Source organism: Physella acuta, unplaced genomic scaffold, assembly GCF_028476545.2.
Source record: "Physella acuta isolate Inbredline_101_S28 unplaced genomic scaffold, ASM2847654v3 ptg000923l, whole genome shotgun sequence".
Taxonomy (NCBI): Eukaryota; Metazoa; Mollusca; class Gastropoda; family Physidae; genus Physella; species Physella acuta.
The window spans coordinates 108,729-170,564 of NW_026732440.1; the positions used below are offsets into that span (position 1 = coordinate 108,729).

Consider the following 61,836-nt stretch of genomic DNA (forward strand, 5'->3'; position numbering starts at 1 on the left):
ATTCTACGATACATCTGTGTGTAGCTAAAGAATCTGTTCCTAAAATGCAAACATAAGCTAAATGAAACAGTTGTTAAAATTTTTGATAAAATGGGACAAAAAACAAACAGTCAGTAGAGAGAAACAACATAATATTTTAGCTGTATGAACTGTGAAGATTTTAGATGTATGAACTGTGAAGATTTTAGATGTATGAACTGTGAAGATTTTAGATGTATGAACTGTGAAGATTTTAGATGTATGAACTGTGAAGATTTTAGATGTATGAACTGTGAAGATTTTAGATGTATGAACTGTGAAGATTTTAGATGTATGAACTGATAAGATTTTAGATGTATGAACTGTGAAGATTTTAGATGTATGAACTGTGAAGATTTTAGATGTATGAACTGTGAAGATTTTAGATGTATGAACTGTGAAGATTTTAGATGTATGAACTGTGAAGATTTTAGATGTATGAACTGTGAAGATTTTAGATGTATGAACTGTGAAGATTTTAGATGTATGAACTGTGAAGATTTTAGATGTATGAACTGTGAAGATTTTAGATGTATGAACTGTGAAGATTTTAGATGTATGAAGTGAAGATTTTAGATGTATGAACTGTGAAGATTTTAGATGTATGAACTGTGAAGATTTTAGATGTATGAACTGTGAAGATTTTAGATGTATGAACTGTGAAGATTTTAGATGTATGAACTGTGAAGATTTTAGATGTATGAACTGTGAAGATTTTAGATGTATGAACTGTGAAGATTTTAGATGTATGAACTGTGAAGATTTTAGATGTATGAACTGTGAAGATTTTAGATGTATGAACTGATAAGATTTTAGATGTATGAACTGTGAAGATTTTAGATGTATGAACTGTGAAGATTTTAGATGTATGAACTGTGAAGATTTTAGATGTATGAACTGTGAAGATTTTAGATGTATGAACTGTGAAGATTTTAGATGTATGAACTGTGAAGATTTTAGATGTATGAACTGTGAAGATTTTAGATGTATGAACTGTGAAGATTTTAGATGTATGAACTGTGAAGATTTTAGATGTATGAACTGTGAAGATTTTAGATGTATGAACTGTGAAGATTTTAGATGTATGAACTGTGAAGATTTTAGATGTATGAACTGTGAAGATTTTAGATGTATGAACTGTGAAGATTTTAGATGTATGAACTGTGAAGATTTTAGATGTATGAACTGTGAAGATTTTAGATGTATGAACTGATAAGATTTTAGATGTATGAACTGTGAAGATTTTAGATGTATGAACTGTGAAGATTTTAGATGTATGAACTGTGAAGATTTTAGATGTATGAACTGTGAAGATTTTAGATGTATGAACTGTGAAGATTTTAGATGTATGAGCTGTGAAGATTTTAGATGTATGAACTGTGAAGATTTTAGATGTATGAACTGTGAAGATTTTAGATGTATGAACTGTGAAGATTTTAGATGTATGAACTGATAAGATTTTAGATGTATGAACTGTGAAGATTTTAGATGTATGAACTGTGAAGATTTTAGATGTATGAACTGTGAAGATTTTAGATGTATGAACTGTGAAGATTTTAGATGTATGAACTGTGAAGATTTTAGATGTATGAACTGTGAAGATTTTAGATGTATGAACTGTGAAGATTTTAGATGTATGAACTGTGAAGATTTTAGATGTATGAACTGTGAAGATTTTAGATGTATGAACTGTGAAGATTTTAGATGTATGAACTGTGAAGATTTTAGATGTATGAACTGTGAAGATTTTAGATGTATGAACTGTGAAGATTTTAGATGTATGAACTGTGAAGATTTTAGATGTATGAACTGTGAAGATTTTAGATGTATGAACTGTGAAGATTTTAGATGTATGAACTGTGAAGATTTTAGATGTATGAACTGATAAGATTTTAGATGTATGAACTGTGAAGATTTTAGATGTATGAACTGTGAAGATTTTAGATGTATGAACTGTGAAGATTTTAGATGTATGAACTGTGAAGATTTTAGATGTATGAACTGTGAAGATTTTAGATGTATGAACTGTGAAGATTTTAGATGTATGAACTGTGAAGATTTTAGATGTATGAACTGTGAAGATTTTAGATGTATGAACTGTGAAGATTTTAGATGTATGAACTGTGAAGATTTTAGATGTATGAACTGTGAAGATTTTAGATGTATGAACTGTGAAGATTTTAGATGTATGAACTGTGAAGATTTTAGATGTATGAACTGTGAAGATTTAAGATGTATGAACTGTGAAGATTTTAGATGTATGAACTGTGAAGATTTTAGATGTATGAACTGTGAAGATTTTAGATGTATGAACTGTGAAGATTTTAGATGTATGAACTGTGAAGATTTTAGATGTATGAACTGTGAAGATTTTAGATGTATGAACTGTGAAGATTTTAGATGTATGAACTGTGAAGATTTTAGATGTATGAACTGTGAAGATTTTAGATGTATGAACTGTGAAGATTTTAGATGTACGAACTGTGAAGATTTTAGATGTATGAACTGTGAAGATTTTAGATGTATGAACTGTGAAGATTTTAGATGTATGAACTGTGAAGATTTTAGATGTATGAACTGTGAAGATTTTAGATGTATGAACTGTGAAGATTTTAGATGTATGAACTGTGAAGATTTTAGATGTATGAACTGATAAGGTTTTAGATGTATGAACTGTGAAGATTTTAGATGTATGAACTGTGAAGATTTTAGATGTATGAACTGTGAAGATTTTAGATGTATGAACTGTGAAGATTTTAGATGTATGAACTGTGAAGATTTTAGATGTATGAACTGTGAAGATTTTAGATGTATGAACTGTGAAGATTTTGGATGTATGAACTGTGAAGATTTTAGATGTATGAACTGTGAAGATTTTAGATGAATGAACTGTGAAGATTTTAGATGTATGAACTGTGAAGATTTTAGATGTATGAACTGATAAGATTTTAGATGTATGAACTGTGAAGATTTTAGATGTATGAACTGTGAAGATTTTAGATGTATGAACTGTGAAGATTTTAGATGTATGAACTGTGAAGATTTTAGATGTATGAACTGTGAAGATTTTAGATGTATGAACTGTGAAGATTTTAGATGTATGAACTGTGAAGATTTTAGATGTATGAACTGTGAAGATTTTAGATGTATGAACTGTGAAGATTTTAGATGTATGAACTGTGAAGATTTTAGATGTATGAACTGTGAAGATTTTAGATGTATGAACTGTGAAGATTTTAGATGTATGAACTGTGAAGATTTTAGATGTATGAACTGTGAAGATTTTAGATGTATGAACTGTGAAGATTTTAGATTATGAACTGTGAAGATTTTAGATGTATGAACTGTGAAGATTTTAGCTGTATGATAAGTAAACAAGATTTTAGCTGTAAAAAAGTCATATATTTAAAACGGTCAAAGATTCATAATCCTTAACAAAAGCTAATTCTTTCAGAGCCTCAGGATGGAGGGGTCTACATTTGTAGGATAACATTTTATGCTGATGATCTCACAGGGGGGCAGCAGATCTTTGAAGAACAGCTCTTTCTACAAGGTAATGACGTCATAATGTAGTTCTACAAGGTAATACAGGCATGACGTCATAGTGGGGTTCTATAAGGTAAAACAGGCATGATGTCATAGTTTGGTTCTACAAGGTAATACACGCATCAGAGGCGTAGCGACCCTTCCCGGCGCCAGGGGACAAACTTTCAATTTGCTACCCCCCCCCCCTCAAGCTTTCGATTTGCACCCCCCTCAAGCTTTTAATTTATTTTTCCAACCCATTTTGGCGCCCCCTAAGGTCGGCGCCCGGGGACATATGTTCCCCCCGCCCCCCCCCCCCTTCGTTACGCTTCTGACACGCATGGTGTCATATTTTGGTTGTACAAGGTAATACAGGCGTAAAATATTAAGGATGCAGATTCTTAAGAGAAACTGCTAATGATTATACACAACATATGCTTTGTTTACATTTTTGTTTTGTAATATTTGTATAGCTTTTCAAACATTAATCCATCCATAAATTATTAACCACCTTTCTTTTTTAAAAGAAAACTGATTCTTTCAACCTGTCTGTTGAATATTTCTGTGTGTGACTTATTTATCATATATTTTTATAATTTGTCTTGGCTAGCCAAACCTTTCATCAAACCAGAGAAATCAATGACTGTCACAAACACGTCCATAAGGCTACAGTGCCCGGCAGGGGGCTACCCCGAACCTCAGGTAATGTTTCTGGTGCCCCAGGTGCTGTTTACCTGGTCTCATGTGCGAAGGTAAAATTTGCCCGGAGTCTCATTACTTATTAAAATACATTGGTGCCAAGTTAATGGGATGCCCCAGGTGTCAGAAACAACTGTACACGTGGCTCCTATACTCGCGGTTCACTCGTGGCTCCCAGCCTCTCTACTCACGTACACCTGGCTCACATACACCTGGCTCACATACTCCTGGCTCATATATACCTGGCTTACATACACCTGGCTCATATACACCTGGCTCACATACTCCTGGCTCATATATACCTGGCTCATATAGGCCTACACCTGGCTCATATACACCTGGCTCACATACACCTGGCTCACATACACCTGGCTCACATACACCTGGCTCACATAGGCCTACACCTAGCTCACATACACCTGGCTCACATACACCTGGCTCACATACACCTGGCTCACATACACCTGGCTCACATACACCTGGCTCACATACACCTGGCTCACATACACCTGGCTCACATACACCTGGCTCACATAGGCCTGGCTCACATACACCTGGCTCATATACACCTGGCTCACATACACCTGGCTCATATACACCTGGCTCTCATACACCTGGCTCACATACACCTGGCTCACATACACCTGGCTCACATAGGCCTGGCTCACATACACCTGGCTCATATACACCTGGCTCACATACACCTGGCTCATATACACCTGGCTCTCATACACCTGGCTCACATACACCTGGCTCACATACACCTGGCTCACATAGGCCTACACCTAGCTCACATACACCTGGCTCACATACACCTGGCTCACATACACCTGGCTCACATACTCCTGGCTCAAATACTCATGGCTCACATACACCAGGCTCACATACTCATGGCTCACATACACCTGGCTCACATACACCAGGCTCACATACTCATGGCTCACATACACCTGGCTCACATACACCAGGCTCACATACTCCTGGCTCACATACTTGTGGCTCACATACTCCTGGCTCTCATACTTGTGTCTCACATCGTTGTGGATCCCTTGTTGTCAAACTTGTAGTTTCGACTACTACGTAAAGATTAAAAGTCTAATCCGTACACCAATCATTAACCACGGAACTTTTTTAATTGATTAAAACAACACCTACATACAATGAATCTACTGTAGGTTTGTTTTTTATCCCAGATATTTTGGCTGCGTGGCGCCAACGTGACTGAATCCTCAGACAGGGTCAAGCTGACTCCGATAGATGGCGTGCGATCTGCTCAACTGGAGGTGCTAAACCCTAAACCGGAAGACTACGGAACTTACGTCTGTACGGCGGAGAACTCCTTAGGAAAAGATGTCGCCACCTTCCATGCGACCATGGGAACCAGTAATTCCCAGATCGTCTCCCTTGAACTCCTGTATCTGATTTTGTTGTTGGTCGCTTGCTTCGCCACCTGAGCCAAACTCTAAAGCTTATTCCCATGTAATATGTTGTTTATTAATCAAGGGTTAAACGCTATTTGGTTTAAACTTGAAAAGGCTTAATTTATTTTTTTGAATATTTCAACCATTCACATTTTAAACAGTATAGTACTATGACCTTAAATCTATAAATATAATATCATAATACATTGCTAAATGATGACAATCTTTAGAAGTAGGCTGTACATAAATGTAGGCATGCCATTAAATTTGGAAAATGTGCCCAATTCTACAGATTTTCAATTTACAATGATGTTTTTACTCATTAAAATTTTTCATAAATTACGGTGCATTACGGTTGAATTTCGCCGTTTCTGACTAAAGATAAATTAAAAGCAATATTTTTTTCTATATATTACTATCTATGAATATTAATTTCCATCAAATATTTTCATCTGGTTCTTAATATTAATAATTCTATTATTTAGAACTACGATGGGTTATTTGGAAACCTTTAAATCTTTCATTTATTTGTTTCTGCTTAATTGTTTAATTACATGTCTCATATTAAGACAATAACAAAGGTATTCTTTTTCTGTATGTATCACAAAAGTGTAGATTAATTAGAAACAAATTCAAGTAAAATATATTCTGAATGCCTGTTAAAGGGGAGAGTAGTCTAGATTAGAGAAATACATTAAGTCCATAGTTCTCTCCCTTAAGTTGAAAACAAATGAAGTAACTCTTCAGAATCTGAGGTACCGCTCAAACAAATACATTTGCGCCCATCTTTAGATGTTGAACAGTGCTTTCTAAGTAAACAATGTGGATGAATGTGTTAAACTATACACGTCATGATCTGATTCCTCTTGTTTGTATCTTTCCAAGTCACTATCAAATTATTTTTATTGTAGCTTTACTTATATGCAGCTTTGCTTAGGATTGGCTTTAAATTGCGCGTAAATTCAATTAGAACTGCCTTAGATTTCAAGCAAATATTTATGTCTAGCTCAAGCTAAGCTGTGTATCGTATGCTGATGCTGATGCTCTACAGGCGTCCATGTTTTAAACTTTTTGTGAAACCATGTCAGTGACGCCATCTTGTTTTGTCTTAAATCAGGTCGAGGCTGTGACCCAAAAATATTTCAAATTTGTAATGTGTCTTTTTTAATGTAAACTTTGATATTAAAGGTGTTATCAATGTATCGTGTGCTACTGTTTTATAAACTCGAATGTTTTCACAAAGTATATCACACAGATACTGCATCAAACAAATACATACACACATAAACACATACACTACATACAAACACAACAACAAACAAAAACACCACACATGAACACTATATCAAAGTACACCACACATAAACACTGCATTCCAAAAGTACACCCCGAACGAAATTTTAAAAAAATTATGTTGTATATAGAAGATATATACCCCGTAAATTTAAGCGCTACCCAGAGAAAAATGTCTGAAAGAAACACTGATCATGAAGGCGTGAAAATATTCGGTAGTTTAACACAATTTCTTGTAGATGAAAATATCTCTTGTATAACTAGTTACACTGATATACATAGGTACAGTGGTACCTGGACATTATAGTGCTCTAATTGGATCTGTGATATCCATAAATACGATAGTACCTGGATTAGTGCCCTAAACATTAGACTACTCTAGTAGGATCTGTGATATCCATAAATACGATAGTACCTGGATTAGTGCCCTAAACATTAGACTACTCTAGTAGGATCTGTGATATCCATAAATACGATGGTACCTGGATTAGTGCCTTGGACATTAGAGTGCTCTAATTGGATCTGTGATATCCATAAATACGGTGGTACCTGGATTAGTGCTCTGGACATTAGAGTACTCTAATAGGTTCTGTTATATCCATAAATACGGTGGTACCTGGATTAGTGCCCTGGACATTAGAGTACCCTAAACGGATCGGCCTATCGGCTGCCTGCACATGAAAATTAAGCGAAAGTTTAAAAAAAATGTACAATAGCACTCAGTTCAGTGAACTCTTTAAGTTCTGCTCATTTCAGGAATAAAGTGTAGCGTAAAGAGTGTAACGAGTCAGTGAATTTAATGACAGGAAGGGCTTAGGAGTAATGAGTTTAACGAAGTTAACTCCTCCACCTTACAGAATCTTGAGTAAGCTCAAGTGGGTTTTTTTTAAAGGAAAATATACTTTTTATAAACCGGTATAACTTTGTTAATGCTTACATGACCTTCTTTATGTTTTTATACAATGTTTATCTTTTATAGGTTTGCATATAGAGAGCTGAAACGGATTAAAGACATTTCGATTTATTTTATTGTGGAAATATGGTGCTAGATACTAGAAAATTGAGGTACAAGTACTGAACTTGATTCAGCCAAAAAATATATCTGATACGTTTGGTAAAAACAATTTAAAGTTTGATATACCTTAACAAAATGTGGAGTTGATAAGAAAATTAATTTTATCGATGTTGTCGCCCTTTACCATATCGTAATCAATCGACAAGTGACAATTTATAGGGCGTGTAAGTCTCGGTCTCTCTCACTTAAAATTCGAAATCTCGTTAGCCAGGGAAAGATAAAATATACATCTAACTAATTAATTGTTTGGAACATGATTCCACATTGATAACAAACAAAAAATTGGTTTGAAAAATACTAGCTGGCAAATACTTGGACGAGAAGTTGGTGACCTACTTACAAGTGCTAAGTTAGCAGTACACAATTTTAATTATTTTTTTTTGATAAAGTTAAAAAAAAAATTTTAATAGGTGTTTAATACTGTATTAAGGGTGCCAATGATAACTACTCAGAAATTACTGTTTTATTTTAAAAATGTGTTCATTGATAGATTTTTGACGCTTTGTGTACCCCGCTTTCCACCTCATCTCTCATCAAACGTCAGACCTCCTTAAAATGGGTGACACTTCAGCCTTGACCCTTACCGCTAAATTTCAGTTTGTCTGATGTGATTTTTGTTGTTGTTTTTTTTTTTTTTTTTAAACTATTCCCTGGTTTCTCAAATATAATCTGCCTGAGACGAGATCTGGTAAACTGTTAAATTTGCACAACAATTTACAAATGAGTCTTTTTAAAAATGCGAAATAACTGCTAAAATCAGATTAAAAAGTTAAATATTTTTAGGAAATAATAACCTACGTACACAGCATCCAATTACTTTCGTTAAAAAATAATTTAAAAACGCTAGTCAATAAAGTTTGTCTTTTTTTATTGTTCGGTACTTGTTGTTAGTCTGATCTAACCGGAAGTTGTTACAGAGCTAGTTAGAACATAAGGTGGTGAATTTTCTTTTCTTTGACTTCAAATTTCTTTAGTTCTTTCAATAAATGTTTCTTTTGATTGCACAGAGATGATAGCCGCCATATCAATATCTTGTTCCAAAATGTTACACAATGTTCTAGAAAGGTCTGGGAGTTGAAGTTGTTTTTGGAGCTTCAAAATCCACAGCCTGAAATATATTTTTGTATTATATATACATGTATATATATATATATATATATATATATATATATATATATATATGTAAATATGTAAATATGGATATAAGCTTATATCAATGTATCTGCCGCTGTTCATGTACAAATATTGTTAGATAAATAAATAGCCCTACCTTGTAAGGATCCATTCTGTTACACCTGACCAGTTCATCGCTCGGAATCTTATTTATGTAAGGTTCGGTCAGATAGATACAGGCTCGGGATTTGGGAATAAAAAAGGATAATCTGCGGATTAAAATAAAGTTACATTATAAATAATTACCAAATACACATTTAAAGTGTAGATATAAATACGTTTATATATATATATATATATATATATATATATATATATATATATATATATATATATATATATATATATATATATATATATATCACTATGTATTGCTTTAATATTATTTGAAATCAAACCATGCTCACTTGGGGCAGTTCATTACGTATGATCTCTCGCTGACACACCAAATGTACTTCTTGCAAGTTCCGTTGACTGGAATGAACCCAGTAAATGTTCCGTCACAGAATGCTGAAAATAGAACAAACAAGTAAAAACTTTGATATTGTGAAAATACGTATTATGTTAAAGACTTTAGACAATTTTTTTAATTAACTTACCCTTTATACGGAACAGTTTTAAAAATATTTTTTATTAATGTATTATGTTAAAGTATGAGTTGGTTACGATTATCGAGATGAAATCAAAATGTACATTTTTTAATACTTTTTTTTTAACTTGAAATATAAAGTGGTTGAGATTATCGAGACTATATCAAGACTACACTTTAAACAAATTTTAATAATTACTTTAAACATAATACTTAAATTGAAAAATAAGCTGTTTAAAATTGTCGAGACTAAATGAAGAGTACGATATGTTTATTTACTTGGAATTGTTGGCTCAATTGGGACACAGTTTGGTAGAGGCGCCACTTGATCCTCCGGTACACAGTATCGCAAGTTTTTGTCGATCTTCCAACCTTCGGGGCAAGACATCAAGCAGATGGCTTTATCTGTGGGGAAAATATTTTTTTTTAAAAACCGTTACACAAGCACATTCTTTGATGTTCTTCTTCTTCATCGTTCTTAATTGTAATGTTGAACGGGATTTTCTACACCACAATTAAGTATTACGTTTCAGGATGCGATATGCCATATAGTCCGTTGACTCCGATTTCATCTGGATTTGCCTCCGTCGCCTCTGTCCATCCAAGAACAAGTTAAAAGGCAGCATTTTAAAATTTATTTTCGAGTTTTCTAGATGGGTTGCTTTCTCCAGCTATCAGGGGTTTGAACTCGATTTTGTCGGTTTAGCAGCCATGAGCTTTACCGGCCTGACCACATAAATCCCATAAAATAAAATATTTACCTTGGTCACAGAGGAGAAATCTAGTTTGGTCACATTTAGAATCATCCAGGGGAACAGCCCATGTGTCGTTGTACTTGCACATAGAGTTGTACTCTGTGATTAAAAGAAAAATATTTTCAAAAGAACATTTATTTAGTCTTATAAAATCGTTGGTAGTTAGTAGAGTTCATCTAATTTGTAGTCAAAACGTGTAATAAGAGCCTCATTTAGCTAATGTGCATGGCTATTATATAACCCGCATTTAAATGACATTGTAAAAGGAAAAATAGCTACACCAATTTAAGATCTTAACTGATTTCACAAGAGTTTGTCTCGCAACATGTTTATACGTTTAAAATATATCAAAGCGATAAATTGATTAAATATATATATGCTTTAATATCATTAAATGGCGGCAAGAGCAGGTAACGAGTAAAAATTACCTGGTTCTAAAAATTGCATGGATAATACATAAAATATATTTCTGTAAACTAAAATAGTATTTTTCTTGTTAACTAATGGTGTTATCACAAATTTACCTTGATTTTCTCCCCACAAAAACTGCAGGTCACCTGTCGTTGAACAGAACATGAGGGTAGCCGTGAAGATGGTTAGCGTTACTTGAAGAGTTGGGTTCATTTTTCTTGGTTTTCTTACTTCTTATCTGAATGTCAGATCAAGTCAATGTACAAAACAACAAAAAAATATCAACCACTAACATAGTATTTAACATCTTTTTTTAGAAAACAGAAACTACCTTTATAAAAACTATGTATGAAATATTTTTTTTTAATTATGAATTAAAAAAAACACTTTTATAAGATTTATAAAACGTTCTAACAGAATGATTTAAAAACCACTTTTGTAGGAGCTATGACAAGTTTTAACATAATGAATTAAAGACCACTTTTGTAAGAGCTATGAAAAGTTTTAACATTGAATTAAAAACCACTTTTGTAAGAGCTATGAAAAGTTTTAACAAATTAATTAAAAACCACTTTTGTAAGAGCGGGGAATTAAATGTTTTAATATAATGAATCAAAAACACCTATATAAAAGCTATGAAAAGTTTTAACAATGAATTAATAACCATTTTTGTAAGAGCTATGAAAAGTTTTAACAAATGAATTAAAAACCACTTTTGTAATAGCGGTGAATTAAATGTAATATAATGAATCAAAAACACCTATATAAGAGCTATGAAAAGTTTTAACTTAATAAATTAAAAACCACTTTTGTAAGAGCTATGAAAAGTTTTTAACAAATGAATTAAAAACCACTTTTGTAAGAGCGGTGAATTAAATGTTGTAGTATAATGAATCAAAAACACATATGTAAAAGCTATGAATAGTTTTAACTTAATGAATTAAAAACCACTTTTGTAAGAGCTATGAATGAAACTGAAGATATGGATCGATGTATAATCAAAGACCGATGTTCAATGACACATCGATCAGCCACAAACCTTGGGTACCTGACGAAAGTTGGTTCAGTCTTAGCCAGTCCTTGTCCGTCTACCTGTCAAGTTGAGGCTTATATAGCTTTACGTCATCGCCTCCGCCGTCTCCAGACACACCTGAGTATACATTTGACGTCACTGGGGATGGATGATATACGCGTCATTGGTCACGTCATCTTGAAGAGAATAATCCAACCGGAAATATCCTATTTGTTTAGGGCTCCCTTTTATGACGGTGTTGGCCTACGCGTTTCTCATTCATTTTGATGTGAACAGCGATACAAGGTGAACAGGTTGAATGTCATAAGCGAAGTTAGCACTAACAAGATTTTTAAAACGGTGGGTATACCTAAATGATGCCACACATTGGATGAATGATTGTCAAACGATCAGAGTTTCTTCCAGGCATCTCTTCGCAGGTAGGGGGGGGGGTTGCTCCCGAAGAAAGTCTCCTCCCCCCCCCCCCCCCCCCGAAAGAAATGGAATTTATATAGAAAATATATACTTAACCAGTGTCCGCCCCATCCCCCGGAAAATTTTGTCAAAGCATTGTTTTCTTACTGTTTTTTTTTTTAATTTATTTTTCAATTTACAATATTTATCTTAAAATCAATGTTATCGTCTTTTAAAGAAATTTACATTCAGGTTACAAAAGTACTTAACATTTTGCAAAAAAAGTGAACAACCCTTCCCCCCCCCCCCCCCCCCTCACCACTGTAACAGTTTCCTCATCATTTTCTTTTCATTCATTTTAACATGTCTCTTTTACACTTTATTCGGCGACAGTTGTTTTAATTTTATTTTACATTACAGTATCTCATCGGAGTCAAACCGCGCGTCGTATACCCTGGTCGCCCATCCATGTCGATCGTTTCTCTTCTTCCGTCTTGTGAGGCGGCACCTTAGTTTGCTCGACCAGTCTGACAGGTTAACTAAGTCAATAGTTTAATGGGTAAATCCGGGTCATGTTTCGTGCTAATTGTGGATATCCTCTACCGCCATGTTTTACCCCACCACATTTATGTTTCCTGCTTCTTGGGATATCTTTTCCTGCTTCCACCCACCCAGACTCTCTTGACAGCACCCACCAGACTTTCCTAAAACCGCCCACAGACTTTCCTGCCCCCACCCACCAGACTTTCTTAACCCCCACCCACCAGATTTTCTTAATCCCCACCCACCAGATTTTATTAATCCCCACCCACCAGACTTTCTTAACCCCCACCCACCAGACTTTCTTAACCCCCACCCACCAGATTTTCTTAATCCCCACCCACCAGATTTTCTTAAGCCCCACCCACCAGACTTTCTTAATCCCCACCGACCAGACTTTCTTAACCCCCACCCACCAGACTTTCCTACCCCCACCCACCCAAACTTTCCTATCCCCTCCCTCCAAACTTTCCTACCCCCACCCCCACACATCGGTTTCCTACCCCCACCCCACCACGCACCAGTTTCCTACCCCCACCACCACCCACCAGACTTTCCTACCCCTCAACCACTCAACTTTCCTACCCCTCCGCCATCCACCAAACTTTCCTACACCCACCCACCCAACTTCCCAGCCTTACACCCGCAAAACTCAGCCAATATTTGCCTGAAGCGGTGAATAATTTCTACAGGAAGTTAGGTGTGGTAGTTGTCAAACTGCAGAAAACAGCGCTAAAGATCCCACGTCTTTTGTGCACATCTCTATTGACTTAAACACATGACTGTAGACACAGGCTCTACGTTGTATTCACTCGCTACCTACAGATGAAATCATACCGTCTCATCGCTACTTTTAGAGATGAAAAATTGCACGCTATTTTTGGAAAAAAGAGTTACACATTTTACTCACTATATTTAGAGATGAAGTTACACATTTTACACGCTACTTTTAGAGATAAAAATTGCACGCTACTTTTAGCGATTAAATTACACATTTTATTCCCTACTTGGAGATGAAATTTAATTTTATACATTTTACTCGCTACTTTTAGAGATGAAGTTATACACTTCTCTTTTTTGTCCGCTTCTCTCCCTTGTCACTAAGATTTACACAATGTAGGATCCCTCTTCTAAACGATGCACTTGTAACTCTAGCCCACACAGTTACTCAAGTTTTCCATCTGTTTCTTTATTTTGTTCTTTTAGTATAGTATGTTTGTTGGATTTTGTTTAGTTTTTGTCTGTTTGGTACTATTTTAAAAGACATACGCACATAAACAAACATAGTTAGTTTCAAATTTATTTTTATCCTTTTAATATAGAATTATGTTTGTGTTGCTTTAATAATAGCAATGTTCTAAGCAAGAGAAAGAGTGAATTCAAAACGTTAATGTTACTGTGTCAGGTAGTATATATCTACATCTCTGTAGTAGGCAGCTAACATTTCAGGGAGGAAATGGCCCGTACTACAGCCAACCTTACTCCAAGGTCAAAAGACCGCAAATGGTAAAGCTTAAGTGTTTTTATATTAGAATTATTCAAAGTGATGTAACTGCGTTCAATGAATAGAAATACTTTGGTCCATAAGATCGCACCTATTAATAGGCTGTTGCAGGGGGAGGGCTATGTTGGCCCATCCTTACCCAAAGAAAATGTATTTACATATTTTGTAAAAATGTATGCCGTTCAAAATTTTTAAGCTAGCTAGCTCCCCCCCCCCCGTCCCCGTTCCTATATTATTGTAAATATCTAGCGACACCCCCCCCCCACCATCACCATCACCACCACCAAGACACACACACAAAGGATCAAAGACTACATCCGTCTATGCACATATTAAAGTTTTGTTTCGATGAAATTCCGAGAGATGCCCAATTTGTCTTTACCTTGTAATTTTCGTAACTCTCTCTATCTGCCATTATTTTATATATTACTTTATCGTGTACAACTATAGGGGAAGTGTTGTGATCGTGCGAAAATTAGAAATCCGGCAGATATTGACAGAGTTTAACGTTTTACACCTGCGCGAGTTCGAAAAGCCAAGTTTTCCTATGTTGTCTGTATGTATGTGTGTCAGTATTGTTTTAACTAGGTGGACTATATTCGTTTTATAAATATTAGATCTATTTCGCAGATTTCTATCAACTTTTGAGAAATTTCCATTAAATAGAAGTGCCACTGTTACCGGCATCTAAAAAAATATCAGATGGCATAGATGTAAAGGGATATCAAAGAGTAATTTTATCGTATGTGATGGATTAGGACCTCTTTGACGTATTGAAATATATATTGAAGGTGTTATATTTCACTTAGATTAAAACACAGTACTGGCTGTACCTAAATTTGGAAAATAAAACTACCACGCTAGAAAAAAAACTACTATTCCTATATATATTAAAATTTAATTTGTTTATTTCCTTTTAGTCGGAGTCAACTGGTCAGACGGCGCATTATAGGTTAACATGCATTACTTAAGTGTGGTGGATTGGAAATCACATCCAATATTACGATTAAAAACGAAGTAGAAGAAAGAAGAAGTATAAATATAGGGGGAAAAATTGTACACATTCATTTAGAAGTTCTTTATTCAACAGTCTAGTACTCGGCCTAGTTTAAGTATTAACCTTCCTCTTGCTAGAATTCCCATACTGCTAGTACCGTTTCAAACGAAGGCCGAGCCTGATCTAGTCTTTCTCGTCAGCTCATGATTTCTTGGCATAGTCTTCGGGCTGAAACAGAAGTTTCAAATGTTGAAATGTCGAAAATATTAAGCATCCCATTTCACGGCAGAAAAAAAAATTGTCTTTTTAAAATCATAATATTTACTGTTGAGAACATTTTCAAAATGTAGTTTAATTGTTAATAACACGCGACCGAGCAGAGGATGAGTTCTCGTCGTGTTACAGGGAACGTAAAGGCGGCCGGTCATAGAGCTGACACATTTCGCTTCAGGTCACGGTAAACAGGTGGACTCTACTTCACCTGCCCCATTGAATGTCAGGTCCGAAAGTGTATCTCTGTGTTGGTCAGCTAAAACCCCTTGCAAATTGCACGTTAATTATACATTGTTAGTGTATAAATAAAATTGAGCTAAACAATTAAAACACGTCAGTCTACTATAGCTTTCCTACAGATGCCTGAAATGCACCTTCCTGTGAAATGCTACTAATGGATATTTTGTCAACTGTGGTGTCAAATTGAAGTACAAATTGCTTTGTCTTCGCTATATTGGTCATAAATAAATATGTATATATATATATATATATATATATATATATATATATATATATATATATATATATATATATATATATAATGATTTACGGTATAATTGTCCTTTCTCTGGCATTCCTGCAACTCGGTTTCAGGTATATCATTGATGTAAGGATATTGTGTGCCAATACAGCCTTGACGAGACTTGATGTAGAAAGACAAGCTGTCGTGAAAATAGAAATTAACATGTTATATTTTACGAAAAGGTATTTGAATTATTTTAAAATATTTCGAAATATGTAAAAATGATTTTTTAAAACCTATAAATACAAAAATAAAACTTAATTTATTAAGTGTTTTTTTTTTAGTTTATAGTGGATATGTTTTAAAGAATATGTGTAAAAAAAGAAGTTATACTCTGCATAACAAATAACCTCCTAACATTACGGGATATACTTCATTAGGACTTGTTATTTCTTACTAGCGTACCCGTCGCGCGTTGCTGTGGTTTAGTTCTACGCATAGAGTGATGCAATATTTTATAGGGGTTCATCATTGTTTTCAAAACGGAGTTATTTAAATGCAAACAAGGTCGGGACTATATTAATGGAATTATAATTGTTGAGGGGCGTGTTTGTCCACACTGCCGCCTAGACGCCCTAGGGCGTACTGTATGTAGCCTAGAGTATATGTTAATCACCCTCCGTATTAGTAAGGTAGAACAAACCTCGACAAACGCCAGACTTTTAGAGGCGTTGCGAGAAGGGGCGCCGTACGCATAGCCATATTTGGTTTACTGATAGAATATAGTGTCCCATCGTGTTCGTATTGTAGAGGGCTTTTTAAAACTAAAACAGGGTGCTCCTGTTCATCCCAGAGGCGTAGCGAGAGGGGGGCGGGGGGTACGGACCGCACCGGGTGACACCATTTAGGGGGGTGACACCAAGGCAAAAAATAGCAAAATATATACAGAAAAACTTGAGGGGGGGTGGGTGCAAATCGAAAGTTTGAGGGGGGATGCTAATCGAAAGTTTGAAGGGGGGGGGGTTGCTAATAAAAAATTTGAAGGTTTGTCCCCGGGAAGGGTCGCTACGCCTCTGGGGGGACGGGACACCATTAAGTGCCGCACCGGGTGACACCCGACCTCGCTACGCCACTGGTTCATCCTACTGAAATGGCGCTGGCCGATGCGCCTGGTGCAGTTTGACCGTTGAATGAAGTAGTATCCCTGACCCCCTCTACAGGACCAACAATCAACTGATCCCAAGTACAAAGATAGCTACTCAGAACAGACCCACATCCTTTCATTTTTATATATAGACTAGCGTACCCGTCCCCCGCGCGTTGCCGCGGGGATAGAAGAAAGTTTGACGAAATGTATTAGAAGGATTTCACCAACGCGTTACCAATCATATGTTCTTAGACGCGTGGCCGTTTTTTCTAAAAGTGAGTTATTTTAAAAAAAAAAAAACAATGCCTGCGCTTCTATCATAAATATCGGGACACGGGTTTACCTACACTACCGCATGAAAACATTGAGTGTACATTAATCACTCACCGAAATAATATGGTAGAACACACTTCGGTGACCGCCTCTGTGTCAGAACGTAGAGGGGCGCTCTCAGGGCCCCCACCCTCCCCCCGATTACACTACCGCATAGGCGCGGCGTATTACCCCTGGCTCCTTAAAACTAACAGGCGCCATCGGCCAAATAGCATCCTGTTAATAATGATGCAGATTTCATCATTCGCTAATGTGACACAAATGATCAGGATTTTTTTCTTTAACACGTAAAAAAATTATTTGACGTGTTTTAAATATCAGTGTGACTGATGCAATATGCTAGCGTTACTAATGGTCTATTATTAGATGCTCGGTCTCAATTTCGGCCTGGATTGTCTAATAATAGATGCTTATTGCATCATTCGCAAAGTGACGAAACTCTACAGTAGGCTCCTCATATTCAAACAGTTATTTTTTTCATCTTTCGCAAGGTGACGAAACTGTACAGAAGGATTTCCTCGCGTTACAAAGTTATTTTTAGAAGCCTGTTGTAGTTTTACCGCTGAATATAGTAATACTCCTTACTCGCTATACAGGACGCTCGATTAACGGATGCCAAGTGCCAACATAGTCGCTCTAAAACTCTGGGCGCCAAACCGTGTATTGACGAAAGTTGTACCCTATATGGCGCCGCCCATAAGAAACTTTAGTTTTCTTTTTCGCAGAAATATTCTCGGGAGTATTCTCATCTACTCCCTAAAGTTTCATGGTACTCAGATGAACCGCATCCGAGTTTTATTTTTTATAAATCGTGTATAGAGAAAAAAATCGCTCCCACCCCCCACCCCGGGGACGCCGCCCTTGCAATATTAAACAATTTTTTTTTTTGCAAACCCTACCATTGAGTGATCTAATCATCTCCCCAAAGTTTCATGGTACACGGATGAACGGTGTGAAACCGAAATTTTATAAACCGTATATAGAGAAAAATCGCAGCCTCCAGTGGCGCCGCCCTTGCGAAATTAAAAATGATTTTTTACAGAACCCTTCCCTAGAGTTTTATTATGAAATCCCCAAAGTTTCATGCCTATCGGATAAACGGTGTCATTGCAATTCACTTTTATTATTTTTATATACCGTAAATAGAGAAAAATCGGACCCTCCCGTGGCGCCGCCCTTGCGAAATTAAAAATTATTTTTTACAGAACCCTTCCCTAGAGTGGTATAATGAACTCCCCAAAGTCTCATGGCTATTGGATGAACGATGCCAAACCAAAATCGACTTTAATTTTATATACCGTAAATAGAAAAACAAATCGCGCCCTATCGGGGCGCCACCCCTGCGAATTTGAAATATTTTTTTTCGCAGAAACCTCCCCAGGAATATTTTCAACAACTTCCTAAAGTGTCATGGCGATCGTGTGAACAGTGTCACTACAATTCACGTTTACTATTTTTATATACCGTATATAGAGAAAAATCGCACCCTCCCGTGGCGCCGCCCTTGCGAATTTGAAATATTTTTTTTCGCAGAAACCTCTCCAGGAATATTCTCAACAACTTTCCAAAGTTTCACGGCGATGTGATGAGAGGTGTAGTAATGCATAAAGGACAAACACACACACACACATACATTGCTTTTTATATATATAACTAGCGTACCCGTCCCCCGCGCGTTGCCGCGGGGATAGAAGAAAGTTTGACGAAATGTATTAGAAGGATTTCACCAACGCGTTACCAATCATATGTTCTTAGACGCGTGACCGTCTTTTCTAAAAGTGAGTTATTTAAATGTAAACAATGCCTGCGCTTAGATCATAAATATCGGGACACGGGTTTACCTACACTACCGCATGTAAACATTGAGTGTACATTAACCACTCATCGAAATAATGTTAGAACACACTTTGGTGACCGCCCATGTGTCAGAGACGCAAAGGGGCGTTCTCAGCCCCCCCCCCCCCCCATTACACTACCGCATAGGCGCGGCGTACGACCCCTGGCTCCTTAAAAGTAATAATGATGCAGATTTCGTCATTCGCTAAAGTGACACAAATGAACAGGATTTTTTTCTTTAACACGTAAAAAAAGTATTTGACGTGTTTTAAACACCAGTGTGACTGATGCAATAAGCTATATATAGCGTTACTAATGGTCTATTATTAGATGCTCGAACTCAATTTCTGACTGGCTTGTCTAATAGTAGATGCTTATTGCATCATTCGCAAAGGGACGAAACTCTACAGTAGGCTCCTCATATTCAAAAAGTTATTTTTTCATCTTTGGCAAGGTGATGAAACTGTACAGAAGGATTTCCTCGCGTTACAAAGTTATTTTTAGAAGCCTGTTGTAGTTTTACCGCTGAATATAGTAGTACCCCTTACTCGCTATGCAGGACGCTCGATTAACGGATGCCAAGTGCCAACTTAGTTGCTCTAAAACTCTGGGCGCCAAACCATGTATTGACGAAAGTTGTACCCTATATGGTGCCGCCCGTAAGAAACTTAGTTTTCTTTTTCGCAGAAATATTCTCGGGGGTATTCTCATCTACTCCCTAAAGTTTCATGGCACTCGGATGAACCGCATCCGAGTTTTATTTTTTATATACCCTGTATAGAGAAAAAAAATCGCTCCCCCCGGGGGGCGCCGCCCTTGCAATATTAAACAATATTTTTTGCAGAACCCTACCATTGAGTGATCTAATCATCTCCCCAAAGTTTCATGGTACACGGATGAACGGTGTGAAACCGAAATTTTATAAACCGTATATAAAGAAAAATCGCAGCCGCCCTTGGCGCCGCCCTTGCGAAATTAAAAAAAAAGTTGTTTTTTTACGTAACCCTTCCCTGAATTGTTCTAATCAACTCCCCCAAAGTTTCATGGCTATCGGATAACGGTGTCATACCAAAATCGACTTATTTTTATAAACCGTATATAAAGAAAAATCGTACCTTCCCGTGGCGCCGCCCTTGCGAAATTAAATATGATTTTTTTACAGAACCCTTCCCTAGAGTTTTATAATGAACTCCCCAAAGTTTCATGCCTATCGGATAAACGGTGTCACTGCACTTAACTTTTATTATTTTTATATACCGTAAATAGAGAAAAATCGGACCCTCCCGTGGCGCCGCCCTTGCGAAATTAATTTTTTTTTTTACAGAACCCTTCCCTAGAGTGGTATAATGAACTCCCCAAAGTCTCATGGCTATCGGATGAACGATGCCAAAACAAAATCGACTTTTATTTTTATATACGGTATATAGAGAAAAAAAATCGCGCCCTAACGGGGCGCCACCCCTACGAATTTGAAAATGTTTTTTGCGCAAAAACCTCCACAGGAGTATTCTCAACATCTTACCAAAGTTTCATGGCGATCGTGAGAATGGTGTCACTGCAGTTCCTTTTTATTATTTTTATATACCGTATATAGAGAAATGTCGCACCCTCCCGTGGCGCCGCCCTTGCGAATTTGAATTTTTTTTTTTCGCAGAAACCTCCCCAGGAATATTCACAACAACTTCCCAAAGTTTCACGGCGATGTGATGAGAGGTGTAGTAATGCATAAAGGACAAACACACACACACACATACATTGCTTTTTATATATATATATATAGATAGATAGATTTTTCGATAGATTTTTCAATTAAAACATTGTCTCGTTACAATAATTTTACTAATTATATGGTAGTTGGATGTGTTCTCCGTTAAGTCGATGTCTAATCACAGTGTAACTTACAAAGGACATGGCATTTCGATGGGCTTTCCATTATCACAAGCGTAATATTTCTTGCATGTTTCGCTTTTCGCAATGGACTTAGCCTGTGGGTCGGAGCAGGATGCTAAAATATAAATACAAAACTTCTTTAAACATCCGTGTGCTTAAAAATGAGCCCATGCATATAAAATGATAGTGATTTTTTATTGAAATGATTATTATAAAGACACTTAAGTTTAGCACAATAATTGAGTTATAGACAATAAGACATCTGGAGCAGAGGCGTAGCGAGGGGGGGGGGGGGGGGGGGGGGGCGGGGGTGCGGACCGCACCGGGTGACACCATTTAGGGGGGTGACACCAAGGCAAAAAATAGCAAAATATATAGAGAAAAATTTGAGGGGGGTGCAAATCAAAAGTTTCATGGGGGGTGTAAATGGAAAGAAAGTTTGAGGGGGGGTGCAAATCGAAAATTTGTCCCCGGGAAGGGTCGCTACGCCTCTGGGGGGTGGGGTGACACCATTAAGTGCCGCACCGGGTGACACCCGACCTCGCTACGCCACTGATCTCGAGTGTTAAACTTAGTTACTTGGGATTGTTCCAGCAGGATTCTTAGGACACTTGTTTGGCCAAGGGACGTTCTCTGGATAGTCGCAGTATCCCAGGCTATTGAACAAAAGTCCGCTAGCACAGGAGTCGACGTAATCAGCCACACCTGAATGTTTATGGTTGAGCACAAAATCCGGGTATAAAACATCGTGTTTAATCATTGATCAAAGCTAAACTAACAGTATATTTAGACGTCAATTTATACAAGTAACATGAATGTTTTATTTGACTAATCTCAGCTTCAGCTGATGACAATGTTCTGATTGTTCAATGAATATTTTTTTTACGATTACGTGTGATTGTTTCAAAATTTAATTAAGACGTGTGCTGCATAGCATGATTGCGTCAAGCAACAATACTTGTCTTACGGCTACTGCCTCCTGAGATTTCATTTACTTGGCTTAGTGCGACTGTCTTCTGAGCAGTGTTTCTTTCATGCATCTTTTCAGTACGTCTACCTCAACCCCCCCCCCCCCCCCCCCCCCCGCCCCAGTTCCGGCGCCAGGTTATTTAGCGCCCTAGGCCAGGGGTCGGCAACCTTTTGAAGAGGAAGAGCCAAAAGTTACAATTTTCAAAATTTCCCTGGTTTTAAAGAGCCACTAACATTTTTTTTTTATTTCAAATTTTTTTTTTTATTAAGATTATTAGTATTTGTTCAAGGAGCTGGAGAGCCGCATCTTGATATCAAAAGAGCCGCATGCGGCTCGCGAGCCGCAGGTTGCCGACCCCTGCCCTAGGCAAAACTTATTAAAACGCCACTTCCACACAAATTAGTCACTAAAAGATACGTATAAGACAAAAATTAATTAAAGTGACATATTAATAATTAATTTATTATCAATTGCATACACGTTTTAGTAGACATCAAAATCAAATTTTACTTGCCTCCTTCGTCGCAAAAGTTTGTACTAATTCCTTCAATTCCAGTTTGCAAGCGTAATCACATTCTATTGAAATTCTATTGAAAAGTCCACGAGTGCTCTTCCCCCCCCCCCCCTCCCGGGAGAAATAAGTCTGGAACAATACCACTGAAAAAAAAACACAGCCTTTGTGGTGTTGGGCTCTCTACAGACCTCCCAAGGTGAGTTCTAAAACGGAACTTACCTGTTTTAAGATTGACTGTCTTTAGTTGTAATTGTAAAATATCTATATTGTGTCATTATGTAATGATTTTTGTTTTTGAAAAAGTTTACAAATGTTATAGATTCCAGCCTAAAATTGTGATATATGAATCCTTTAGGGGAGGGTGAAAAATATGAACAAAACACTTAATTAATTAGATGATTAATTTGCCACTAAGACTATTTTAGACGCATTTGTTGTATGTCTACTAACATTAAGTATTACAATTTACAACGGCTGCTGATGTATTTGTTTTTCAACTTGATAATGCAAGAACACCTACCAAACTATTTCGTTTAGGACTTCGGCTCTATGTACATTTTTACAATAGCAATTAATAACTTAAAGTTGTGTTTATAAGTAAGCGGTCAACTTAAGGTGCAAGAATTAGAAATTAATGTTGAGTTAAACAACGATTTATCTCCCTTTTTGAAATCCAAATACCAACATTTTATTCAAGGGAAATAACGTTCACAAGAATAGCTAAATTTAACAAGTGTAACTAGGACATGCTTGAAAACCACAATAAAACGCTTTACATTTCATTACGCAATAATTATAATAATTTTTTTATATTGCTTATGTAATTGTGTTAAAAAAATATTTTTTACCAAATGATTACTTAACTATAGGTTTTGTAAGAAAGTCTAAACACGGTAGCTTTATTATAACATACTTGTAGTCAATTTTGATGACATACGATAAATCGCTGCTAGGTGTATTTTTACCTCTTAATCTACACATTTTTTAATTTCAAAAAAAGTCGTAAACTGATAAAAAAAAATTAAAAAAAATAAATAAATAAATAAATAAAGAAAAAAAAAAAAACTGATAAAGACACAGGAGTCGGCAACCTGCGGCTCGCGAGCCGCATGCGGCTCTTTAGCTCCATACACAAATATTAATAATTATTTTATTTTCTAAACTCATTAAAATATTGTTCTGCAACACTCTGTAATGAACGATATAACTATAAATATAAACAATAAACACTCGCTATTCTATTAGAATATTTAGTTACTCCCTATTTCAATGTACTTCCTATTAAAATGTCCATCCCCAATTGAAACATTTAAGTTCATTGTGGATATTACAAAGAAACTAAACGATCTAAATGTAAAACTGCAAGGAAAAGAAATCCCAGCCTATGCCTTGCAGAGTTTCTTCCATGCATCTCTTCGGGGGGGGGGGGGGGGACGACGACGACTCTGCCCCCTCCCCCCCCCCCCCCCCGAAAAAATTCTACCGCCCCCCCCCCCCCGAACGAAATAAAATGTATATAATTTATATAGAAAATATATACTTTTAACAGTGTTCGCTCCACCGAAGAAAGTCTACCGCCCCCCCCCCCCCGGAGAAAAAAGTCTGGAGGAAACACTGATGCCTTGCTTGAAGAAGTTGATTGTTTCGAAATTTTAAATTTTTTTTTTTAAGTTTTTAAAATTTGTATGTATTTATTTATTTAATGTTGAAGGCCTAATTCGCCTTAAAGGTAGCGCCGGCCCTGACTTTCCCCCCCCCCCCTCAAGTACGTCTACTGTCCCGCCCCCGAACGAAATATAATCTCCGCTCACCGAAACCCCAAAAGTTCCCCCCCCCCCCCCCCCCTCGGAGAAAACGTCTGAAAGAAACACTGCTCGTGAGATTGAATTTACTTGACTTAGTGCGACAAGCTCCTGAGATTTAGTTGATTTTACCTTGAGCACACAGGACAAATTTTTCAGGCTGGCACCGGCTTGGTGGGTAGGAAACGGCTGGATAGCCAGTAGCAGGACACAAGGCATTTAGTTCTGAGGAGAGGGGTGGGTGGATATTGTTAATTTATGACATGCAGATGGTACATAGGTAACAATTATCTAAGACTTAAGGCATTTAGTTCTGAGGAGTGGGGTGGGTGTAATTGTTAATTATTGACATGTAGATAGTACATAGGTAACAATTATCTAAGACTTAAGGCATTTAGTTCTGAGGAGTGGGGTGGGTGTAATTGTTAATTATTGACATGTAGATAGTACATAGGTAACAATTATCTAAGACTTAAGGCATTTAGTTCTGAGGAGTGGGGTGGGTGTAATTGTTAATTATTGACATGTAGATAGTACATAGGTAACAATTATCTAAGACTTAAGGCATTTAGTTCTGAGGAGTGGGGTGGGTGGATGTTGTTAATTATTGACATGTAGATGGTACATAGGTAACAATTATCTAAGACTTAAGGCATTTAGTTCTGAGGAGTGGGGTGGGTGTAATTGTTAATTATTGACATGTAGATAGTACATAGGTAACAATTAGCTTGACACAAAGCTTTAGGGGGGTAGGGTGGATGTATATTATTGGCATATAGACGCTACATTAATAACCATACTAAAATAATTGTTTGTTGTTTTTTAAAGCACAGACAGTGGCGCTAACTAGAGCACAAATAACAAATGGAAAATGCAACATATTTATTTAAAAACATTGTAATAACACGCTTTTAATGCACTAAAATTAATAAAATAAATATTATTTTTTACACTATAATAATCAAACTAAAAGCATTGATCGCAAAAAGTGTGAAATTATTTCTAGATTATTATTATTATTAAATGTATTTTTTAAACTACTCAAAACCTGGTTATTGTAACGGTTTTTTGTCATTTCTGGTTTTGTTTCCTCTTTTTCGGTAGTTAAATATTCTAAAATAATAAGAAATACTAAAGCTTATTAAATCAGTGTGTAGGCCTACCCCAGTACCACATTTATATTTTACTACCCCGATAGTTTTGGTCGAAACTCATCACCACAAACGTAACAATGTTTGTAAAGTATCCGATCACTTTTTAAAAGTATTAGCCCATAATCTGCCCATAATTAGCGTCCGTCTCGGCTCTAACTTTGGAAACAATATTTCATCAGCTCACTTGACTGATCGAGTGATCGTTACTGTCTAGTTATCTCCCATTTTCTGTCTGATTGAATGTAATGTTGTCAATTTAAAATTATTTTTATTTGCTTAGTTAATACTCCGTTAAGTTATTATATTCTACCGTTATTATCGGATACTAACATTTCGGCAATTTTCTAAAGAAATCGCTCTAACTGGCAGAAATCAAGAAATATAATCTAATATATATATTAGAAATATAATAGCTTGTGAAATGTTGGATCTTTAATGTTGCTATAAAAAGAAACGAAACAAATTAATTACCAGCATCTGCTCCACCAATCCTCACAGCAGCCTGTGAGTATTGCAGCATTACACCCGCAATGAGTATAAATACATAGGCTGTCATTTTGTTTGGTAATCTGGGAGAAAAAATCAAACACGTTTCAATAATTGTCTATTTTAAACGTGGCTACTCTCTGGATCAGCTAGTCGGGGAAAGATACGTCTTTGATGTCACAATTTTATCAACTAGTCAGGGAAAGAGACGTCTATGATTTCACAATTTTTGACAGTTTATGTTCACGGTTATTAATTGTGTTATTTTAAATACTTTTAGGAATACAAAAATGTAAATAAATGCTATTTTTTAGAGAAAATAGAGATAATAATTAGAGCTTACTGATGGTAGTAAAAATTTTGTTATTTTAAATACTTTTAGGAATACAAAAATGTAAATAAATGCTATTTTTTATAGAAAATAGAGATAATAATTAGAGATTACTGATGGCAGTAAACTAAAATCTACCACAGCTCTGTAATAATTCGATTACTTTTTTTACAAGCTTTTATTTAACTCACTTCCTCGACAGTCTGTCTGTCTGTCTGTCTAGACGGAAACGCAGGAGTGAAAATTCGGACAGTTCTACTTGACCGATACGATTCAAAGTTAGCACGTGGGTCAAGACATGAAGACAATGCAATCTGAAACTAAATTTGACTCAATTGGATGCCTAATTAATTTTTTATGAATTAATTAAAATTTGGACCGAATTAGTAGGCATGTCTAGCTAACCACACCACACGCGTCATCACCTTCAATAGCTGCGCCATCACGTAATGGCTGCGTTCAAAAACCATTGCGCGCCTACTGAACGTGATGTTCAGTAGGCGCGCAATGGTTTTTAGTCATGTAACTCTATTGTAAATAAAACATGTAAAGTACTGAAAAAAAAATCATAAAAAACGTTTTAATAACAAGCTTTTATGTAATGATGCACTAAAAAGTAGAAAATAAATTATAGACTACTATTTAAATAACTATAAAGAAAAGCGTGGGTGTCTTCCTTAACATTAGTAAAGGTATCCAATAGATACTAAAGTGACCCACGCTTTTCTTTATAGTTATTTAAATAGTAGTCTATAATTTATTTTCTACTTTTTAGTGCATCATTACATAAAAGCTTGTTATTAAAACGTTTTTTATGAATTTTTTTTTACATTTTGCGTTATTTACGAAAACCTTATTTAAAACAATGACTCAAGAAATTTAGAAAACCAAAACATATTAATAATTAAATGACGAAGTCAACTATACCTGTAGAATGTTTCCTTAATGAACAGTTGTTGCAGCAGAAATATGTACCCACAGACTAAACGAAAACAGTTTATGTTTTATACAAGAGAAATATCACACCTGTTCCTGTACCTTTTGTTCTCGCTTTGTTCTTTGTTACCGTTGTATGTTTAGATTTCGTGCTAAACACAAGCGGTATTTTATATTCTGTATTTGTGTAGGAGTCAGGAGCTTTGTTTGCTTCATGGTGTCAATATGTTAAAAAAAAAATATTGTTTTCGAATGACCGTTATTAGATTTTTCTTCATCCGTGTTTTATGAATAACAATTTTAACTCTTGAAATTCGATAACTAATTGCTTTAAATAATTATACTTACTGTGAAAATATTTCAAAATGAAAGACGAAAGTTATAATTTTTTTAAATGTACAACGTAGCTTATATTATTAGCTTTAAAGTACAATTGTTTGTAAGTATTTAGCCTAACAATTTGAGTTTTGAAGTTGTTTTTTTTTTTGTTTTTTTTTTGTTTTGTTTTTTTGCAGCATATTTAAGAATTTTGCATAACCATGTGACTCGATTTTAGTTTTAAAGTTAAAATTGTTTTATTTTTGCAGCATATGTAAGTATTTAGTAGAACCATTTGAGTTTTGAAGTTTAAATTACTTTTTATTGGAGCATTTGAACAAACAACCAGCATCCTAACAAACATAAAAAAATGAAGTGTTGATGCTTTTTATTACAAAATATAATCTAAACACTTAAACCAGGGGTTCCCAACCCCGTGCCCGCGGGCGCCATGGCGCCCGCCGAACAATTCGTATGTGCCCTCCTCTCACTATTCGACAGAGACAGAATTTTTTTCATAAACATTATTGAAAGGTTGAAGGGGATGGAAATCGAAAGTTTGAGGGGGGGGGGTGCAAATAAAAAATTTGAGGGGGGGGGGGGGGAGGGTGCAAATCGAAAATTTGAGGGGGTGCAAATCGAAAGTTTGAGGGGGGGGGGTGCAAATCGAAAGTTTTGTCCCCGGGTGACGGGAAGGGTCGCTACGCCTCTGGAACGAGTTTGCCGATTTAAAATAGGTGGTGCCTGCCACCCTACCGATATTTTAGAATGTGCTCTAGAGTAAAAAAAAGGTTGGGAACCCCTGACTTAAACAATTAAAAATAGAATCTCCGTAACAAAACATTAACTTTTGGTTTGCTTTCATATTAAAAAAAACTTTAGATTTTCTATTTTGTAATCACACAAAAAAACTGAATATGGTAGCATTGTTGCAAATAAATCATTTATTCATTAAAAAATATACAGTTTCAAACATATTTGAATAGTTACATTGAAAAATGCTAATTGTAGCAGCTTGTGTGACCGAGTCTCCGTTCATCTGGGAGTGTTACAACATGTAAGGCCGAGTGTAAAATATTCTATTTCCCTTTCTTGATCTCTTCCAGCTGTTGGACGAGGGAAGAATGAAAATTGGTTGTTTAAATACAAGATTAAATTTAAATTATTGGATTTTTTTCATAATGTACAACCAATGTAAAATTTCGTTATCATACTTTTTTTTTAATCTTTTTTTTCATTGTATCTGATTGATTGATTTTATATTATTTAACATATTATTTTTATATTGTTTTATCTATACATATATTTATCTAAATATTTAAATTTTATTCATTTATGTGTCTATCTTTTTTATTTGAAAAAAAAATTATTTATCCAAATCGCTAAATGTAATCAGCGTAGAATATTCAAACTTTCGATCCGTTTTTCTTTAACAAAATTAGTGAAGTGGTAAAACAATGCAACTTGCCGTGTAAGGATCCATTTTGTGGCACTTGATGAAAGATACAGGAGATATTCTCTTCAGATATTCTCCTGTGATGTACATGCATCTCTCCTCCTCGGGGATGAAGTACGACAGTCTGGGGAAAAATGCGAAAAATTAATAAAACAAACCTGGAGAAAATTCCTTTGTTGAATGACAAAAACAAAGACATGTGCTTAAACACAGGTCGAATGTTGTCTTTTATTGTTTCGATGCTTTTATTTATTTTTCATATTTTTTTTTGTTTCACAATTTCAACATCTACCAACTCACAATGGACAGCTCATTGTAAATTCCAGTCCGCCAATCCCACACCAGGTGTATTTTTTACAGGTGTTGTTGACAGGTACGTACACCGCACCTTGCTCTTCACAGCTCACTGCACATGAAATAAATGGCGTTAAATGGATACATGGACACATAGTTTCATCGTCATACTTGACTAAAGATGAAATAACTTGTGTTAAATATTTACTGGTGGGGACGAGGTGATCTAGCGGTAGTGAGCTGGACTTCTAACCCGAAAATCTCGAGTTCGAATCCTGGTTCAAGTCAGTAGACCGTCCCTGAGATGGGTACCTAACTCATGTTAGGGAAAGTAAAGGAGGCTGGGCATACTATCTCTTCACATGCAGAAATACGTGAACTCTACTTCACTTTCCCTATAGACCGTCAGGTTTAAAAGGGAACTTTTTTAATATATTTATAAGGACAGGAATTGTATGGTCATAGTTTATTAAACATGAAATATCTTGTGTTAAATATTTACATTGATAGAAACTATGTGAGTGATGTCGTATTTGATAAGAAGAATCTATTTTTAGAAAGTAATGCCATCAACCTATCACAAAAAATAAGGAAGTGTTTCTAATTAACTGTCATTTTATGTCACAAAATTTACAACTCACATGATGCCTCACAAAAATGGTAACCAAACAACCGCAATATCTTCTAAAAATAGTAGTCAAATAACCACAACCTCTTTAACTAATTGACCAAATCGAAAGCGAAACAAGGTGACATCTTACACGGGTATTTCCGTTCGTTCTGCAGGTGTTTACACTCCTCGTGTAAAGGCACGTTGTCGATGCTGTCGCACCATGTCGTCACGTTGTTGTACCTCTCATTGGTGGCGCATTTGTTGAGGGCTATGGCGGTACCTGACGAAGAATGAGAGTTAGATGTAAGCTCGGGAAAATTGAGTCTTGGTCGTTGCTTTTTTACAAAGTAAATCAATTTTTTCGAATAACTTATTTAAATAAAACTTACTTTGAATAATAAATGAGCTTATAATTTTCAAAAAATTAAACAGTTATTTTGTTATTAATGAGATTACACTATTCAAAATAAAATCTTACAAGGTAATTTGAATAATAAAGGTATTATGATATTCAAACGATAATTTAAATAACTAATTAGTTTATAAAATTCAAAATAGTTCACTGTGAAATTAACATCACTCGATGTCTTTCTTGATAGAAACAAGAATTATGCCATATGTTAGACACTGTTCTGTGATATAAGACCCCATCATGGTACAGGCTTTAAAGGGCTAGTATTGGACATTGGTATTGGACTATATAAGAAGTAAGGTGAGAGTGTTACCGTTGGAGCACATGACGTAGCTGCGCTGGTCGCACATTCGTGGGGGTAACGCACTTGTGGTGAACAACGCACCAGGTGGGCACAGTTCATTATAGGCTGTTGATGTACGAGTAGAGAAAATTGACACACACGTATATATATATATATATATATATATATATATATATATATATATATATATATATATATATATATATATATATATATATATAAAGAGGGAGAGAGAGAAATCTATACAGTACTATCAATTTGTACTTAGTCTTAAATACATTGCTTAAAACTCCAAAAATTGGTATGTTTTAATGGTGAATTTTTTAAAAAAATTAACACTGTTTATAAATAATAGCTTCCAACTTTAAAAATTCAAGAGTAAAGTGAAGTGATCATAAAAAATAGCACCATACTTTCGTTAGATCCCCATAGGTACACAACCTGTGGGGAGGATACCTGCAAACAGGCAGTCAGGGCTAAGATAGACAGGATTATCCGGCTACACATCTTTTGTATTTGCTTTAGTCTGAAAAATTAGAAATAATATTTAAATTGTCTACAGTAAAAAATATATTTATTGGAACATAACACAATGTTGCTTTCTTAAAGTTTTACAACAATACACAATGCTTATACATTAAAGTTTTACGTATGAAAACTGACATCGAATTACATTGATAGAAGGTTGAAAATTAATTATTTTAACATAGTAGACAACTTGAATTACTAATAAAATTAAACCTAGATAGCTAAATTTGATTTACAGAAATAATCCAAAGAAATTTAAATTCACATGGATGTCTTACATTTAATGTGTAATAATAAAAATATTATTTATAAAAATAATATTTATAAAATAAAATAGAAAAAAATAGTAAAATTAATAGTAATGAAAAAATAAAAAGAACAAAATGTATAACAATTATAATCAACAAGTCAGTTTTTGTAGCAATCTATCCATCTACCGATTCACTGACTGGGAACTGATTAAAACTGACTGAACACAGACAATGTACCTGCAGGTCTAGGAATGAGACGAGCAACCACTTGCAGCTGGTCAGATATCTGCTCTAAATTTGTTCCCGCCCGCACACCTCGTTAAATGGGTTAAATTAGAAATACCTTTAACCTATTGTTTAGTTTAAAACCATGACAACTGCACCGTGAAACAACGAGCCATCACCCTGTGTCATCATTAGCCGTCTAACCAAATATAATGAGGAGCGACTAAAATCATTAAAAAGATTAACTTTTTGGGTGTCGCGTTTCATTCACAACTACCGTAGAGATTTTTTTGACGTTTCCTTACATTTTTGCAGTCACATTTTTTTTACTTGTACCAGGAACTGGGGTTTTAATTTTTTTTCACATGGTTTTACTTAGTTCGCAAAGTTTGTTTGTGGATTTGTGCCAAATCTAATAACTCAATTTTGACCCACTTCTAATGCAGCGATTTAGTTTAAACTTTCAAGATACTTTCTTCTTCAATGACAATGCAAGATTATATATTTTTCAATTTTATTAGATGTTGAATTAGTCATTATAAATGGATTGAAAGATTACTAAATGCAATCGCAAAAGGGGAGATAGCGAGCTAGTCGCGATCACCCAATTAGTCTGCTGAGCTGAGGTTCACGCCGGATGTTGTTTTTTTTTTCGTAGAGACAATCAAGTTTGTAAAGGCAGATAATAGACGCTTTGAAACAGTTTTTACTTTGCTCACAACGTCCGTTTGTGGGTTTGTGGCACGTCTTGTAACTCAATTTTGGCCTATTTCAAATGCAGCAATTTCGTTCAAATTTTATTGATTAAGATTCTCATAATGGATATATCGATAGCTGAGTGTCAATGATAAATTCAAATATGTTTGAGTGATCTCCCCTAAACTTTCTCGAATATTCTAATATAACACTACGTGGGATGTCAACTCGGAATATAGACATGATTTTTGTTTACTTAAACTTTTAAAAATAAAATAAAATCTAGTAGAAAATATTAGTACTTTATAAATTTACATGCGTTTTTTGAGAAATCGGAAATAGCGTAAATTAGTACTTCCGGTCAACGGAAATTACTCAAAATTTGATAGAAGGTAGAGAATTAGATCTTTTACTTACATGTGAAATTTCATTTATCTATCTGAATTAGTACTCAAGTTATAGGCTTTTGAAAAATTCAAAGTAGAAAAAGTACCACTTCCGGTTATCGGAAATAGCTCAAAAGTTGATACTGATCTACGATTTTGATATAATACTTATATATGAAATTTCATCAACCTAGCTGTAACGGTACTTAAGTAATCGTGTTTACACACAGACAGACACACAGACACACAGACACACACACACACACACAGACATACGGACAAGATTGCAAAATTATGTTTTTCCGTATCAGTGAGGTGTAAAACGTCGAGATTTGTAAAAATCTCGATTTTTTTTTGTGCACGATTACAATACTTTCTCTATACTACGTATATACGAGAAAGTAAAAACCAAAGAAAGTACTTTTATTAAATTCCTATGGTAATTTTTGTAATGCTTGCTATAAAAATGTTTGGTTTTCGGATTGGGTGTGTAGAAAAAGAAAATAGGAATCTAAAATATTGTGTTTTACTGTTAACTAACACGCTACAAAGCCACAAGTTGTTACAATTCTATCACAAATTGCATGAATAAGAAAGTCGTTTTGTCAAAATGTTTTCTGAACGTATGTTTTATGTTTATGTAACCACCTACAAAAATTTGCCGATTCAATCTGAGTCACAAAAAGCCCAGACATTTCGTCTATATGAATACAGTTAAGCCTTAAGTTTAAAATAAATTCTATGTTGTTAATTTACTTAGGTTAAATATTGAGATAAATTCTTCCTGCCTACCTAAATGTTGAGAAAACACTCTTTGAGCATTTACCTGGGTAAACCTAATCTTTTTTGGGAAGGGTTAAGGAATATTTTAGATCGCCCGATCTAGCTACTGCAAGCTAGAACAGGCTCCTGTTGTAAAATAGCTACATCGTGTGTCTGTTATACGTGTTGGAACAAACGAATACTGTTGTAAAATAGCTACATCGTGTGTCTGTATTACGCGCTGGAACAAACGAATACTGTTGTAAAATAGCTACATCGTGTGTCTGTATTACGCGCTGGAACAAACGAATACTGTTGTAAAATAGCTACATCGTGTGTCTGTATTACGCGCTGGAGCAAACGAATACTGTTGTGAAATAGCTACATCTTCTGTCTGTTGCACATACCAGAGCAAGCTAAAGCTAAAGTTAAATAGGTGCATCTTCTGTCTGTTATACGTGCTAAAACGAATCAATGCCATTGGTAAATAGCTATAATGCAAAATAAACTTTTGTCCTTCAAAATTGTAAAGTAGTACGTTTACGTTAACTGACCATGTGTGTTATGTAGTTACTAGTAAGTTTCAAAGTCTTTTTCTACAAAACAAAAACATTCATTCTAAATCAGATAAATAACTTCAACTGAATTCTATATTTGCCATCTAACCCGGCGCTGGCATGAAAATATTATTTCAAGTCTTAGCCCGAGATTGTATGAAACACAAAGCACTCGATGACACTACCCCTAGTGACGCCACTAGCACTGTATCAACTGCTGACAGTACATCTACAAATATACTGTGGCATAATTTAAGGCGTAGTTTAGTAGGTTGAAAGATTCTTGCGACCCAAGTCAATATTTGAACAGTTGACTAGTGGGGTGGGGGGGGGGGGGGGATCATGCACTTTTATCCAAACCAATTTACAAACGGTTATTGTGGTCTAAAATAGATGTTTCTTGATTCAACTAGGCGTTGCTTGCTTATATTTGCTCACACGTTCCTGTTGCAAAATGTTATGGGAGATTCGTGGTACTAATCAAAGTCTAGTTTTATACTAACTCAAAGTAGGCGTAGCTAGTCATACTTTTAAACTAATAAAACACGTTGCTGTCATTGTTAACAATAACCAGGGGCGTAGCGAGGGGGTGCGGGGGTGCGGACCGCACCGGGTGACACCATGTAGGGGGATGACACCAAGGCAAAAAATAGCAAAATAATTAGAGGAAAACTTGAGGGGGGGGGGTGCAAATCGAAAGTTTGGGGGGGGGTGCAAATTGAAAGTTTGAGGGGGGTGCAAATTGAAAATTTGGGTTGCTACGCCTCTGGGGGTGAAACCATTTAGTGCCGCACCGGGTGACACCCGACCTCGCTACGCCACTGACAATAACTACGTGTTATTGTGACAGTGAATTTAGAATCAAAAGATACGAATAGCTCTGTGACCGTAGAACGTTTTGTTAAATAAGTGTTAACGTTATTATCACGTGGTGTATGACATTTCTATCTATAAATCGTGTATTATAATACTTAGTAAATGCTATAATATCCAAAAACACAAAGTTCCTTGGTTGTTTTTAATCAGAATGTTATTTTGGGTAATCTGTAAGGATCTTTCAGCATGTGACACCCTTAGCATTGTGGAGTCAGGTCTGTAACTCAATTGTGGGTTTTGTGTAATATTTGGGTTTTTTAGGGAGGGGTCGAGCCAGAAAAAACACACTAAGTTGGGCATGAACTTCCCTATTTGTATTCCTCATAATGAAAAAGGTTAACATAATACGTTTTTTTTCTCAAATTTTTGCTTTGTATATAGGGTCGGTGGGTGTATTTTACCATGTTAGACAAATACAATTTTAATAATATATTTTTCAGATAAATTTAAATTAGGCAAGTGTATTAGCGTTGTATCGTTGGAAAAATGTGCAAGCGATACTGCGGTCCACTACACTACGATATCGTCGACGACGCGATTAAGGGGCTATCTACGATATTGTACTGACCCTCTTCGATACTGCAGTCACTTACGATACTTCGGTAACTTAGAAAAGGGTATAATGTCGGCGCCTACGATACTGTCATCCCATCTGTAATGTGGACTTACGATACTTTCATCCTGCGATACCTCCTAACAAGGTCTAGCCTACGTCACTATGACACACCCTAGTGTTTGCGCATGACACACACACGGCCGCCATGTTGGCCCACAGCAAACATGCGTAAGTCAACTTCATGTATTCGCCATCTCTACTCTCCTGTATTATCTAACCCCTCCGTTTTCACTTTGCTCTGTTTTCTGTGCTGAATTTTATGTAGGACAGAGAGTAAAGCAAACTGCTCTAAATAATCAGTCTTTTAATTCACAAGTAAATATGGTGTAAAGTACTTCAAAAAATTAGTTCTAAAAAGAAAATGTTCATTACATGCAGCTAGTGTTGAAAGTTAGTTGAATACAGCATTTGAGAACCCACTGTAGCCGCCAGGGCCATCATCAACCAAAAACTAACACATCTGAATGCATACGTTAGCACTGTGTTAAATAAACTGGCAGCGCTCAAGTGACACTTGAAGTATTGATGGTTTAATTATGACCAGAGCGTTCTTGAGGGCAATAGAGTGTTGAGTATCAGACACTCACTACATGTCTGTCTACAGTTGACAAGGTACACACTCGCACCTCACTAGTACCTCACTCGTAGCTCACTCGTACCTCACTCACACCTCACTCGTACCTCACTCGTACTTCACCCGTACCACACTTGTACCTCACCCGTACTACATTTATACCTCACCCATACCTCACTAATACCTCACCGACCTCATTCGCACCTCACTCGTACCTCACTAACACCTCACCCGTATCTCATTCGTAACTCACTAACACCTCAATCATACCTCACCAACACCTCACTCGTACCTCACCAACACCTCACTCGTACCTCACCCGTACCTCACTAATTCCTCACCGACCTCACTCGTACCTCACCAACACCTCACTCGTACCTCACCAACACCTCACTCGTACCTCACCCGTACCTCACTAATTCCTCACCGACCTCACTCGTACCTCACCAACACCTCACTCGTACCTCACCAACACCTCACTCGTACCTCACCAACACCTCACTCGTACCTCACCCGTGCCTCACCCGTGCCTCACTAATTCCTCACCGACCTCACTCGTACCTCACCAACACCTCACTCGTACCTCACCAACACCTCACTCGTACCTCGCCCGTACCTCACCCGTAAATCACTAATTCCTCACCGACCTCACTCGTACCTCACCAACACCTCACTCGCACCTCACGCGAAATGATGATGCAGCAATTGCTTCGGCGCCTGGGCTATCAGTCTATCAGTTTTTGCCTTTTCCCTGTTGTCCTTCTATATATTATAGAGAAATTCTTTCTAAAATGTTCGCGTCATTATTGTATGTTCTCGACGTATTTCCAAGCTCAGCATTCTCCTGGTAAAAACTGTTCAATTTTTTTCATGATTTTTTTTTTTTAATGTATAACTGTAGTTAAAATTTGTCTGTAACGAAAAAAAAAGATTATCTCAAAAATGCTTATTCTCATATGTATTTATTTTTTCATTTGATACATTTGTCAACGTTCACAAATCAATGGACATAAATAAACAATTGGACGATTTAATTTCGAACGAAAGCCAACTGTACAACAGATACAACAACAAAAAAATCAATCAAGTTTAGATCGATTCCGGAATATTATGTTTTGTAAGTAACAGATACATATTTCTTTATTTACATAATATGTCCGAAGTCGTATCTGGTTCTGTAATTAGAATGAAGGTGATTAATGAGCAGTTCAGCTTTGCTTTATTGAACACGGCACTATGTAGCCAGGAACACATTGAAAAATAAAAGCCAAAATGGATTAATAAATTGGCCTGTCGCCACAGGGCACATTGGCTCGCCAATCGCATTTCTTCTTCTCCTCGTTGAACGCGCTGTTGCTAGGACACCGGATGCGGGCGACGACTCTGCCGTAGTTGCACTTGTAGAACCTGGCACAGTGGGTGGGGTCACTGACATCTCCGTTGGACGTACCCTCACAAGGCTTGTCCACGATAGGGCTAGCGGTTGCTGAGGGAATGAGAAGAAATCAACGTCAGTATCAGCTTGTGGAAGTCGTCTATGAATGATGTCAAACTTTCTTTCCCGATTCCTCTCTCTTCCCCACCCCCTCCCCCCCCCCCCCCCCCCCTTGTTAAATTTCGTTAAAAAAAAGGGCAAACCTTTCCCGTTTAAAAATTACGTCTCATTTCATCTTCCCTTTCACAAGAGTAACTTTTTTTAAAACAGCTTTTTTATTACTGCATTACTAATTGATTATGGTCAATAGTAAGTCAGTGTGTTGATCAAATTACATTAGATTCACAACTTGCATTTTTAAAACTGCTAAAATTAAGTTTAAACTTTATTTAAAATTTAAACTCAGAAATATGACGTCGCATATTCTTAACATCACTGCCCCTCGTCAAAAATTGCACAAGAATCGAAGTCACGTCAATGGGAAAGTTTTACAATAGAGTCGAAAGTTTCAGGCGGATTGTGAAATTAAAACAAGGCACTAACAAAAACAAGCAAATAAACGGTTACAAATAAAACACGTTCATAGAAATTGTGTTAAAGAGCGTAAGTCGTTGAAAGTATTCTTGTCTCAGAAATTGCAATAGCAAGCTTAATTTGCAGTGTTTCTTCCAGACTTTTTTCTCCGGTGGGGGGGGGGCACTTGAAATTTTCGGGGGGAGGGGGGGCGGTAGACTTTCTTCGGGGGGGGGGGGGCGGACACTGTTAAAAGTATATATTTTCTATATAAATTATATAAATTTCATTTCGTTCGGGGGGGGGGGGGGGCGGTAGAATTTTTCCGAATTCCCCCCCCCCCCCCCCCGAAGAGATGCCTAGAAGAAACTCTGTTAATTTGTAGGTAGCCGTTGATGTGCGACCTTTTGATAATCACGTGACAGGCACAAGACTTACTGGTAATCACGTGACCGACAAGACTGTGAGGATTACGTGACCAGACCGAAGACAGTGAGGATCACGTGACCAGACCCAAGACTTACTGACGATGACGTGACCGGGGATACTACGCTCCCTGCACTCTGAGGCCACCATAAAGCTGAGCTCGCACGTGTTGTTGCGGGTGGAGAAGAGGGTGTTGGTGGGGCACTCCATGGTGGCCACCACGGTCATGTTGACACAGGCCAGGAACTGGGCACAGTTCTCGGGGTCAGGGTTCATGCCACTCGGCTGTAGTGAGCACCGTGGGTCATCTGCAACAAACAAGATGAGGTCAAACTGGGGCTAATTATTTAATTATGTTAATCAAAGCTACTTACATATCATTAGTTTAATTTATAATCAGGGGCCATATCAACCATCACTTTTGTTTCAGCTTCTTATTCCGATTCCATTTTACATTTTAGGCAATTTCATTAAGGTGTGTAACGATTAACGTAATTTTATTTATAAAGATTTCGTGTGTTAAAATAATGTGTTAAATATTTGTACAGTTTAAAATGTGGTGTAAGTTTTTTAATTACACATTTTACATAACAAAAACAAAAGTTCTAATACAAAAAGGTTTAAGATTTTTCAAAAACATATTTAATATCCAAAATATTGTTTACGAATTTTTTAGATTTTCAATGTCAGTAATTTTTTTTTGTAGTTAATCAATTAAGGGAAGGTATATCATTAAAATTAGATCAGTCAAAAACAATCCAGCTTTAATTATTGCTGAGATTAACATTCCCGTTTAAAAACTAATGTTAGGGCTACACTACGAATTAAGGTTTTCAATATTATAGGTGATTTGTGATAGCTTTTAGAAAATGTTAAGGCCTGGGTCTGGCTTTAGCTACAATTTATTTTGGTTAAAGATTAGTACAGGGGTTAGCTATCAGAGTGACGGAAAGTACGAAATACACAATGTAATGTAATGTAATGTAATGTAATGTAATGTAATGTAATGTAATGTAATGTAATGTAATGTAATGTAATGTAATGTAATGTAATGGTAGCTATTGAACACTAGAAAGCGCGTACGATTTTTACGATTAGTTTATTACTTTCTCGTATATACGAAGTATAGAGAAATTCTTGAAATCGTTCAAAAAAAATCGAGATTTTTACAAATCTCGACGTTTTACACCTCACTGATACGGAAAAACATAATTTTGCAATCTTGTCCGTATGTCTGTGTGTGTGTGTGTGTGTGTGTGTGTATTTGTCTGTCTGTCTGTCTGTGTGTAAACACGATAACCTGAATACCGTTACAGCTAGGTTGAGGAAATTTCATATACAAGTATTTTATCAAAATTGTAGATCCGTATCAACTTTTGAGCGATTTCCGATAACCGGAAGTGGTACTTTTTCTACTTTGAATTTTTCAAAAGCCTATAACTTGAGTACTATTTCAAATAGATAAATGAAATTTCACATGTAATTAAAAGATCTAATTCTCTACCTTCTATCAAATTTTGAGTAATTTCCGTTGACCGGAAGTACTAATTTACGCTATTTTTGATTTCTCAAAAAACGCATGTGAATTTATAAAGTACTAATAATATTGCGCACTATTATGCACATTTCATTTGGCGTTCACATGGTGTGCAATTCTTTTTTTCTACGAGATTTTATTCTATTTTAAAAACTTTAAATATTTAAAATGGAGTTCCCATCCCCTGTTGTTTTATATAAGAATATTCGAGAAAGTTTAGGGGAGATCACTCCCGGTTTATTTTTCTATGAATCAGTGTTCGAATTTGATTGTTTGAAATAGTACCTATTCTGTAGCTTTTCAAAGAATTTGTTGTAATTTTATAAAATGCTACCTTGTTGAGTATTCTACATTCAGTACTAAACGGCGTTATAACACAAATGTATTTAGTTATTGACTGAAATGTATAAGCTATGAGTGTTTCATTTTATATTACGAGGAAATCAATTGTTAGCTTATCTGTGATCATTAAGTTAAACTCAACATTAGGGTTTACTTTAATTAAATAGCAATTAGCTTAATGAACCTAATTATCAGCTTGTAACATTGGTTCTAATTTAATTTTAAATCCGATTTAAAAAAATTAAGAATCTACATGGATACATATGTTGGATACTAACAACAAAATTATAGTTAAACCATAAACCACACCATAATTGATGTCTTCTAATTAGTAACTAATAGATCAGTATTGAAGCATCTCTCTTAAAGTTTCGGTTGTACCCCAATGCCAAACATCTTCAGTACAACGGCCTCGAGGAACAGAAATCGCTATCTTATCGAACATGTATGAACTATTAATTTCACAATTTATTTAATCAAACTGTAATCCAATTCATTATCGCGAAACCAAACGTCATTTTAAACATGTGTGTTCTTAAGTATTAGGGTTATGTTAATTAAAAATGTTCTTCTTTCTAAAAATTCTTATAAAAATTATATAAACGGTTTTAAATAAAATATTTGACCGCATATATTTTTACTACAGGCTAATAAAAAATCTGATATAACAAGCTGAACTAACATTAAGGCTTTACTAGAGCACAATAAGAAAGAATATAGGATAAAGTGTACGTACTGAGGGTCGGGGTCGTCATGACCTGGTTACAGTCGTCCCACTGGGACATGGGCTCCACACAGGCGTGACCCACGTTTGACCACACCCTCGTGTCATTGCAGTTGATGGTCCACTGCTTCTTGCCTTGGATGCAAAAATGGACCTGGAGAAAACAAAATAAGCCTGGCCGTTTAAAATATTCACGAATGTTGCTATAGTCCTGGACATTAAAATAATCCTGACCACTGTAATCATATTAATCACTTTTATGATGTTAACCACTGAAATTTTTATCTTATGTGTATATGTTGATTACTAAACACACCAGTCATGGTCCTTTACAGATAGGTTTTTCACAGAGGCCAGTGCAGGGCCTGGCCGGGACGGCTAATAATTATAATAAAATAAACTTTAATACCTCTGAAATAATAGGCCTACTTAATTTGAATAATTACAAAGCATTGATAGAAAAATGTTATAACTAAAAATTTAAAAATATGAATTCGTGTTTATAGAAAACAGAAATGTGATAACCAACCTACCTGCGTACAATCACTTGGATCTCTTGTCCACTCAGTGGTCCACGGGTCCTTACACCCAGGCTCCGCGCCTAAGTTGTCCTCAAGAAAATTGGGCTGGATCCTCTGCGACGACCGTTGTGTTGGCACCAGGCGTTGCCCCTGTAGCTGCAGCTGTCGCTTTTCCTCCTCACTGTAGCTCTGGTACAACGATCTCTGAGCTCGTACAATTCCCGTGGTGCAGATTCCAACTAGTACTAGAATAGTTATGTAATACATAACTGCTCTTTATTCTTATGTTTTATGTACTATATTTATAATCAGGCTTTATTAAATCTTTATATATTAAAGCAATGAAATTCGTGTATGCGCGTTTCAGATGCTTTAGCTGAAGTCGTAAGCAAGAGAATAAGACGAAGAAGCTGGAAAGTTAAGCAAGCTGGGAATCGTGTTAGTTTCAGCTATTTAAAGCTTTGACGGGAATCGGGTCTTTTCTGTTGATTGTTTCTTCAAATTTGTTTGACCGTCTTACATGTGCTGGCCGGGCTGTTGATTGTCTCGCAGACGTCAATATTAGACATGTAAGAAAGCCCGGATGTGGACGTGCCGGACGCTCGCTGTGTTGTGAGCTGGCGGTGGTGTGTTAGAGCAAACAAGTCATACGGAGCTGGGCCCGGCGATGTTGTGTGAAGTCAGGAGTTGTGGTGTCTGCTGGAGGCTGGTCACTCGGTCAACCAGTGTTTCTTCCAGCGGAGCCCCCCTCCACCCCCGAAGAGAGTCTACCGCCCGCCCCCGCCCCCCCCCCCCCCCAACCCCCCGAAGAGAGTCTACCGCCCCCACACCACACCCGAACGAAATGGGATTTATATAGGAAATATATACTTTTAACAGTGTCCGAAAATTTCAAGTGCTCCTTCTCCCCCCCCCCCTCCCCCCCCCCTCTCCCCCCCCCCCCCCCCCTCCGGAGAAAAAAGTCTGGAAGAAACACTGCGGTCAACGAAAGACTCTACAGGCAGTCTGGTCTTTAGGTCAACTCAGAGCGTAAATGTCAATCTGGTCTTAAGGTCAACTCAGAGCGTAAATGTCAATCTGGTCTTTAGGTCAACTCAGAGCGTAAATGTAAATCTGGTCTTTAGGTCAACACAGAACGTAAATGTCAATCTGGTCTTTAGGTCAACTCAGAGCGTAAATGTCAATCTGGTGTTTAGGTCAACTCAGAACGTAAATGTCAATCTGGTCTTTAGGTCAACTCAGAACGTAAATGTCAATCTGGTCTTTAGGTCAACTCAGAACGTAAATGTCAATCTGGTCTTTAGGTCAACTCAGAACGTAAATGTCAATCTGGTCTTTAGGTCAACACAGAACGTAAATGTCAATCTGGTCTTTAGGTCAACTCAGAACGTAAATGTCAATCTGGTCTTTAGGTCAACTCAGAGCGTAAATGTCAATCTGGTCTTTAGGTCAACTCAGAACGTAAATGTCAATCTGGTCTTTAGGTCAACTCAGAACGTAAATGTCAATCTGGTCTTTAGGTCAACTCAGAACGTAAATGTCAATCTGGTCTTTAGGTCAACTCAGAACGTAAATGTCAATCTGGTCTTTAGGTCAACTCAGAACGTAAATGTCAATCTGGTCTTTAGGTCAACTCAGAACGTAAATGTCAATCTGGTCTTTAGGTCAACTCAGAACGTAAATGTCAATCTGGTCTTTAGGTCAACTCAGAACGTAAATGTCAATCTGGTCTTTAGGTCAACTCAGAACGTAAATGTCAATCTGGTCTTTAGGTCAACTCAGAACGTAAATGTCAATCTTGTGTTTAGGTCAACTCAGAACGTAAATGTCAATCTGGTCTTTAGGTCAACTCAGAACGTAAATGTCAATCTGGTCTTTAGGTCAACTCAGAACGTAAATGTCAATCTGGTCTTTAGGTCAACTCAGAGCGTAAATGTCAATCTGGTCTTTAGGTCAACTCAGAGCGTAAATGTCAATCTGGTCTTTAGGTCAACTCAGAACATAAATGTCAATCTGGTCTTTAGGTCAACTCAGAACGTAAATGTCAATCTGGTCTTTAGGACAACTCAGAACGTAAATGTCAATCTGGTCTTTAGGACAACTCAGAACGTAAATGTCAATCTGGTCTTTAGGTCAACTCAGAACGTAAATGTCAATCTGGTCTTTAGGACAACTCAGAACGTAAATGTCAATCTGGTCTTTAGGTCAACTCAGAACGTAAATGTCAATCTGGTCTTTAGGTCAACTCAGAACGTAAATGTCAATCTGGTCTTTAGGACAACTCAGAACGTAAATGTCAATCTGGTCTTTAGGTCAACTCAGAACGTAAATGTCAATCTGGTCTTTAGGACAACTCAGAACGTAAATGTCAGCCTGGTTTGTAGTCAACAAAATGTCAAGCTGGTTTCTTTCAACAAATTTCAGTCAGGTCAGTTGGTCAACAGATGTCATACTGGCTTGTAGGTCAGCAAATATCAATCTTGTCTTTAGTAAACTAATAACTTGTTTTCTATAACAACTTAAAACCCAACATTTTCTTCTCAACCTTTCTGCTAGAATTGTGACTTTTTACAAAGCTACAACTGACGTGTCTTCTAGAATCCTCGACTAGCGTGTATAGATACACTCCATAAATTAGCACCACGCATTTAGTTAGGCATGTACGGCAGTGTTTGATGAAGGGGAGGCTCGTTTCATGCACACGACGCCACAGTACAATGGGATATTTATACAAGGATAGACTCATTCTCACAGCGACCGTACAATTTTGTAAAGGGGAAGTCACTGTTATGAACAGTTTGGGGATTACTTTAGACTAGATAATGTATTGAATCGTTAAAAATGTCCAATTTATTTAACATTCTTATATTTTGATAACTCTAATTTATTATTAAGCTCACATACATGTATGTTAGTTGTGTGTTTTTAAATACAAGTTAATTATTATTAAATTCAGAGGACACCGCCCCCCCCCCCAATCCCATAATTTTGAGGTACACATGCACTGACGTACGTGCTTAGCCTCACGTTAAATAGCGCCGTCTTTGAACAACCAATTAGCCTATCCCATGGTGATATTTTTGGAAGATTATGTAAAGTTTACTATTAAAGGACTGTCGAAAAATTAACTTGACTTAATTCTCTTTACTCCTTGTGGGACACAGGGCCTCAACCATACCCTTCCATTTTGTCCGGTCCCCGGCGGTGTGCTTGACCGTCTCCCAAAATATCCCTGCCGTTTTTAGTTTTTCGAGAAAACTCCGTCTCCAGGTCTATCTTGGCCACAAATTGCCCATAGAAATTTTGGCCAAATGTACCGCTCCTCTACGTCATGCCTATAACCCTTAATTTTATGACGTCACTTATGGACTACTAAAACATTAATTGTGGGTCGGCGTGGTCACGCGGTAAAGCGCTAGAATGCTACCCCCCCCCCCCCAGCTCTGATGGGTACCTAACTCAGGTTATGGAAAGTAAAGGCGGCATGGTTTTGTGTGACCACATTATCCTGTTATATGCCGACGTCAAAATATATATGAACTCTACTTCATCTGTCCAATGGATAGCTAGGTATTAAGTGGAATCTTTACTTTTTTTTATTCCATTCATTAATTTTAACTCGTCTCTGTGATAAACGTAACACACCGTGTACAATTTTTTCTCAGATCTCCTTATTTCTTTATGTCAGATACAACAACTTTCTATCTTCATTTTGAAATAGGTTTGTTTATTCGTATTTAAACAGTATAATGAATGAAAGTTTGTAAACACTTTAAATTGGCTTGATGTATTGAATGAGTTTTTAGTCTAACTTTCCGTGATAATTGATTTTTTCGTTTTTTGTTTGAACTTCTTAATTACTAATGTTTATGCAATAATAATCTGTTACGTAAAATTATAAACATAAAATTTTAAACTTATCTTAACACTCTTAATATTTCCATACGAAAAATTTGTTAGGGGAAGGAACAACAAAAAAGTTATTTTAAAAGGTTGTCTTTCTTTAAATATTTCAAAAAATTTGGCATCAACACATCAGTGATAAAACATGCTTTTTAAAAAAGCTTTTTAATGCATACAAATTGGGAATAATTAGAGTACCATTTCGTTATATATTTTTTTTAATTCTAATATATTCTGATGATATTAAGTAATGTATTATTTATCGAACTTCTGCGGGTTGAGTTAAAGTGTATAACCATGTCTGATGATTCTACGTTGTCTAGAAACCAGGTGTCTGTAAAACCTAGGCACTGAATTATATTTTGTTATCTTTTATTTACTCCGGACTATTTTTTTTAATGAGATTAAAATGTTATTAAATTAACTACTTTTTATATTGATATTGGTCCGGTGAAACAACCCATTAAAAGGCATTTTGAAGATAACGCTGGTAGAGTGGTCTCCCATTTATTTCTATCTAGCAGAATAGCGGGTCTTTATGAGAGCCCAAAATTATTTTGCCTTTCAAAAAGATTTTTCTAAATATACGAGTCTTTCTTAGTAGAAAACAAAATCCATTAAAAATCGTATAAATCTAGTGTATTTGCTGGCTATTTATTTGTAAAAGAAAAAAAACCTTGGCACATTTGTGAATTCTAATTTTTTTTTTTAAATTGTGTTCTAACTTGCCGTCTGGTAATGTCTTATTTCATCTAGTTTTTGTACACCCGTGTTGGCTGTGTAACCATATTAAAATATAAACTTACTGGGAACTTTTTCAGCTTTCACTACCAATCATCTTGTTCTCTTTAAGTCGTCATAGAATGTTAAACAACCTCTGAAGGCTCGGTGCGATGTGGGTAACCACACACGAGTTTCATGTTCACAATATGGGTGGCCAAGGTGAAGGCCACCCGAAACGACGCTGCCTCGTGTTGACTTTAAGTTATTGACGAGGATATGTTCTCGTGTCACCTCCAATATGCACTATTTCAAACACTTGAAGTCACTAAAGCACAGTTTACAATTTTAACAACAAACTGTCAATGCCACATGCAATTCGATGGTTGTGGTGTCATCGTTTCTGGGCGTCCTACATTCCTTAAAATGTTTATTCAGATTGTATTTTATAGCGTTTGCCTGCATAAAGAAATGTATCAAACATCTCAAAAATTTAGCAAACTATTTTTCACTCCTTTTTAAAACATTAAAAAAAAACAGGTGTATAGTATAACTGATAAAACTATTTAATAATGACAACAATCACTGATGAATATTGTCGATAATGATTGGAGGTTATGTGAGAATATAAAAAATTACAACGTGTATCGTTGTAAGACAAACATGTTAAATAAATATATCTAGGTGGTAATACAATCGTTTTAACTATGTATAATACAAAATGTCTTGTCTCCCAGCTCAATCTTCAGCGCCATGTTCAGAAATCGTAGGTATCCCTTCTTAGTAACTTACAGTAAAAAAAATCATTTGGTTTCAGTTACAAGATGCACCAATAAGGGGATTTGTAATCATAGCATAGCCATTGGGCTTGCCGTTAAGGACCAATGAAATATAATCCAAGTATTCTTGTGTGCTTTTATTTCCTCACCAGCCAGAAGAGCTAGATGGAAGTGACTTTGGTTTGATGTGGCCGTTATGTCCACGATACCGATGCGCCGACTCAGCTGACTCCGCGTCACTAACTGTCCAGCTGGGAATGTCGTTTTGGCCCTTGATAGCTGCGATGGAAACAAATCATTAAGTCGAGTTCGTCGACTTAATATATGTATAACTCTCTTAATTAATGTTTTTAAATTTGTATTAATTTGTTTTGAGTTACTTCCCATTACTAAAGGACTATAATAACAAGGTACATTACTTTCCTTCATCGTAAATGTATTTTTAATATACCCATTTTCGTATTTTAAAGTAGAAAATTATTAAATTATTATTCGCTATAAAGTTAAGACGTTGTATATAAATTATAAGAAATTCTCCACCGCGGTGAACTCAACAGATTGCCTCGCTCAACATGTTCAAGGTGTATCGGCTGTTTCATACATGATGTAGGCGCTTCAGTTACCCAGGTGTAACAGTTTCATACCTGATATAGGCGCTACAGTTACGACAGGTGTAACAGTTTCTTACCTGGTGCTGGCGGGCCCCGAACCTCCGGCATTGGATAACCTATTGGAAGCAAATGACGTCCATCTCGAGAGTCCGGCTGGCCAGTGAGGGGCAGCGCTGACGTGATGTTGTTTAGAGGTAGTGTCCCAACTTTAATCTCGTCGGCAAACTTGATAGAATCAGCCAGGAAGGCATCTGATACTAGCTCAAGCTGCGAGAGTGTCATTTGTTAGAATCATTCTTCCAGCTAGCCAAAATTTAGCAGTCACAAGTTTACTACGTAATTATATCCTTTGTCTATTTCATTGCAATTTTCTTTCAGGCATCTCTTCGGGAGCACTACCCCCCCTCCCATTTTATCGAAACATGTCCACACCTCCCCATATGCCTACCCCACTCACCCAAACCCCAGCCTCCACCCACCCAACCCCAGCCCCCCCCCCCCCCCCCACACACACCACCACCACCACCACGGACAAAATAGAAAACATTTATATAATTTAGAAAACAAACTTAAATCAGTGCCCGCGCCCCCTACCCCGGAAATTTAACCGCTCCACCACCCCGGAGAAAAATGTCTGAAAGAAACTCTTGCATACAGTCATCACCTCAAGCCAGTATCGAATGTCAATGACCCGGCTTCCTCCTAGACCAGTGGGCGGAAGTGGAGGGATGGCGATTTCCGGATTCCATTTCAGCACGTCTGAAGGATTTATATTTTTCTTCCCCTCATGTAATCTTTTGTCTATCTTCACGGTCTTCGTTTTAGCGTGGTAACTTGTACTCTGTTAACAGTTTGTGAAAGTATTTTGTGTTAACCTATATATTGGACAGTGCTAATAGCCAAAAAAATGTCAAATGAACAAAAACAAAAGATAGAATGCAGAGCTAATATACATGAGTTAGCCGCATTAACGTATGAAGCATGAGGCTATATAAGAAGTTTGAATAGATTCGATTGGTTGAATATTTTGAAAACAAAACACAACAGTAAAATACGACAATGCCACCGTACCATTTGAAACTTGAGTGTGAGGTGAAGTAAGGAACTGGTGTAGTTTCGTACACGTAGATCTATGACCATCTTCTCGCCAGGCACGTAGCCTCGTCTGCTGACGTAATATCTTACGTCAAAGAACCCAGGGGAACAGCAACTACAGCAGACGGTCACCTCTTCTCGACGTTTGATTGCTTTCTGGGAAGTTCCAAAAAATAGAATTTAGATACGTGCGGTAGAAATACATCTTATAAGGCTCATACTTAAAAATTACAGGACATATTTAATTAAATTCGTTGTTTTGAAAGTTGCTAGCAGTTTTAAATAGTTGAAAACAGATTTACTTAAAAAAGATAATGGGTGCGAGTTATCTTAATATTTAATAAGGACATCAGCCACGGGGGCTGTGTTCAGATTGCCTCCTCACCCCCTGACAACCACCACCCACAACACACACACAATTTACATAAGCCACAGGTTGATGTTCAGATTGACCCCTCCACCCCCACACATTCACCATCCCCCTCCCCATGTTATATTCGCCACCGGGTTTGTGTTCACATTGACCCCCACAATATACATCAGCCACAGGTTGTTCCAATTGATGCCCCCCTCCCCACACACACACACACACCCTACACCTCCCCAAACTTACATCAGCCACAGGTTGTCTGTTCAGATTGACACACCCCCCCCCTCCCCAAACTTACACCCTCCCCCTCCCCAAACTCACATCAGCCACCGGGTCCGTGTTGAGGTTGTACTTGCTGATGACGGTGAAAGCTTTCTTGGTGACCTGCTCCACGTGACCCACAACATCCAGCATACACTCCAGCCAGTAGCGCACATAGCCGTGGGTGCCTTCAAACGACGAGGGGAGGTCAGAGGGCACAGGAAGTTCAAATGGCATCGTGTGGTTGCCAGCAGGTAGTATGTGGTTGTAGGTGCTCTCGGGATCTGATAGGGGTCAAAGCTAGTCTCTTAAAACTAAGTACAGAATTCATGGGACGGAGTGGCCTAGTGGTAGATAGCTGGACTGCTAATCAGTAAGTCTCGAGTTCGAATACTGGTTCAAGTGCGTAGACCGTGCCTGAGTCCACCCAACTCTGATGGGTACCTAACGCACTTTAGGGTAAGTAAAGATCGCAGGAACTAGTGAACTCTACTTTACTAGCAAGTAGACCGTCAGGTTTGAAAAGGTTACTTATATCGCAATAAGATGCACAAATTAATGATGGGGAAAAGTAGGCAAAAATTAAATTATATCAAGTAGTACATTGCTGAATAAGACATACATGTTAGCTAGGGGCTGGTGAAGAAAAAAAGTTCCAGTGTTTCAAATAGCACATTTGCTATTTAAACGCCTGAGAATTTCGCATCATTTAAAAGCCAGTTGCAATAATATTAATTAATTAAAAATACTTTTTAAATAAACCGGGAGTGATCTCCCGCCGGGAGTGATCTCCCGGTTTAATAATCGTTTTAAATTATTTAAATCCGTGTGTTCTTTTAAACTTTGATGCACCACTCCTCAGCAAAAAAAAAAACTTTTTTTAAAAATTAATGTAGGACTATATAGGTTCTTTCCGGAAACTTCAACAAACGTTTTACTGATTAAAAGAAAAAGCATGAAGCCCCAAACACCTCTCTGCTTACATCGACACATTGTTGACGTTGCGACATAAGGGACATTGTGCTAATTACCAGCGACAGCTGAATAGTGGCAGTAAATGCGCGCATGCAAATATGACCTCATTAAAAATACACGGTGAATATGAATAATTCATTGCCCTTTTTTTTATTAAATTATTTGTCGCGCATAATAAAAAACGTTACATATTCTGAATATTTTCGCTGCGTGTACTAGTATAATGCGATAATGCGGACTACTATAAACTGTAAAATGTAGTTAGTGGGGATACTAAAATGTTACCTGTCCTCCTTTGAAATGTCACTCAATGTTAAATGTATGATAATTAACGCGCTAATGAATTAGATTAATGTTTCTTGTGTTTTCTGCTGTGTTATATAACTAAAGGTGTGTTGGTTTTCGTGTAACTGTTGATAGTTAGCAGGAAAAATTTTTTTTCATAACATAATCAACTTTAGGTTTAACTAAAGGTGTCGAATATAAACAATACATGAGCTTAAAACTAGTTAAAATTCTAGGCGTTGCATTCTAAAATAAGAATTTATTTATCTGAGTGTAGTAGGGGTGTAGGCCTACATACTTATCATCCAACAATGCTAGTGTCTTGAATGTTCAAAATGCTCTTTCAACGAAGCTACGATACAATTTAAAAGGCCATATTCAAATCTATAACAGTGGTAAATACCATATACGAATGTTTACATATAATTTTATGTTATCCAAAGAAAACGCCAATTAAGGTATTACATTCATTAACCTCGATGCATACATAGCTTTTATTTTTGTTAGTACATATACACATTAGAAAAATCCATAAAGTTATCTAACATTTTAACTAGTCTTAGTACAACGTGTCTTTAAGATCAAAGTGAACATAACATAAACTTTAAGTTTTCTTGTTTAACGAGTCAATAAGCTTTTGTCAATTTAGGTGGGTTTCTATATCTTTTACACACACAGCATTAAACAAAAATTGAATTTTATCAAGTTCAGACAATGCTTAAGGAAACTGTAGATTTCAGATTACCGGATTAGAAGTGATGAAGCATAGTCAGTTTTACCAACCCCAGCTTTGACACGTTTCATAAAAAAAGTAAACATTTAACAACCAGACAATACAGACTCGTAATAAGTATGCTACAGTGGTCGTAGTAGTTATATATGGCTGTTGTGATGTTGATACCCTACGATGTTGCAGTAGTTATATAAGGTACTGTGATGTTGATATCCTACAATGTTGCAGTAGTTACATAAGTCTAGTGTTATGTTCATATTCTACAATGTTGCAGTAGTTACATAATGTTGTTGTGATGTTGATATTCTACGATGTTACAGTAGTTATGTAAGGTTAGTGCGATGTTGATATCCTACAATGGTGCAGTACTTACATAAGATAAATGTGATATTTATATCCTACAATGTTGCAGTAGTTTTAAATAAGGTATTGTGATGTTAATATCCTACAATGTTGCAGTAGTTACATAAGGTTGGTGTGATGTTGATATCCCACAATGTTGCAGTATTTACATAAGGCTGGTGTGATGTTGATATTCTACGATGTTGCAGTAGTTACATACGGCTTATTAACGTTAAACGGCCTACCTGCGCCATACAGGATCGTTGTCGTCTTTGAGTAGATCTCAATGTCGTGGACAGTTCGAACATTCTTCCACACCCTCTTTGGTCTGCTCACTTGAGAGACGGCGTGACCTTCATCCCACTCAACTCGACCTTCACCAAAAAACGTCATCCTCACACCTGGGGGAAAGTCACAAACGTCCAAACGTGTTTGTATAATGATAATATTTCTTCGTCTGGTATACGTCTTAACATCGTTACATTCAGTGTTTGATAATATAATTTGTTTTCTTAAATTTTTCATACAAATATCCGAGTAGTAGTTAACAATGGCCGATACCCAACGATTACATTGGAACAAAAACATGGCAGTTAGCTAAAAAGACTTAAACATCATTGCAATTTATTTATTTTAAATTATCAACACCCCAAGAAAGGATAAATAGGTTGATTTGTTAACAAACTAGAATAGCAAATTGTTGCATATTAACATGAAGGGTTCTCATTCGCGAGCCACTATAGAAGTGTATCTGTAGCAGTCGGATTTTTTTTCTAAGGATATTTTTCTGTACATTCATTTAATGTGCTTTGCCAATATTTTTATTTAACCCTTTAAACTTTTGCCGCTCACTCTGCATACATGAACCAATTTTGATAGACAGGTATAGATGCGACCAATTCAGGAAGATTTTTGTTTTAAATTGTAGGTGGGGGAGAGTGTGTGTTTGTGTGTGGGGGGGGGGGGATGATACATTTATTTTCAACAGTACTATGAAGAATATGAAAATCATACATATTGATGGAATGCGGCTATGTATAACATAACCTCCTCTCATCCCCTTTTTTTTCCCCAAGCTTTTTTCTTTCTTAGTCTAGCTTTAGACCTATAAGAATTCATCGGACCTAAATTCTAGCTCTAGACATATATGAATTCACCTAAAGGATAGGCTCCAGAGGTAAGTGAATTCACCTGACCTAAAGTTTAGCTCTAGACCTCTACGAATTCACCGGACAAAGTAGACCTATATGAATTCATCATATCTACAGTTTAGCTCTAGACCTATATGAATTCACCGCACCTGAAGTTTACCTGCAAACCTATATAAATTCACCACATCAAAATTTTAGCTTTAGATCTATAAGAATTCACCGGACCTAAAGTTTAGCTCTAGATCTATGTGACGTCACCGGACCTAAAGTTAAACTCTAGATCTTTATAAATTCGCCGGACCTAAAGTTTAGCTCTAGACCTAAATGAATTCACCTAAAGTTTAGCTCTAGACCTATATGAATTCACCTAAAGTTTAGATCTAGACCCAAATGAATTCACCGGACCTAAAATTTAGACCTCAACTAATTCACCGCACTTTTACGAGGGCTGCGTTGACAAAAAAAAAACGCCATAACCTACTTTATTGTCCTTACGTTAATTTGTGCTCTCATTAATTTACGCGCTTGTACATTAGCCACGATTATGACGTCACATATATTAACTTTTATGTCAAAAATATTTAGAAACTCCTGACGCGCCGCCTGTTATATAGATAGGGATTTTAATCGCCGTTCTCTGTGGGCGACAACTCGCTAAGAATTTAATTTATGCCTCGCCCTATCTTATAATTCATGCATAAAACGGGCGTAGGCTTCACTCGAGGTTGTGTTAAATGTCCTGTTCGCTTGTCATAAAATACACACATACAAACACATGCATACACAAGCACGCTTAGGGCCTAAGCAAAAAACATAACTACAAACATACTGTTACACTTGTATATGTTTGTAGGCACGTAATCACGTATGTACGCATCCAAACACATATACACACAAACATTTAGGGCTTATTAAAAAAAAACTCAAATGCTTACAGATACCCATGTTAACAAACTAATATACGATAATTTAATTGTGAATGGTTACTTAAGTTCTCAAAGATCGAAAAAGTACATATAATATTGTCCCAATTGACATAATTAACTCTTAACGCTAACTTCGATTATAAACATTTTGCTGAAATAATTTTTTTTTTCACGAATAAGCAATCAGATTTTAGCTAACTACAAAGAAATGTTCATTTGCAATGATTATTATAAGATTAGTTCCAGAATATATAAGTATCAAGCCTGACACACACACACACACACACACACACACACACACATATATATATATATATATATATATATATATATATATATATATATATATGTGTGTGTGTGTGTGTGTGTGTGTGTAGAAAAATATTTTTTTTCTCACACTGTGAGAAAATATAAGATAATATTCGTACTGATAAACATGCATTTGCTGATCAAGTCCTCTAGACAATGCCAGGTTCTTACCTCTAACTGGCAGAGGTGTTGTGATATCCAAGGTGACTTTCCCGTCCAGTACACCGCCTGCCCAGCACACTGCCCTGGGGTCTGTTGTGAGTATAGCAAAGCACTGTACCCTGGCCATGGTGGTCAGTTCTCCTGACCTTTACCCTATAAGCCTTCATGTACACTGCAAAACATTCAAATTTTTCACGCTCATTCATATATATATATATATATATATATATATATATATATATATATATATATATATATATATATATATATATATATATATATATATATATATATATATATATATATATATATATATATGTAGGCCTATAGCCTTTGCAATATATATATATGTTATACACACACACATATATATATATGCATATTATATATATATAGCCTATACAATATATATATATATACATATGTATATTACATATATAGCCTATACAATATATATATATATATATATATATATATATATATATATATATATATATATATATATATATATATATATATATATATATATATATATATATATATATATATATATATATATATATATATATATATATATATATTGTATTGTATGTATATATATTATATAACCTAAACATTAATTCAGAAACATTTTAGAAGACCACCTAACGTAATGTAAAAGGCAAGAAAAAGTCCAGGAAATTTACACATGTCTTTATTATCCTAGGTGTACTTTCGACCTTGTCTTCGTATGTTTAGTAACAGTTAATTAATATTTGATAGACGGTCGGGTACTTTATGAAGCTCCGAAGATAAAAACATTGATTATAAAAGAATACCATTTCTATATAGTCTACGAGCGTCAAAAAATTCTATAAAATAGATGTTGTAATGTTATATAAGGGAGATTAGTGGTTCATTTTTTTTAAGTGCAATTAGACAATTTAGTTTAATACGGCATTATATTTTATTATAACAAATATAAATATTGTAATGACTTGCCTTTTAATATTCATGTCTCAATTTTCCAAAAATTCAAAGAATAACTAAATTCATTGAGTTGTTTCACTGTCATACTAATACCTTCATGAATTGTGTAACACTGTTATCATATTTTTTAAATGTAATTTAAATGTCCAGATTAAAAAATCTCCAGGTTAGAATTATAAAACTAATTTATCCAGCGAAATCAACAAGGACGGGTTTCATATCCTGGCGTGCTGTTGTATGTGTTGCTGTCTCCCTGATCTTGGGAGTAGCCGATCTTTCTCAACAGAAATGATGAATGACGGCCTAACCGGAGTGACAGGCCTTTGTCAAGCCTTCTCAATGGCGGGCCCTAGTGTTTTCTAGCTAAGCAGCTTTTTCTATCGTCTGCTGCAAGATTTTCACTGAATTCTTGGAGAAAAACTTGTTTTGGGAGCACTTTTAATTTGAAATAGTTTTTAAAGTACTAGCAAACTTAATAAAACAACATTGCATGCATTTGTTGTCTATTGTTTGTAACCTAACCATTATGCCATTTATACAATTATACGTTTTTCTAAAAATCTGAATTGATAACCAAGACATACCCTCTGATATAGACCCTAGATTTATTTCAAATAATAAGGTTATGACTTTAGCTCCATTTATTTCTATTGAAGTTGTAGGCTACAAGTTTGAGAAAGTAAAGGAAGCTGAGCATACTGATTATCATACTGGTGGTTGTCAGAAAAACAGGTAAACTCTACTTGACCTCCCCAATGGATGGTTATATCATAAAAATTATTGTACATTACTTTAAAAGTTATAATATTTTCCACCTTATCTTTAGCACAAAATATAAACTTAAGGTGAGCTGCCAAAATTATTATTTATCATAGACCATCGAAAGCCCAGATTAAAAATCAGTAACAAAACTTGAAAAAAAAACTTGAAACAATTTTTACGAAAAAACCCAAGTCAAAAAAAAATAGTATTTTACTTTATTGGGTTTTTTTTTAATTCACCATTATGTCAAGCCCTCAATTAGGCAAACGAACTTTTTTATTAACGTCATTTCTTTCCAAAATGGCTTGATTAGACCCAATCGAAGCTTCAATACCTGTCTTGGTCTCCTGCCTGTATCAAGGTGGGTCAGTAACGGCAGACTGACAGAACCGCCGATGAACGTCAAACTTGTCGGTTTCTTGTCAAGGCCTGGCCCTTGATTATAATTAATTTAAATTCTGTCTTTACGTCTGCGTGTGTGTGGGCTTATATTGTTATATTGGTCACATTTTTACTTTATTTTTATTTTTCAAACAACGAAGATTTTTTTTACGGCTTATAGATCGTTGAAAGATGGTCTGAATGGCATAGTTTAAAATTTAGAGACGTCCAAATATATAATGAAGCTGTGGGCGGGGTCGTGCATAAATGACGTAACACTCGTAGGGGTCCGTAACTTTGTGACGTTGTGTTGTTAAGGGGAAGGGGGGTCAGATAGTGTTACGTCACACTTTTGCATTATAAAAAAGCAACGTTAGTAAACTAATTTTAGTTGTTATTCTACGTTTTAGAGAATTGTTTTAATAAATTGTAATAGGAATTGATTAAAATACTCTGTTGACAGAGTTCAGACAAGATTTTAAGAAAAATTCAACTGCAATTTTGAGGGAGGGGGGTTGTAGGCGGAGGTGTGACGTCATTTTAGGAGGGGGGTCTGGCTTTCTAGGACGATGTGTGACGGAGGGGAGGGGGGGTGTAAAAATCATCCAAAAAAGCGTGACGTCATTTATGGATGACCCTTGGGCGTGTGTATAGAACTATTCGCTTGTTTGAGATACACCGGTAGCCTACGTGTTCGTGGTCTTTTGAACTTTTTATAGTTTTGTTTTACTGATCTTCATACTTAATGTGTGTGGGATTAATTTTTTTTAAAGCACCCAATTGCAATGTTCCTTTCAGGCATCTCTCCGTGGGGAAAAATAGAAAAAGTATTTTAAAAATGTATATAGAAAATATGTATGTTCCTCTCCACGACAGTTCTAAGCCCAACCCTACCCCCCTCCCCCCTTCCGATGTCACAGCATGTACAGTACAAATAAAAATTGCAGACCTTCCTAATCGAGAGACATAGACTTGTTTATAAAAGTTGCCTTGTTCAACAGTGCGCCTTAGAACTTGACCAGTCTTATCACGTCCTAGTGCAGATCTTTCCGGCCGTCTGACGTGTCTGAGCCGGACAGACATGAACGTATCGTATGCAGCGTTGACATTTTTTAACACAGGATACCCCACAGAGTTCATTTCGCGATGTGACGGAGTGGTCTAGCGGTAGAAAGCTGGACTGCTAACCCGTAAGTCTCGTGTTCTAATCCGGGTTCAAGTCAGACCGTCCATGAGTCCACCCAACTCTGATGGGTACCTAACTCACATTAGGGAAAGTAAAGGCGGCTGGGCATAGTGCTGACCACACTATCTCTTCATATGCCGAGGTCACAGAAATAAGTGAGCTCTACTTCACTTGCCCTATAGACCGTCAAGTTTGAAAAGGGAACCTTACTTTGCTTTTACCCCACAGATAAGCGGCCCTCTGTGGACCTCTGTCAGTCTTATCTGGATCTACCTCACACGCTTCACGTTCTACTTAACATGTGATCGATATTTCTCTAAATCCCCTATTCAATCTTATCTAGACCTACCTCCTTTAACTCAGGTTCTACCTTGTATGATGAGTTTGTGATCTGGTATTAGACCCACATCACTTTTCTCGTCAATCTTATCTAGACCTACCTCCTTTAACTCACATTCTACCTTTTAAGATGAGGTTGTGATCTGGTATGTAAGACCACATCAATTTTCTACCTCCACGCTTAACTTTCAACCTTGCGTGATAGGCCCTATGTTTCTGGTCGGGTGTTTACCGCAATTCTCTCACTCAATCATATCTAGATATCATCTATGTTACCTAGAACTACCTCCACGATAAACTTTCTACCTTATATGATTTGTGATCTGATGTTTACCTCAATTTTATCGTCAATGTTATCTAGATCTACCTCCATGATGAACTTTGGGGTCATCCATTTATGACGTCCACACGCGGGCGGGGGGGGGGGGGAGGTCCGAAAAAACTGACTTTTGTGGACGCATATGGACTTTTGTAAGGAAAAAAGTGGATTTTTGTGGACGGGGGACGGGGGGGGGGGGTCCAAAATCCAAAAACAATTGTGGACGTCATAAATGGATGACCCCTTTCTACCTTACACGGTCTATGATCCAGTGTTTACCTCAATTTTCTGCTCCACTAACTAGCTGATGGTAAGAGAAGTTAACAAGTACAACACAAACCCCGACATAACAGAGACCCTACCGGGACAGAGATGACACGTCCTAAACGTAATTAGCACTATTTGTATGTCATGTTTTATGCTCGTAACAAGGGGTGGACTCTTCATTAGCCTCGTTCGTTTCAAACTACATTGTTTTCTTCGTTAAAGTATGTCGCATGGGTAGGCCCTAAGGACCAAAATATAAAATAAACAATGTGGTTAACAATTAAAGAAGACACATAAACAGGTTTATTAACGATGAAATAGAAAGGGCAAAATGCGTATTATACACATTTCCTCTTGCCAAACATGCAAACAACCAAGTAGTTTGCCCTCGGAGAGATGCCTGAAAGAAACACTGCCTTTAAAATATCAAAATACACGTTTGACTTCTTTCGTCGAGGTGTTCAACAAATTTATTTATTCAGATTATATCAAAAAGTTCCTGCTTTTTATTAGACTTCAAACTTTTTTTAAAAGTTAAGATATTTTGGGAATGATAAATTCTTTTTGAGAAACTGATATAACGTACGAACTGACACGCGACGTAGCACACGCCGCTATTTAGTTGTTTTATTTCCTATTTTCCATATTTTGTGAATTCGACACTACCAATGCTGCGACTGAAAATATTTTGCTTCGAAACACTATCAGTATCTCCTCACTATCAGTTGTATCATCACCCTCACTTTCCACTCATCCCTCCTTCCCCCCCCCCCCCCCCCCTCCCATGTGAAAGCAGCCATCCGTGACGACAGTTTACAGACGACAATGAAAAGATCAAGTTGAACGTGTTATTACCTCCCCTTAGTTTCAAATCGTTTATAAAACTAAATTATCTGCCCCTAGTAGCCGTCACTACGATCGTAAATAGCTCACCAAACTGGTTGGGGTGGGGGTGGTTGCGATATGGTCTGTTGAGCTTACGTCTTGGTGGTGTCTCGCATGGTCCCAATGAAGATAATTATATATATAGATGTGAGGTTTTTAGGGATGGGGCGCCATCTATGCTAGGGTCAGAATCAAGTGTTCAGAGGGGAAGGAGTTTTAGAACTTATCTCCCAAGTAAGGGAATCCACTGAATGATTCACCATAAGTCTCTCGGTCTCGTCCAACTCACCCGCAAGAAGTAATGATGAAATAAACCAGGAGTGATCTCCCCTAAACTTTCTCGAGTATTCTTATATAAAACAACAGGGGATGGCTACTCGGGATGTAGACATGATTAAAATAATACTTAATCCATTATAAATACTTAAACCTTTTAAAATAGAATAGGGTCTCGTAGTCTAAATTTATGAGTTAAAAATTACTTTTGAAAGTGGGGTCGGCGTGGTCGAGTCGGTAAAGCTCATGGTTGCTAAACCGAAAAGTCTCGAGTTCGAACCCTCGGGCAGATAAGGCTCGTTAACTGCTGCCATGGACAAAGGAAGCAAATCCAAAAAGAAAAGCAGGCTGAAATCGGAGTCAATGGCCTCAATGGCGCATAACCAGTTGACACGTAACGCTTAATTGTGTTGGAGGCGTGGTCGAGTCGGCAAAAAGCTCATGGTTGATAAATTCGAACAGTCTCGAGTTCAACCCCACTGGCAAATAAATCTCGATCCCCTTCAACACTAATAATTAAGAACGAAGAAGAAGAAAAAGAACTATTGAAAGTGTTGCGAAATAATTTTCATTTTTCAAACTGATAGTAATAATTGTCGGCATGTTCGTTAAACACAATTTTTAAAAAAATATCATCTTTTACAAAAATTCTAATTATGTCTGAAAATTATTTATATTTAGTTCTTTAGCACTTACTTCCCTTTGATAAATTAGGAAAACACAATTACTTCCCTTTATAAAACATTGCATTAGTGGAAAAGAATTTACTTTTTATTACTTTGTTTTGGTGTTGGGAAAAAAATAATTACATAATTAGCGGGGATTGATCAAGTGCAAATGTTGTAGGTATTTTACGGTTAAGCTTGGAGTATTATAATTGTTCATTAAATTGAAACAGGCGCGTCCGCCGGCGCCCCACCAGGGTTCAATTTGGCGCTCTGGGCTATCCTGTGAGCGCTATGGTGCATAATTTCGCTTTAAACAGTGCGATAGAGTATGGATAAGAAAGCTTACTATAGTCTTTAAGTGAATCGAATCCGGGCGTCCTCTGGCGCCCAGACAGGGTGCTATTTGGGGCCCCGGACCTCCCGTGTTCGGTTTGGCGCCTACGTTAGTTTAAGTGACTGCAAAAGACTATGAATAAGTTGGGGTACTATAGTCGTTTATTTAGCTGAAACAGGCGATTCCGCCCCGGGCTAGACTGCGAGCACTTTGCGTTTATGTTCGCGTTAGTGTTTTCTTTGTGTTTAGGTTGGGTTTGCGTTAGTGGTTGCGTTTTGATTTGGTTCGTTTTTGTTCTTTCTTTTTTCGTTTGTGTTTTTTTTCTTTGGGTTTGTATTTGTGTTTGTGGTTGGTTTTGCGTTTGGATTTGGTTTGTTTTCGTTTGCTTTTTCATTTGTGTTTTTTTCTTTGGGTTTGTGTTTGTGGTTGGTTTTGAGTTTGGATTTGGTTTGTTTTCGTTTGCTTTTTCGTTTTTTTTTCTTTGTGTTCGTATTGGTGTTTGTGGTTGTGGTTGGGTTTGTTGTTAGGTTTTTGTTTTCGTTTGCTTTTTTGTTTGTTTTTTCTTTGTGTTTGTATTGGTGTTTGTGGTTGTGGTTGGGTTTGTTGTTAGTTTTTTGTTTTCGTTTGTATTTGTAATTGTATTAGCGTTATGTTTGCGTTTTGTTGTTTAGGTTTTGGTTGGTTGTGGTTTGGGTGGGCAATGCCGGGTTTATGATGATTAATAAACACACAGGTAATGGTCTTTAACAGAAAGGTTTTTCACAGAAGCCAGAGCAGGGCCTGGCCGGGACGGCTAGTACTTTTTAATTCACATGCGTTTTTTTTGAGAAATCGGAAATATCTTGGGTGACAGAGGCGTAGCGAGGGCGGGGCGGGGGTGCGGACCGCACCGGCTGACACC

At 36.6% G+C, this 61,836-nt stretch overlaps 6 protein-coding genes across 6 annotated transcripts in view; 1 reads left to right on the forward strand and 5 right to left on the reverse strand.

Annotated features, from left to right (window-relative positions):
• Window positions 1–6,868, forward strand: part of LOC131953450 (hemicentin-2-like) — a 12,766-nt gene extending 5,898 nt beyond the window's left edge. Inside the window, exons 5-7 of the mRNA XM_059316634.1 lie at window positions 3,473–3,571; window positions 4,154–4,245; window positions 5,436–6,868. Of these exons, the coding sequence (XP_059172617.1) occupies window positions 3,473–3,571; window positions 4,154–4,245; window positions 5,436–5,696 (452 nt within the window). The 3' untranslated portion in view covers window positions 5,697–6,868. The remainder of the gene's footprint in view (window positions 1–3,472; window positions 3,572–4,153; window positions 4,246–5,435) is intronic.
• Window positions 6,869–8,882: 2,014 nt separating this feature from the next.
• On the reverse strand, window positions 8,883–12,124 carry LOC131953445 (uncharacterized). The gene is made up of 7 exons (XM_059316629.1): window positions 12,008–12,124; window positions 11,073–11,197; window positions 10,555–10,647; window positions 10,073–10,198; window positions 9,612–9,714; window positions 9,302–9,413; window positions 8,883–9,139 (listed from the first exon to the last, which is right to left on the reverse strand). The coding sequence occupies exons 2-7, from the start codon at window positions 11,170–11,172 to the stop codon at window positions 9,089–9,091; spliced, it is 585 nt and encodes a 194-aa protein (XP_059172612.1). The 5' UTR covers window positions 11,173–11,197; window positions 12,008–12,124; the 3' UTR covers window positions 8,883–9,088.
• A 9,237-nt stretch (window positions 12,125–21,361) lies between these two features.
• On the reverse strand, window positions 21,362–27,613 carry LOC131953447 (uncharacterized). Its single transcript, XM_059316631.1, has 5 exons — window positions 27,553–27,613; window positions 26,280–26,377; window positions 24,787–24,879; window positions 21,948–22,073; window positions 21,362–21,483 (listed from the first exon to the last, which is right to left on the reverse strand). Exons 2-5 carry the CDS (start codon window positions 26,362–26,364, stop codon window positions 21,377–21,379), a joined length of 411 nt encoding a protein of 136 aa, XP_059172614.1. The 5' UTR covers window positions 26,365–26,377; window positions 27,553–27,613; the 3' UTR covers window positions 21,362–21,376.
• Window positions 27,614–28,721: 1,108 nt separating this feature from the next.
• On the reverse strand, window positions 28,722–31,481 carry LOC131953446 (uncharacterized). Its single transcript, XM_059316630.1, has 6 exons — window positions 31,372–31,481; window positions 30,968–31,063; window positions 30,391–30,522; window positions 29,636–29,741; window positions 29,348–29,459; window positions 28,722–28,985 (listed from the first exon to the last, which is right to left on the reverse strand). Exons 1-6 carry the CDS (start codon window positions 31,463–31,465, stop codon window positions 28,959–28,961), a joined length of 567 nt encoding a protein of 188 aa, XP_059172613.1. The 5' UTR covers window positions 31,466–31,481; the 3' UTR covers window positions 28,722–28,958.
• A 6,031-nt stretch (window positions 31,482–37,512) lies between these two features.
• LOC131953444 (chitin-binding domain protein cbd-1) lies at window positions 37,513–42,431 on the reverse strand. The gene is made up of 4 exons (XM_059316628.1): window positions 41,940–42,431; window positions 41,419–41,560; window positions 38,902–39,111; window positions 37,513–37,915 (listed from the first exon to the last, which is right to left on the reverse strand). The coding sequence occupies exons 1-4, from the start codon at window positions 42,192–42,194 to the stop codon at window positions 37,707–37,709; spliced, it is 816 nt and encodes a 271-aa protein (XP_059172611.1). The 5' UTR covers window positions 42,195–42,431; the 3' UTR covers window positions 37,513–37,706.
• Window positions 42,432–47,420: 4,989 nt separating this feature from the next.
• Window positions 47,421–55,851, reverse strand: LOC131953461 (arrestin domain-containing protein 17). The gene is made up of 8 exons (XM_059316643.1): window positions 55,531–55,851; window positions 54,559–54,721; window positions 52,247–52,402; window positions 49,727–49,950; window positions 49,012–49,191; window positions 48,605–48,781; window positions 48,018–48,207; window positions 47,421–47,608 (listed from the first exon to the last, which is right to left on the reverse strand). Exons 2-8 carry the CDS (start codon window positions 54,674–54,676, stop codon window positions 47,475–47,477), a joined length of 1,179 nt encoding a protein of 392 aa, XP_059172626.1. The 5' UTR covers window positions 54,677–54,721; window positions 55,531–55,851; the 3' UTR covers window positions 47,421–47,474.
• Between the last annotated feature and the right edge of the window lie 5,985 nt (window positions 55,852–61,836).

Bases quoted from the DNA above. Each gene is read 5' to 3' on its own strand.
- LOC131953444 (XM_059316628.1), bottom strand. From the start codon at position 42,194: ATGTATTACATAACTATTCTAGTACTAGTTGGAATCTGCACCACGGGA. The intron at 39,112-41,418 runs GTACGTACACTT...TGTTTGTTGCAG, and splicing joins CATGACGACCCCGACCCTCA to ATGACCCACGGTGCTCACTA. The intron at 37,916-38,901 runs GTAAGTCTTGGG...TCATTCCCTCAG, and splicing joins CCCCGGTCACGTCATCGTCA to CAACCGCTAGCCCTATCGTG.
- LOC131953447 (XM_059316631.1), bottom strand. From the start codon at position 26,364: ATGACAGCCTATGTATTTATACTCATTGCGGGTGTAATGCTGCAATAC. The intron at 24,880-26,279 runs GTAATTAATTTG...CCCTCTCCTCAG, and splicing joins GATTGGTGGAGCAGATGCTG to AACTAAATGCCTTGTGTCCT. The intron at 22,074-24,786 runs GTAAAATCAACT...ATAAACATTCAG, and splicing joins ATTTGTCCTGTGTGCTCAAG to GTGTGGCTGATTACGTCGAC.
- LOC131953446 (XM_059316630.1), bottom strand. From the start codon at position 31,465: ATGTGTAGCCGGATAATCCTGTCTATCTTAGCCCTGACTGCCTGTTTG. The intron at 30,523-30,967 runs GTAACACTCTCA...ATTCTTCGTCAG, and splicing joins CTACGTCATGTGCTCCAACG to GTACCGCCATAGCCCTCAAC. The intron at 29,460-29,635 runs GTGAGTTGGTAG...ATTTTTCCCCAG, and splicing joins TTTACAATGAGCTGTCCATT to ACTGTCGTACTTCATCCCCG.
- LOC131953461 (XM_059316643.1), bottom strand. From the start codon at position 54,676: ATGGCCAGGGTACAGTGCTTTGCTATACTCACAACAGACCCCAGGGCA. The intron at 48,208-48,604 runs GTGATGACTGTA...ACACTCTCGCAG, and splicing joins ACATTCGATACTGGCTTGAG to CTTGAGCTAGTATCAGATGC. The intron at 47,609-48,017 runs GTAAGAAACTGT...TTTCCATCGCAG, and splicing joins TCGGGGCCCGCCAGCACCAG to CTATCAAGGGCCAAAACGAC.
- LOC131953445 (XM_059316629.1), bottom strand. From the start codon at position 11,172: ATGAACCCAACTCTTCAAGTAACGCTAACCATCTTCACGGCTACCCTC. The intron at 10,648-11,072 runs GTAAATTTGTGA...TTTTAATCACAG, and splicing joins TTTGTGGGGAGAAAATCAAG to AGTACAACTCTATGTGCAAG. The intron at 9,414-9,611 runs GTGAGCATGGTT...TTTAATCCGCAG, and splicing joins TACGTAATGAACTGCCCCAA to ATTATCCTTTTTTATTCCCA.